General features: G+C 42.9%; 5 protein-coding genes across 8 annotated transcripts in view; 1 reads left to right on the forward strand and 4 right to left on the reverse strand.

The window, feature by feature from the left end:
• Positions 1-1032: 1032 nt before the first annotated feature.
• LOC110491124 (protein Wnt-7a) lies at positions 1033-11449 on the reverse strand. Its single transcript, XM_021564479.2, has 4 exons — positions 11078-11449; positions 10188-10414; positions 6488-6759; positions 1033-3611 (listed from the first exon to the last, which is right to left on the reverse strand). The coding sequence occupies exons 1-4, from the start codon at positions 11146-11148 to the stop codon at positions 3129-3131; spliced, it is 1053 nt and encodes a 350-aa protein (XP_021420154.2). The 5' UTR covers positions 11149-11449; the 3' UTR covers positions 1033-3128.
• Positions 11450-29940: 18491 nt separating this feature from the next.
• On the reverse strand, positions 29941-35183 carry LOC110492419 (protein tyrosine phosphatase domain-containing protein 1). The gene is made up of 9 exons (XM_021566729.2): positions 33885-35183; positions 33196-33361; positions 33022-33102; positions 32794-32915; positions 32557-32694; positions 31405-32447; positions 30922-31116; positions 30406-30516; positions 29941-30322 (listed from the first exon to the last, which is right to left on the reverse strand). The coding sequence occupies exons 1-9, from the start codon at positions 33961-33963 to the stop codon at positions 30188-30190; spliced, it is 2070 nt and encodes a 689-aa protein (XP_021422404.2). The 5' UTR covers positions 33964-35183; the 3' UTR covers positions 29941-30187.
• Positions 35184-36140: 957 nt separating this feature from the next.
• On the reverse strand, positions 36141-41894 carry LOC118939563 (androgen-dependent TFPI-regulating protein-like). Its single transcript, XM_036947394.1, has 6 exons — positions 41651-41894; positions 41295-41444; positions 41039-41140; positions 37425-37540; positions 37077-37249; positions 36141-36867 (listed from the first exon to the last, which is right to left on the reverse strand). The coding sequence occupies exons 1-6, from the start codon at positions 41888-41890 to the stop codon at positions 36842-36844; spliced, it is 807 nt and encodes a 268-aa protein (XP_036803289.1). The 5' UTR covers positions 41891-41894; the 3' UTR covers positions 36141-36841.
• A 9173-nt stretch (positions 41895-51067) lies between these two features.
• LOC110492420 (laminin subunit beta-1) lies at positions 51068-61357 on the reverse strand. 4 transcript variants are annotated; one of them, XR_002469000.2, is made up of 4 exons: positions 61290-61357; positions 58856-58975; positions 52275-52482; positions 51068-51626 (listed from the first exon to the last, which is right to left on the reverse strand). XR_002469000.2 is itself a non-coding variant. In XM_021566730.2 (3 exons), exons 1-3 carry the CDS (start codon positions 61347-61349, stop codon positions 52282-52284), a joined length of 381 nt encoding a protein of 126 aa, XP_021422405.1. In that variant the 5' UTR covers positions 61350-61351; the 3' UTR covers positions 51068-52281. The 4 variants fall into 4 exon arrangements, 1 of the variants encoding a protein (XP_021422405.1); XR_002468998.2 differs by having other exon boundaries at positions 51068-51631; XR_002468999.2 differs by having other exon boundaries at positions 51068-51981.
• Positions 61358-69342: 7985 nt separating this feature from the next.
• LOC110492421 (protein bicaudal D homolog 2) overlaps positions 69343-71243 on the forward strand; it is an 83857-nt gene continuing 81956 nt past the window's right edge. The window contains exon 1 of the mRNA XM_021566731.2: positions 69343-69923. Within this exon, the coding sequence (XP_021422406.2) occupies positions 69684-69923 (240 nt within the window). The 5' untranslated portion in view covers positions 69343-69683. The remainder of the gene's footprint in view (positions 69924-71243) is intronic.

Raw genomic sequence — 71243 nt, forward strand, 5'->3', positions numbered from 1 at the left:
TTTATTAGGGAAGTGGAAGAGGGCGATTGTGGGCTTGAGCATCGTTAACATTTCCCTGACATGTCAGCCGGCATCTCTTTTGGACTGCCTCACATTTTCTGGGGTGCAGAGGGAGTTGTTGTAGCAACTAGGGGCTTTAGGAGTGAATGAAGCAGATGTGCTGGTCATCTATCAGCTGACAGCTCCAACTCCTCCCTGCCTGAGCAAGTCATCACCACCGTGACAGCCAGCCCAACCAGCCTCATCAATTACACCAACATCCTACCATTAGCGCACAAACGCTTTTCTCCTCCGTTACATTCAACCGCGTCCTTCCCAGTCTGAGGCCAAGATGGGCCCTCAATTAAGTCGGAATAACTTTCCACACTTTCTCCAAGAATGTCTCTTTTTTTCTTTATCCCTGCTTACTTCACAGTTTGCAACCATAGAGTGAACCGTGTCAGTGATTGATTTAACTCTAAGCATTTAAGCCTTACCACGTTCACATATGATATCTATGGTCTATTAGCTTCATTATCTTTAATAAATAATAGTTTGCTCAATGTGGCGTGTTGCAGCCTAATGGCAGCATAAAACTGTCATACAATACAATCAACTTAAAGTCCAAGTAATAAAGCCCATAGTTAATTAATGTGTAGTTAACATGTAATTAATATGTAATAACATTGTGGTTTTAGAGACCAGGCTATATTTAGGCTGAAAATCACAACCAATTTGAGCTCTCTCTTGTCGTGTAAATTGTAGATATAGCATCTTAGTTTGAGCCAGTTTTCTACAGCAGGAAAATAATCCTGCAGCAACAGGAAATGTGAATTATTATGTGGGTTATAATTACAGGTTGATACATTTATACATTTTTTTCAGCTAACTCAAGTCTGAAATTTCAAAGGGGAAATGACATACTTAAGTATTTTTAAAGCTGAAATACACTACAAGTTTAAAATTTCTTACAGTGCCGGAAAGATCTACAACAGGATGATCAAGTAAAGATCTGTAGGGTTAGTAGTGAAATGAAACCCTCAGAGTCATGGCTTGTTAGTCTTATCCTGTTCCTGTATTCCAACCATAGCAGTCATGAAATGCAGTAAACAAAGCAGTTTGAACACAGCCATATATTCACAGGGACAAACACATGGCTCCAAATAACATACAGTATACAGTACAACAATACAGTATACAGTACAACAATACAGTATACAGTACAACAATGAAGTGACAGCAGTGGCACATTTTCCCACATGGGTTTTCCAGAGGGATAAAGAGGGAAGAGTGTGATATTGAATGGGTTTTCCAGAGGGATAAAGAGGGAAGAGTGTGATATTGAATGGGTTTTCCAGAGGGATAAAGAGGGAAGAGTGTGATGTTGAATGGGTTTTCCAGAGGGATAAAGAGGGAAGAGTGTGATGTTGAATGGGTTTTCCAGAGGGATAAAGAGGGAAGAGTGTGATATTGAATGGGTTTTCCAGAGGGATAAAGAGGGAAGAGTGTGATGTTGAATGGGTTTTCCAGAGGGATAAAGAGGGAAGAGTGTGATATTGAATGGGTTTTCCAGAGGGATAAAGAGGGAAGAGTGTGATATTGAATGGGTTTTCCAGAGGGATAAAGAGGGAAGAGTGTGATATTGAATGGGTTTTCCAGAGGGATAAAGAGGGAAGAGTGTGATATTGAATGGGTTTTCCAGAGGGATAAAGAGGGAAGAGTGTGATATTGAATGGGTTTTCCAGAGGGATAAAGAGGGAAGAGTGTGATATTGAAATATGCCAGAAGAAATAGTATAAATAAGACATGTATATAAAAATAGGCTTTTTCAAAATATACTCTCTTTACCAATATTTACCAAAAAGAGTGTCTGGTTGAATATGTCTTGTTAAATTTAGTCAGCTTGAGGTGAGCGTTGTCACTCAACACAGACAGTAGTGTTGATGCCCTTAGACCACAGTGAGGGATTCTCCAGACTAGCAGCAAACAGAAGGAAGACTAAGTCCATGTCCAAAATGGCACCCTATTCCCCATATAGTGCACTACTTTTGGCCAGAGCCACTACAAAGGGAATAGGGTAGGATTTCAGATTAAGCACAAACTCATGAGAAAGTCAATGTCAGTAGCCTATTACCAGCCTAACCTGGAACAATCGGAGCAACAGAATATTCCAGGTGGTCCTAATTCCAGTGTATGACTCTAAATTCTATTTTGGATTGCATTAACAAACAAAACAATAACAAAAACTCTCATTGGGGAAGAACCCACCATCTACACAATTAAGACTTGCTCCATAATGGGTAAAATCAGTAGTTTCTTTTTGAAATAAATTAATATTATTTATTTGTCTCTAAATACAGTGTGTTAAATATTCCCGATGGCTGTTTAATTTCATTTGTGCATATCGTGTCTTATTGAGCTACAATCTTAGAAAAAAGGTGCTATCTACAACCTAAAAGGGTTCTTTGGCTGTCCCCATAGGAGAACCCTTTGAAGAATCATTATTGGTACCAACCCTTATGGGTTCCATGTAAAATCCTTTCCACAGAGGGTTCTATATGGAACCCAAAAGGGTTCTACCTGGAAGGGTTATACTATGGGGACAGCTGAAGAGCCCTTTCAGAACCCCTTTTCTAAGAGGGTACAGGTACAGAGAACTACAGTAGTAGCAGAGTCCAGCATTATATCCAGCATTGATTTATGGTGAGCGTTGGGGGAATCCATTCACTCTACAGTCAACAAATAGTACACATCCATCCATAGCTTTTTAACAGTCTCAGCATTGACACATAGTCCAAAAACCTAGGCTGGCTGGCTGGCAGATAGCGCAGTATGTTATAGTTCATGTTCTGAGGCTGTCCCATCCTGCCATCCAGGACACAGTGTGTTTCCCTTTATGGTGATCTGTTGCAGGCATCCCAGTATATGTCCAATGAGAGGGGAGAAGGAGCATTGTGTGCAGACAAAATCGCTGTTGTTCCATCTTCTGCTTATAGTTCCTCAATGTCTACTGCTGCAAAAACAGCAATGATCCATTACCTAAAAAAAGTTTCCATTATGCACACACACACACACATCCACCCCCCCCCCCCCCCCCCCCCCCCCCCCCCCCACACACACACACACATCCGACGGTCCAATAAATACTGTCATTTGCAGGTGTACACCTCTGTCCTCTCGCTGCAGGTGTTGCATTTGACGTAGCAGCACCACAGGAACTTGCAGTTGCACTGCCACACGCGGGAGTACTGGTGTGTGTTGTACCCCCGTCCACAGCACATCAGGTCACAGCCGCTGATCTGCTGCGTAACAGTCTTATTACACATCCGGCCCTGTGTCCCCATACTGCCCGTCACCGGGTCCGCCTCGCAGTAGTTAGGGGACTTCTCAATGAACACCAGGTCTGTGTCCATGGGCTTCCGGTAGGAGTAGGGCTTCTTGATCTTGAGGAATTTGGGCCGCTTGTTGCGGCTGGCTTTGACCGGTTCCACGTGCACAGCATGGGCATACTTCTCTTTGAGAATGTAGCCGAGCTCGCGAAACTTGGGAAGTTTAGTCCAGCAGGTTTTAGTGGTGCAGGAGCCAGAAACACCGTGACACTTGCATTCCAGATGCATGTTCTTCTCCAGGATCTAGACACACAAACAACCAGGAGAGAGGTTACCTTTACAGGCCTTGCAAACCATCTGCTGAAGCTTCTATCACCATATATAAAAGTAGGTCATTGAAAAAGAAAAGCATCTGCAAACATATCATACTATTATGTTTATAATGCACTTATAATGCACGATAATGGCCCCGAGGGTCCCGTGTTTATTGTCATATTAACATGATCCTCTGAAATCAAAACATTCTGTGCAGGCCCAAGAGTCAGTGGATGTTGAAGTAAATTACAGGCCTACATAGTTTGATTGCTGAAAATAGCAACATAGCACAGTGACATACTCTGAGACTCAGGTATGTAAAAGTCAAGGAAGTGGGTAACATTGTGTGCACAGTGCAGCATTAGATCAGTAACTAGCTACTTGTGAATACAACAGCCCTTTAGAAAACAGTAGCTTAATTCAGACTGTACACAGGAGCCATAATTCTGGATCAGGTTACAGTCTCCTTGTGTGTAGGAGTGACTGGACAAGCTGCTGAATGATGTGGATTACTGTTAAAGCCTTCTCCGATGACTATTACAAGTGTCTGCTATCTCAACCTGAAAAGGCACAGCCAACACTATAGCTACACTAATGTACTTGTCCCAATTCCTTGAACTAAATTGTATGGGGAGTTTGTTTGGAATCTACTATCTATATGCTAAAATAGATAGAGATTTGGAGAGTTCCCGCAATCAGTGACAAGTGAAAAACCTTTCATTATGTTGCATAAGAACAATGCATATTGATTTTCCATGTCCACAAATTCTAGAATCAATAAAACAGATTGTATTTTAGTGCCTTTTACTGGAAATGCATACAAATGCATGAAAGTGCGGAGAAACAACGGTCTTTGCGGTTAGCCCTCCGTGGTATACCAGACAACACTTGGCTTCCAAGTTCCTAATCCATCAGTAGCCCTGTGACCAACACTTGTGACAGGCTTTGTCTGGTCGTATTGGACCTGGGGGCTGTGAACCGCGCTCCTGCTCAGTGTCACTGCGTTGATTAGCATAAATAAAGGAGGGGGGATAACTATCAAAACAGAGAGGCCATTTATTACCAAGGAGAAGGAAAAAAGAAAAAGCCCAACTGATCTGAATCCACGAATGTAGCCCGTTTCACTGTGAGAGGCAATTTAGCTGTCTAGATAAGCGGGATGAATTCAGGCCCCACACAGAAAGGCAACAGTGAGCTGTTGAGCACAATGTGTGAGTGAAGGCTTTTCAGTCTGTCTGGGTACGTGTTGGTGGTTTGAATCAGGCCTCTGTGGCCCAGAAAGAAGAGAGAGAGAGGAGTAAAGGCTTGACTCTGGAGGGAGAGGTGCTTCTTTCCTCTTCACTAACTCCAGTGTACTACTAAGGAGCCTCGCCCAAGTTGTTTGGCACAATTATTCCGCTTCTTCTTTGACTTGCAGACTTGCTGGAGTCTCAGGGCTGATCTATTATTTGCTGCAGCCATGGATGCACAGGAGCCTTGATCTGAGAATGTGAACAGTCCCTAGTCCCTGATCCATCCTGGTTGTTTCTAGGGATTTTTCCACAGTGTTAGTCATTGACAGACTACAAGCCATTCAAAACAGCAGGTGACTCACATAAGTTGCTTTAAAGTCTTCGTTAGGCAGGTAACCGCTCCCAAGACATGGTGATACAGTAGATATGATTCTACGATGTTAGGAGAGGTTATGGACAATAAGTATCACATAGAAACCTGTGGCACAAGACTATCACACGCAATAAGTGCTTGGCTCTGCAATATCAGACAGTCCAAGGAATGTATGTATTGTGATAAACCTGAAGTAACTGTATCTTCTCCCAAAAGTGCAGAGCATAGGGACCACTCTAATGTACAGTGTCAATTTGTTTTCAGCCCAGAGATCTGGGTCGTAATCAAACCCTGCCACTTAAACTGCCCCCCCCCCTAAAAGCTTCCATTTATTTCACTGCCTGTTTAATCTTGGCCCCAATGCCCAGATCCTTGGCAAGGTCCACCCGCTTCTGAGCATGGTGGAGACTACTAAATCACAACAGCCATGGTTACTGAGGCCTAGCCTACATTCGGAAGGCCATGTCGTTAACCAACACATCGGTCTCAGATTTAGATTCGGTATTTACTTTCAATTCTGCTCTGTACCAATTTGGGTAAACTACAGCACATTTTATCTTCAAGAAACTAGTTCCTGATTACAATAAAGACATTATAAGAGATTACTGAGATTGTTCCGAAAAATCTATGTTGGTCTGATGTTTTCATACCACAAAAAAATGTTTTTTGAGTGAACTACCCTCAGATTTTGTTGTATTGAAACGTTTTTGGAGAATGGTCCTACATCACCTAATGAAATATTCTGGGATCCAGTTTAGGTTTGCTGGGATGACATTTTTACCATGGAAAATACATGCTGCCTTCTATCTATGATCCTTCCCTATGGAGAGAGAAACAGGAAATGGAGTGGTGTAGTCATGTACCTTGCATCCCACCTCGTTGATGTGAAGGTTCATCAGAGATCTGGCTTTCTGTTTGAAAATGCATGGAGCCTTCCACCTACAGATGTGCTATCTTAATTTGTTTCAGAGGATTTTCCTGCACAGCAGGAAATGTAAACTTGTAGTATATTTGGGATTTTAAAAAGCTTATAAAGATCGTAATTTCAAAGTAAACATTTCAGACTTGATTTGCCCTAACAGAAAATGTATCAACCCCTACAAAAATGTTAATTAATTAAAATCTACATAATAATTAACATTTCCTGTTGCTGCAGGAATATTTTCTTGCTTTGAGAAACTGTTCAAATTCAGATAGCACATTTGTAACATTTCTCCCTATGGAGAAAGAAACAAGAAGTGGAGTGGATGGTCACGTACCTTGCGTCCCACCTCGTTGTTATGCAGGTTCATGAGAGACCTGGCGTTCTGTTTGACCTCCCTGGCATCAACGAACACCTTTGAGAAGCCCAGGCCGTAGCTGATGTCTGCTGAACAGCCGCCCCACTTCCAGCCCTGGCCTTTACTGTAGAAACCCTGCTTCTCCGTATCACAGCTGCAGTCACTCAGGTTTCCCTGCGTACAGGCTGCAGTGATGGCGTGGGCAACTCCGGCCGCAATGATGGCATAGGTGAACGCAGCCTCTTTACTGCCTAGGAGAGAACATAGGAGGAACTTGAGTATTTTACTGACTTGCAGTTCATCATTTTAATGTATGAATGAGTGTGATATCTGGGAGATATCTGATATCAGGAATAATGCATATATTTTTGGTGCTACAGCTGTATGTTTCACCACTTGATGAATAGGACAGGGATAAGGGAGGAAATATGAGTTTTCATTACATACTTCCGTCTAAATGGTGCATATAAAATATACTGTATACTGTATGTTGAAAAATAGCCATTTGAAAGCAGATTAACCATTTAAGTGAGTGAGTGCTCATATCAAAATCTTTGTCAGTCTCACTCACGACCACTCAATGACTACAGTAAATCCGGAAACTGGCCTGCCTTTTACCAAAATGGCTGTGAACTTCCAGCAGTATGAATGAGAGAGCTTTGGAGAAGGAAGAGCTATTGATCCGATCAGAGCCTGGTACGCTCTGTGTATTCTTGCAGGGTGGATCTTGATTCAGAGGTTATCTCCCCAAGGTCCGACTAACAAATCATTTACGCACACTGGGGTGTTTGAATTATCGGGAAATAGTTTAAGATTAACCTGTCATGATTTAAAGAGAGAGCTTCTTGCAAAAAGATTTTAGTCATATCATGTATTTCAAGGTCTCAAGATGATAAGCAAATAGGGAACAGGGAAACTGGCTTATACCAAGCTTTAATACCAAGCTTTAATGTACAAGTGCATACTTGTGTAATTTTCCAATGAGTTAGTTTAGTTTAACATTATTTCCTGATGCAAACAAATGGGTCGCAGATATTAATCTTATTATTAACCAAACATGAATTCTCTGTGTGCATGCATAGAGAGTGAAATATCTGCATCTGAAGTTATGTAGCTATACAAACAATAAGCTACTGATGGCAATATCCATCATATCTATGTAAACAAGCTCCTCCAGTTGACATTTCCTCAAAACAAACATGATACCATCCTCGGTACTTTCTGGTGAACACAGATTCACTAGGTGCTGCTGCCCTGTTCTTGATAAACATCTTGGATCTGTGCCCTTGCCATTGGAAAAAAACTCATATTGAGGCATCAATTATGTGGACGTTTTTATAGATTCGAATGGCCCCGAGCCAAAAAAAGAAGGTGTGCCAGCACAAAGTCAGTCAGTTTTGACTGCTCCGCTGTTCATTTTCCCCCAGATCATTGGTTCAAAACAAAGGAGGGTAGGAATTATTTAGTACTTTGTCATGAGACCTGAGTGGAAAGACTTAAAAGCAACGGAAGCAATGCTTTGAAGTGTTGAATATGAATACTCTTATTACACCAAGTTATATGTAGAAAAGCCCATTTAAAAAAAGTCTAATTAAATGTTATTTTAGTATTAATGTTGGTTGATATGCAACACACAAAATCTACTGAAAAACTACTGAAATACTAAAAACATTAGATGCACCTTGCACCCCTGCAAAAAAAAACAACCTAGGCTGCCTTTCCTAGGCCACAAGTGAGAGCATGCAAGCTCCACCCCACTCACACTAGACATCAACAATGGCATTCATTTCTAACCACTAATCTGATCAGTGAAACCAATCTATTTTGCATGGTTGTCCATGCCAAACTCTTCAATGTCTTAAACCACTCATTCATGAAGAAAACATATTGTGAAAGACCACCGTTTTCCCTTGAACAGCAGGAGAGGATTATGCCTTTCACACCAACAGCTGTAGATAGCAAAGACCTTTTCATAGTGCCAACCAACCAATAATATTGCAAACTGCCATTGAATGCACTAGTTGTGGATTTATAGTAATGCATTGTATGAAGGGAAATAAGAGATCAGAAGATGACAAGTAGCTATACTGTAGTCTACACTCTTAAAAAAAAGGTGCTATCTAGAACCTTAATGGGTTCTTCAACTGTCGCCATAGGAGAACCCTCTGAAGAACCCTTTTTGGTACAAGTTGAACCCTTTTGGTTCCAGGTAGAACTCTTTTGGGGTTCCATGTAGAACCCTTTCTACAGAGGGTTCTACGTGGAAACAAAAAGGGTTCTCCTATCAGGACAGCCAAAGAACCATTTTGGAACCCATTTTTCTAAGAGTGTAGCTAATTGTCATTGATGGTTTAAACACCAACAGTTTTCTATTTCAATGCTATTAGCTACATTTGTTGTGTGCGACTCTGTTGAAGAGCCCAACTCCAGGTTGAGATAGGATAAGATCCTAGACTACATTCTAGTTGCACCCTGAATATGCAACAATCTGGTGGTTGCCACAGATTCACCATCTGCTGAATATCTGATCACATTGGGATCAACGTCAGCTTCTCTGTTATCCAGAGTATCTGTGACTTTATGCAATATTATGCACGGGAGCATACTCCAAGAAGTCCTTCAGACAACTCCAGGGCATGCTTGATAGGCACAACATGGAAAAGTTCTTATTGAACAAGTTCAGCCTCCATTGTACCAGCCATTAGCCTGCATCTATTGTAGGCCATCCCCGTGTCCCCAAATACATCCAATACACTCATCAATGCTATTGCCTGACCAGGTAGTTCCAGTACTTCATTTGAACTTTTCCTTTCTTTCCTTATTCCCCTGTGTATGTTCAGTTCAGTATTTTGGGACTTTATTTCTCTGTACTTTCTATCCACTGTAACTTATACCCGTGGTAAGATTGTCGTCTTTACTGTGAGAGCCACAGCACCCAGTGATAGAGAAAGATAAAGACCAGTGAATATGTGTCTCAGGAGACTACACTGGACTGAAAAGACAGGCTGTCAATGTTCACAAGAGCTTTGTTACTGTGCTGGCTTCTGATACATTTTGGACTTGTTCAGTTCCTCTCCTTTCTCTCTCACTCTGGCTCTCTCTTGTAAGACCAGTGTTAGACTTTAGAGATAGGAAGTAAATGACACAGCTTCAACCTAACCATGATAATTTAGGTTATTGGGAAAATGTGTATGCTGTTACAATTAAGTTGCCTGTTGATACTTCTAGTGTATAGCCTATGGGAAACGTTTTTAAATCTCTCAGTTAACATATTGTAATTTCCACAGCATGTTGCTCTCAAATGGACACGCAGTTGCCTTTCTCTAGAGTGTGTCCATGTTATCGACGCACACATAATGCAAGTATATATAGCCTAAAGACAGGAATGTATACGCGCTGGTGACATTAAAAGGGGGAAATATATTAGCACCTATGAGTCCGGAGATAATATTCAGAAAAGAAACAAACCATTTGTGTCAAATATCATTTGAATATATAGGCTAAACCAGGTTCTCAAAAGGATACGGGACATTTGTCTGCATGCGGCACTGAGCGCTCTTGACTCACAATGAGAAAGCTAACCTACAGGCCTATATGAATTATACAATTGGGGACATTTTTAGTAATGAAATTACATTTACAAATACTCTGACCAAATTTGAATTGATTTGCAACATACCCACTTTCAACTCTTTTCCGAAGACCGTTCTCTCTCCAAGCGCAGAGCAGTTCCAGCGCCCATTTTTGAATTGAAACTGACACTCGTTGATCCCCATTTGGGCTCCCTCTCCGATGACAATAATGGCATCCGGGCGACTCTGGCAGATTATCCGCTGTCGGGGAGCCAACCCGGGAATCTTGTTACAGATTATACTCGCACCTAGCGCGACCACGGATGAAAAACCACTGTAAGGGTACAAGAGTTAGACATGGAATTAAAGTGACTGACAGATATTGCTAAACTTCTAGATAATACCGTGTTTATTAAAGCTTTATTACATGTTTATAATATGAAATAGGGTTATACATTCATACAATTTAAAAGCACCGACTTAATGTTTTCCTTGCCTCTTGAGGTTATTAAACCTGGGTTTGTATAAATACGAGGCATATCTCCTTTATTAAACTCAATGAACCTGTCTTTGAGTCATCTACAAGTGTGTTACAAAATAGAAAGGACTAAACATAAGCATTCTGTAGCATAATTTATACATTTAATGTATTTGATTTGTATGGGCCAAGAGATCGGAATAAACTTCGTCAGGTGGTTTCTAATTGTAAAAACTCAGATTTTCCATCAACTCGATAGATTTTTTGGAACAGAATAATTAAACAAACTCTCAGAAACCTTGCATTGTTCACGGGCCAATGTCAAATGAACAATGAACATAGTTTACGTAGATGGATAATTACAATAATTTAAAGAAAGTTTAATTTATAGAAACGTAGCCTGTGTAACAAAATTACATCCGAAACGTTCTGTTATAGTCTTGACTCTTTATGTTTTATATTCTGATATTTAGGAACATAACAATGTGAGATGAACATGCCTATAAGAATCAAACTCACCCGATTTTCAAATAGACAATCCCAAGGCAAAGCAAAACCCGAAAAATCCAGCGTCTAGTTTTCCGACTCATGGTGCTTCCACTCTCAGTTTCATGCAATGTGTAAGCGAAAATGATAAATAGATAGATATTCTCCGATAGTCACTGTCCAAGTATCCAAAGTTACTCCAAGTCGATACCAACGAATATCCCCAATAGTTACTCTCAATTATTTTATATAGTTTCCTAGCTGTAATGATTTCCGTAAATTCCCCTTAAGTGTCCCCTTTGCTGCGCCGGCTTGTCATTGCGAGGGTATCACAGGTAAAACTAAGGATGAGAAAGTATTGTAGTGTGATTATCTCCTTCTCACAGTTCCTTTGCTACCCGCATGATCTATATATCTGGCTCATATATCCGGGGCGTGTTTAGAGAAGACATAGGGCCCTACTGTGGAATCCCGCCTGGGCTGAATCTCTCCACAACTATTCCAGTTGTGTCAGTTCACCTAATCATTAAGCCTTTTACCTTTCTAATACATGAAAACACACACGCAGTGGATAGTGATGGTAGTACATCTTGTGCGTTGATAATGAGAATATGTTATTTTCACTAACGGCGTATGATTATCATTAAATAGGCTACAATTTATACTTCAAAAATAAACATAGCCTAACTCGAACTGCCGAACTCATCTCAAATTAAATTGCATGCATACATTTTCATTGCACTCACTTAATAAATTGTCCACATAACCTATTTTGAAACAAAACATGTCAACAAATGGTCACCTTTATATATACAATGTTGGCACAATTTGTACATAACTTGCTTACCTGTGACAGCTCCTTCCTTCATCACATACGTCCAGCGCATCCTTGCGCCTCTGTTTTGGAGAAGTTTTGTACCATTTATAATAGCGCCATCTGCAGACCAATTAAGATATGTAGCGTTGAAAACTGAATAAAGATTCTCTGAAATTATATTTGACAGCCAGCAATAAGCTGTTTGTGCCTTTATTCTCTTTCCAAACATGGCATCTGCACTGTTCTTCAAGTGAATGTGTTTTTGTAAATAAATTCTGTGGAAATTAAAAGTGGTCCTTCTGCATATAGTTGTGTGGTTTGTTTAACTTTGCAATTATTGTTTTTTGTTTGATGTACATTTTAAAGTGAAAAATCCGAATTTCAGTGTCACTCTGTTAACATGGAATTGCCAATTTAGGCTATTTCAATAAGGCTGCATTTACCCAGGCTCTTTTTTGCCACTAATTGGTATTCTGACAAATCAGATCTTTCCCATAATTGGCAAAAGATCAGAATTGGGATGCCTGTGTATACTCAGCCTATCCATAGCCGCAGGAAGTAGGGGTGTTGAGGGTTCTGCAGCACCTGTTGAATAATCTGAATAATATATTTTTTTAAAGGTATAAAAAATGTAATGTCAGCACCCTCAACCCTAAACATCTTCCCGCGGCATGAGTGTATCTGTGTCAGTGTCTCTGTCTGTCTCAGGCTTCGGTCTTCCTGCCCTCCCAGCCGGTCAGACTGGCCAGCGTCCACTGCAAGGACCACTCACACATCACAACAAGTTTTTCTCTGTGTTCGACATCAGCATTAAAAATACTAGATACAAGTCAGAGATCCAGGGTAAAGTGTCGAGTTGAGACGTTTAATATCTTAATCTATTTAGATTCTCGTTACCTGTTACTTTAACAAGCTTGTCCCCTTGTGTCATTTTCATGGTTGTTTGTAATGGATTTTTGGTCTAACTGACACACATTTCCTCCTACTTCAGTTGAGCAGGTGGAGAAATTGTTGGCATTTGAGGGGAAGACCTCAGACATCCTTCTGGAAGGGAAGGGCAGCAGCACTCTGTAATACATTTCGATAGCACTTTACATAATCTCAATGCACTTCAAAAGCTCCAAAAAACAAATGAACAGTTGTGTAGCTACTGAACCTTCTCCTTCACAAAGTATGGCACCCACTTGTGTGATGCCTCAACAGCTCTGGCCACCAGAAAGCACACCACACACAGTTCAGAGTAGTAGCCAGTCGTCCTTACTACGAGCCCTCTGACTCAGTACTGCATTCCTTTACTGCAGCTCACATTCCTCTCAAGGTTCAGGTCCCTCTTCAATTGATGTTATCAAAAGATCAGGAAACAGCAGCAAGGTGAAACAAAAAAATCTGGTACAGTTAGTGGTGCACGACTCCAGGATTTGGATTTGTGATTGGAGTCGACTTTTGCTCAACTCCAACTCCTGTGGTTGGAGTCATAGGAGTCGACTCTTGCTCGACTCCCAAAACACAAATTTAATGGATGCTCATACACACCATCTCATTTTAATTGAACCTTTATTTTATCAGGGAGTCATACTGAGACCAAGATCTCTTTTACAGATGAGCCCTGAATTACATTAATTACAGAAAAAACACACATCAAAATATAAATACAAAATGCAAGCAAAAAGAACAACATGGTCATAAAAAAACAAACGCATTCATCAGCAATAAGGTCCTCAATCACCTTTCTGAATTGCACTAGAGGCACCAAAATATCAAATTTAAGAACATTTTGAAGATTGTACCACAAATAAGGTGCAAGACACCTAAAAGCTGATTTACCTAACTCAATAGAGACCAAAGGAATATCCGAAGTTAACCATCCCTGAGACCGGGGGTGGTAACTCATAAGTCTAAAGTTCAGTAAAGATGTTTGGTAAAGTCAGTGGCATATATTCATGGACGCCAAGCAAGGGCAGGCTTCCCCAAAAAAGTAAGTATTTGTTTTTATTTTCATCTTATCTTCTCTCTGTGTTTCATCATTTCCCATCAATTCGCAAGAGGCTGAATGTATCTCACAGGAGAAAGCATCCAAGCGAGTGAAACAGCGCCCGCTCTGTCACTCTACGTGTTGGCCATCTATTTGATACTGTCTAGCCCAAACGAGTATGACCTTGTTGCCTCCCTATCCTAAATTAGCCGTGGATGGAGGTAGGGATTTGGTTTGATTTAATTATCTGTACTGGCCAATGATTATAATGGCGATTCTGATCCAAACATTTATTCATATATTGTTGTGCCCCTGGCCTGAGAGGATGGAAGTTAAATATTTAGCTAGAGGTAGAAGGCTAATGTTAACTAGAGGACGATTCACACAGGATTCGTTTTTCCAAACTGCCCTCTGTAATTCTTTTTTTTTCTTCTCAAAATTAATTGACTCAATATGGAAGCCTGGAGGTTTTTATTGTAGGCGTGACGATATTTAAACACCGTGTCTAGACAATAACAGGCTACATTGATAACTTGTACTTGGCTGCCAAATGTATAGGTCTCCCTATAATATTTACATTTATTTAGTGTGATCATAATCATTATTTTAGGGATCCATAAATGGCAGACATCCTTCCTAATAACAAGGCCCAACATCCTGCTGATTTGCGCTGCTGAACCGTATTTGCACTTGACTGTGTTTATGGATGAGAAAGTTTTCCACAATTGTTTACACACGTTTGCTGAATCTTTGGCCCAGTTTCCCAAATCTTTGGCTCAACACAAAACCACAAAATGCAAAACTCTACAAATCTCTAGCAAAAGCAAACACTGCATTCAAAACTGTTCTCTCTCTTTCCAAAGTGTTTTGTTTTTGCATCAAAATGACAAGCGTCTTATGAATAGATCTGTCTACCAACCAACAAAACACTGGTGAATATCCCATCGGTAGGTTTATGCCTTTTGCATTTTCAGTGTTACACTGTAGCCGGCTGTAAAATATTGTTACAGTAATGTATACCTACTTAAATATACATGAATAAAACACACAAATGCAATACAGTAACAAAAACATTGTCATTTATTTCCAAAATGCAGTATTTCTGAACACGTGTTTTGTATGGAACACTTTCCATGCCCAACAGGAGAAAACCCTTTATCTTCCTGAATGTTTTTCCTGGTTATCTGTAAAAAAAAGAAAAAAGAAAAATGAAAGTGGCTCATTCTTTCAAAACTCTAAACACAAAAAGACAAAAACACATGCAAAATGTAAGGAAAAAATACATTGGGCTGCATCCTGCCTCCTATTTTGGTCTCGCCACTGCACCTCATCTACATCACAAGCCATGTTCTCCCTGGCTAAACAGCAGGGAAAGAATCTTCTGGAGTGACGGATCCAGCCACCGAAAGCCCCCACAACAACTTCACCACATGCATCCTCCATTGCCTGGAGAAAAGGCATGCATGCAAGGTGATGGCGGTCATACACATTCCATCGCTATGCCGAAAAAAACTCATTTGCATTTAGGAATGGAGAACATGGTGGGAGGAAAAGAACAATAAATTGTGGGCGGTTGATGAACCAGTGCGGACCTGATCAGCCTGGTGGAAACTCACGTTGTCACAGATGACAACATACCTGGGCTGCTCTGGTCCACCCCTCTGCTCAGCTGGAATGAGGATGCCATGTAGTGTGTACAGGAATGTGATGAGAAGGGCGGTGTTGTAGGGACCAAGGTTGGCATGGTGATGGAGGATGCCTTGCTGGCTAACGGCTGCGCACATGGTGATATTCCCTTCACGCTGGCCAATAATGTTCCATCCCCATCCCCTTCTTTTGACTAGGTTAAAGCCAGCCTCATCAATGTAAATATAAACGTGCTGAATTGCAGAAGCATCCAGCTCTAAGACTCTTTGAAACAGACATGTGACATAGACCTAGAGCAGTCAATATGGTGAGGCACAGCACACTGGATTACAGTACTGTAATGTGTCTATACAGTGCTGATATGATAGTAAATTCACAGTATAGTACTTGCACATATTCATAGGGCTGTTCTTATACCCTCTCTGAGTTTTGCTCAAATGGCACCCTGTAGACCGGTTTCATCCGGATTCGGTTGCGCTGTAATACACGGTCCAATGTAGACAAGCCCACCTGGTGAATGTTATTGAATATTGTGTTGTCTGCAATTATGTGGTTCTGGATTTCTCATAGTCTAATGTTATTGTTTGCCACCACCATGTTCACAATAGCGGTCTCCTGTTCTGGTGTGAACAGCTGATGTCTTCAACCATGGCCTGGCCGTCTCTCAGTTCTGCAGAAGATTCACAAATATGATATGATTGGTTACAATAAGCTAAAATAATCTATTTTCTTTCAATATGAAACGATATTACTGTAACATTAGCCAACAATCAGAGTAACATAGACCTACTGATATGTCGGACTGCAGTATACTACAGTATACATACATAAAGAGCATAATGTAGATGGTAGGTAACTTACCGGTTGTAATTTCTGAATGTACGGATGATAGATGCAACTGTGTAGTGGCTCAGGTTGGGCTGAACTCTCTGCCCAGCCTCTCTCATAGTCAATCCATGGTTGAGCACATGGTCAACAAATGTGGCCCTGATCTCATCTGAGACAACTGTCCTCCACTTACTCTCACTCCTTCACCTCTAGCTCTTGCTTTACCATTGACTTCCATTTTCCCCCAAAACAGGAGAGCTCATCTGTGGCCTTTTAAAGTGCTAAAGCTCTGATTTATAAGTGAACAATTCAGCAACTAGTGTTTACACCTGTGAGGGGTGGGTGTTGCCAATTGGTGTATAGAGCTTGGCATTGTGATTGGCATTGCTTTCCAAAGGGACTAAAGAGATTTTAATTTTGAATGTTGTGCCTAATATAGAGAACTGTGTGTAGTGTTTTGCAAAAAGTGTGATATAGATTTGAAAACTGAGTGTAAAGCTGGAATTGTGCTTGCAATTTTGCAGACTTGGTTTAATGATTTGGTACATGAGTTTCAGGTTTCTGTGATTGCGTTTCAAGTTCCAATTTTAGTGTGTAACCAATTGGGAAAAACTGTAACTTGCCATTTCCAAAAAGTTTAGCGGGGATGCTGTTTTGCGATCTATTGCCTAGGACAGGGCTCTCCAACCCTGTTCGTGGAGAGTTACCAGAGTTTCATTAAATAAACTATAGGCAATTTATTGGACATTTAAGCCTAATTAAACTGATGCAGTTGGCAATGTTCAACTTCAATTCACTGGCACTATAAAGAATATCTTAACCATAATCTCTGATAGCCTAATATATACTTTATTATAAACTGGATGGTTCGAACCCTGAATAATGATTGGCTGACAGCCGGGGTATATCAGACCGTATACCACGGGAATGACAAAACATATATTTTTACTGCTCTAATTACATTGGTAACCAGTTTAGAATAGCAATAAGGCACCTCGGGGGTTTGTGATATATGGCCAATATACCACGGCTAAGGGCTGTGTCCAGGCATTGCGTCGTGCATAAGAACAGCACTTAGTCGTGGTATATTGGCCATATACCACATCTCATCGGGCCTTATTGCATATACTTTTGGTGAATTTACGAGGCATTGCTAGATACAGATTACCAAAGTATAGCCTAAGTGCACGGTTCTGACCGCCTCGCTTTCTCTTTGCTATGAAAAACGCTAAATATATGTTTGGTCTTCGGTCTGTGGCAAGTAGAATAACTCAGCCTACTCATTGATAGTCCCTACTTTAGTGAACTTGCATGAGTCATTGCATGCAAATAAATTGCGAAATACAGCATTGCGGTAGCCTATAGTCTACATCTTTTGATTACCAATGCACGATTCTGACTTTCTGCCTGGTGGCCGACATGCCTGCCTATGCCTGGCTGTGACCCTTCCGTCTCTCGCTAGCTTGCTCTTTCGTTGCAGTGAAAGATGCGAAAGTTTGTGTTCACAAAGTAGACTACGGAAAATAGTTTCCTCCGTTGCAACAATACTGAATGTTAGGAGTCGATTCCAGCATGACACCCAGAAATGGGAGTCGAAGGGCAAGGAGTCGACGAATCAATTCATTTGGAGTCGACTCCCCACTACTAGGGACACTGTCCAGATGCATAATTCGAATAAAAACAATTAGCCATTTAGCAAGCTAGCTAACAATGTCAAAAAGAGTAGCTTCAAGGACCATAATGGACCAATCTCCTCCATTTATGTGGTAAGGTTTTCAGTCTTATTTGTTGTGCATATCTACTACAGATGATAATAACCATGGATAAGATTGGATTGTTTATTTTGGTGCTCTACTAGTATCAGGGAAACGCATGTCAGCACAATACATAGTATCTGCAGTGTTCTAGATCAATATTCTATTCTCCCCTAGATGTATTCTTTAAAATACTTTGGCCCTTGTTTAGCCAGGATATCTCATGGAATAAAAATCTATTTGTAAGAGTGTGTGGAAATGGATTGTCTCTCAGGATCGTTTACATGTAGTCACCACGTCTCAGGACCTGCCCTTAAGAGTGTGGATGTGGAAAACTGACAGAGACAAAGGGCTCACCCTGGAAAGTCGATACTACTTACTGGGAGCCTCTCACTCCATGTCCAGAAGACATTTCCATCCATCAAGGAAACAAATAAGATAAATACAGAGCCAGAATGTACTAAGTACTGTAGTGAAAAACTGATGTACATTTCATGTCTTGTGTTTACAAAGCATTCATAATGTGGTCTGTGATTACTGAAGCATTTTGGCATCAGTGGAAGCAGTGGATATGAAGGATGTCCTGAAGGCTTACTCTTTCAACTCCCGTGCATCACTCCTCCCTGTGGAAGGACTTCACAGGTTCGACAGCAGTTTGCACCAGTCACTGAAATGTCTACATATTTACGAGCAGTGGAGTAAAGTACTTAAGTAAAAATACTTTAAAGTATTACTTGAGTAGTTTTTGTACCTGTGCCTTACTATTTATATTTTTGACAACTTTTACTCCATTACATTCCGAAAGATTGATTTCCAAGATGGCGTAGCAGTCAGACGTCTTTGTCCTGTCGTGTCCCTTGTATATATATTTTTCTTCGCATATCTTTAAATATTTTCCTAAACCTCAACTTCTAAATATTCTCCTGCAACCCACCTCACCCAATGTGGCATGGAGCTGTTTTTTTCTTCTCTAAAGTATTTCTATTTACTTCGGATCTGGAATCCCTCAACTGAAGCTAGCCAGCTAACTAGCTACCAGCTATCAGTCAGCAAACCACTGCTAGCGGTCATCAGCTAACCTTTAGCTCGGAAAGCGCTCTCCAGTTTGTACAACATGACTCAAACCAGAGCATAACGGACCTAATTTTCTCTCCATATCCCTGGATTCCTACCGCAAACTCTGAACCTTGTCATCTGGATCTTCGCAACTAGCTAACCGCAATCGCGGGTGACTACTCCTGGCTAGCGTTGCAATCCCGGAGCAAGCATCAATTAGCCTGAACCTAACCCGGCTAGGGTTCCTGGGCTACCACTGAAGCCCACTCCTGGGCTACAAAATCCGGATCCCTTCTACTGCCGGTACGGGGCACGGAACCCCGCCGATCCTCTACGACTGGAATACCGACATAATCTGCCCGAGGATTCCAACAGGCCCCTCAGGTGCGACATCCGCTGAAGGCCCATTCTGTGAACCGCGGCCTGCTAGCTATCTAGAGCTACTTGGAACCCTAGTAATCAACGACTGGTCTATCGACGTCACTGCACAAGGAGGCAAAAACAGACTCCATCACGACGTCCCCCAAAGGCCCTTCTGCTAACTTGCTAGCCCCGGTCTACTAACTGCTAGCTTGCTAACCCCAGTCTGATAACTGCTAGCTTGTTAGCCCCGGGCTGCTAACTGCTAGCCCCGGCCTACTAACTGTCTGAATCGCTGTGTCCCCAGCCAGCCCAACCACTCACTGGACCCATATGATCACTTGGCTATGGATGCCTCTAATATCAATATGCCTCGTCCATTACTGTTCTGGTTAGTGGTTACCGTCTTATTTCACTGTAGAGCCTCTAGCTCTGCTCAATATGCCTTAACCAACCATGTTGTTCCACCTTCTACATATGTGATGACATCACCTGGTTTATACGTCTCTAGAGGCAATCTCTCTCATCATTATTCAATGCCTAGGTTTACCTACAATGTACTCACATCCTACCTTACCTTTGTTTGTACACTATGCCTTGAATCTATGCTATCGTGCCCAGAAACCTGCTCCTTTTACTCTCTGTTCCGAACGTGCTTGACGGCCAGTTCGTATAGCCTTTAGCATACCCTTATCCTACTTCTCCTCTGGAGATGTAGAGGTTAATCCAGGTCCTGCAGTGCCTAGCTCCACTCCCATTCCCCAGGTGCTCTCATTTGTTGACTTCTGTAACGGTAAAAGCCTTGGTTTCATGCATGTTAACATTAGAAGCCTACTCACAAAGTTTGTTTTACTCACTGCTTTATCACACTCTGCCAACCCGGATGTCTGAATCCTGGCTTAGGAAAACCACCAAAAACTCTGAAATCGCCATCCCTAACTAACATTTTCCGCCAAGATACTGCCAAAGGGGGCGGTGTTGCAATCTACTGCAAAGATAGCCTGCAGAGTTCGGTCTTACTATCCAGGTCTGTACCCAAACAATTCAAGCTTCCACTTCTAAAAATTCACCTTTCCAGAAACAAATCTCTCAACGTTGCCGCTTGCTATAGACCACCCCTGCCCCCAGCTGTGCCCTCGACACCATATGTGAATTGATTGCCCCCACATCTATCTTCTGAGCTCGTGCTACTAGGTGACCTAAACTGGAACATGCTTAACACACCGGCCATCCTACTATCTAAGCTTGATGCCCTCAATCTCACACAAATGATCAATGAACCTACCAGGTACAACCCCAAATCCGTAAACACGGGCACCCTCATAGATATCATCCTAACTAACTCGCCCTCCAAATACACCTCTGCTGTTTTCAATCAAGATCTCAGCGATCACTGCCTCATCGCCTGCATCCGTAATGGGTCTGCGATCAAACGACCACCCCTCATCACTGTCAAACGCTCCCTAAAACATTTCTGCAAGCAGGCCTTTCTAATCGACCTGGCCGGGGTATCCTGGAATGACATCAACCTTATCCCATCAGTAGAAGTGCCTTCCTCACCATATTAAACAAGCATACTCCATTCCAAAAATGTAGAACCAGGAATAGATATAGTCCTTGTTTCACTCCAGTCCTGTCTGCCCTTGACCAGCACAAAAACATCCTGTGGTGTTCTGCATTAGCATCGAATAGCCCCCGTGATATGCAACTTGCTAGCTTTTTCAAACAGAAATTTGCATCCTGTAGTACAAACTCAAAACACTGTAAATGGACACTGTAAAGTCCATGGAGAATAAGAGCACCTCTGCCCAGCTGCCCACTGCTCTGAGGCTAGGAAACACTTTGGGGAATCAGAGAATCACCAGCAGCAAGAGCGACATCATTGATGTATACAGAGAAGAGTCGGCCCGAGAATTGAATCCTGTGGCACCCCCAGAGGTCCGGACAACAGGCCCTCCGATTTGACACACTGAACTCTATCATAGAAGTAGTTGGGGTACCAGGCGAGGCAATCATTTGAGAAACCAAGGCTGTCGAGCCAATAAGAATTTGGTGATTGACAGAGTCGTAAGCCTTGGCCAGGTCGATGAATACGGCTGCACAGTAATGTCTCTTATCGATGGCGGTTATGATATCGTTTAGGACCTTGAGCGTGGCTGAGGTGCACCCACGACCAGCTCTGAAACCAGATTGCATAGCGGAGAAGGTACATTGGGATTCGAAATGGTCGGTAATCTGTTTGTTAACTTGGCTTTCAAAGACCTTAGAAAGACAGGGTAGGATGGATATAGGTCTGTAGCAGTTTGGGTCTAGAGTGTCACCCCCTTTGAAGAGAGGGAGGACCACGGCAGCTTTCCAATCTTTGGGAATCCCAGACGATAAGAGGTTGAACAGGCTAGTAATGTGGGTTGCAACAATTTTGGCAGATAATTTTAGAAAGAGAGGGTCCAGATTGTCTAGCCAAGCTGATTTGTATGCTCTTTCAGAACATCTGCTGTCTGGATTTGGGTGAAGGAGAAGCTGGGGAGGCTTGGGCGAGTAGCTGTGGGGGTGGAGCTGTTGGCCGGGGTTGGAGTAGCCAGGAGGAAGGCATGGCCAGTCATTGAGAAATGCTTATTGAAATGTTCCATTATCAAGGATTTATCAGTGGGCAGCTGGGAGCAGTGTTACCTAGCCTCAGTGCAGTGGGCAGCTGGGAGGAGGTGCTCTTGTTCTCCATGGACTTTACAGTGTCCCAAACCTTTTTGGAGTTAGAGCTACAGGAGGGAATTTCTGCTTGAAAAAGCTAGCCTTTGCTTTCCTGACTGACAGCGTGTATTGGTTCCTGACTTCCCTGAACAGTTGCATTTCGTGGGGACTATTCGATGCTATTGAAATCCACCACAGGATGTTTTTGTGCTGGTCAAGGGCAGTCAGGTCTGGAGTGAACCAAGGGCTATATCTGTTCTTAGTTCTGCATTTTTTGAACTGGGCATGCTTATCTAAGATGGTGAGGAAATTACTTTTAAAGAATAACCAGGCACCCTCGACTGACGGGATGAGGTCAATATCCTTCCAGGATACCCGGGCCAGGTCGATTAGAAAGGCCTGCTCGCTGAAGTGCTTTATGGAGCGTTTGACAGTGATGGGGGTTTGACCGCGGACACAGGCAATGAGGCAGTGATCGCTGAGATCCTGATTGAAAACAGCGGAGGTGTATTTGGAGGGCAAGTTGGTCAGGATAATGTCAATGAGGGTGCCCATGTTAATGGATTTAGGGTTGTACATGGTGGGTTCCTTGATGATTTGTGTGAGATTGAGGGCATCTAGCTTAGATTGTAGGACTGCCGGGGTGTTAAGAATATCCCAGTTTAGGTCAACTAACAGAACGAACTCTGAAGCTAGATGGGGGGGCGATCAATTCACAAATGGTGTCCAGGGCACAGCTGGAAGCGGAGGGGGGTCGCTAGCAGGCGGCAACAGTGAGAGACTTATTTCTGGAGAGGTTAATTTTTAAAATTAGTTCAAAAGTTCAAACTGTTTGGGTATAGACCTGGAAAGTATGACAGAACTTTGCAGGCTCTCTCTGCTAGAGGTCGACTGATTATGATTTTTCAACGCTGACACCGACATCGATTATTGGAGGACCAAAAAAGCCGCTACCAATTAAATCGGCCGATTTAAAAAATATATATTTGTAATAATGACATTTACAACAATACTGAATGAACACTTATTTTAACTTAATTTAATACATCAATAAAATCAATTTAGCCTCAAGTAAATAATGAAACATGTTCAATTTGGTTTAAATAATTCAAAAACAAAGTGTTGGAGAAGAAAGTAAAAGTGCAATATGTGCTATGTAAGAAAGATAAAGTTTCAGTTCCTTGCTCAGAACATGAGAACACATGAAAGCTGGTGATTCCTTTTAACATGAGTCTTCAATATTCCCAGGTAATACATTTTAGGTTGTAGTTATTATAGGAATTATAGGATTATTTCCCTCTATACCATTTGTATTTCATTAACCTTTGACTATTGGATGTTCTTATAGGCACTTTAGTATTGCCACGAAAGTGCTGTTTGAATGAATGTTTATGCGCCTGCATCTGCCTACCACCGTTCAATCAGATACTTGTATGCTTGTATGCTCAGTCAGATTATATGCAAAGCAGGACACGCTAGATAATATCTAGGAATATCAACCATGTGTTGTTAACTAGTGATTATTGATGTTTTTTTCTAAGATAAGTTTAATGCTAGCTAGCAACTTACCTTGGCTTACTGCATTCGCGTAACAGGCAGTCTCCTTGTGGAGTGCAACGAGAGAGAGGCAGGTCATTATTGCGTTGGACTAGTTAACTGTAAGGTTGCAAGATTGGATCCCCCGAGCTGACAAGGTGAAAATCTGTCGTTCTGCCCCTAAACGAGGCAGTTAACCCACCGTTCCTAGGCAGTCATTGAAAATAAGAATGTGTTCTTAACTGACTTGCCTAGTTAAATAAAGGTATTAAAAAATAAAAATAATAAAAACATTTGGCGCCCCAAAATACCGATTTTCACGATTGTTATGAAAACTTGAAATCCGACCTAATTAAATCGGCCATTCCGATTAAATCGGTCAACCTCTGCAGTAAATTGCAACTCCTCCCCCTTTGGCAGTTCTATCTTGACAGAAAATGTTATAGTTGGCTATGGAAATCTCAGAATTTTTGGTGGCCTTCCTAAGCCAGGATTCAGACATGGCAAGGACATCAGGGTTAGCGGAGTGTGCTAAAGCAGTGAGTAAAACAAACTTAGGGAGGAGGCTTCTGATGTTGACATGCATGAAACCAAGGCTTTTTCGATCACAGAAGTCAACAAATGAGGGTGCCTGGGGACACGCAGGGCCTGGGTTTACCTCCACATCACCCGAGGAACAGAGGAGGAGTAGGATGAGGGTACGGCTAAAGGCTATCTAAACTGGTCGCCTAGAGCGTTGTGGACAAAAAGTAAAAGGAGCAGATTTCTGGGCGTGGTAGATTAGATTCAGGGCATAATGTGCAGACAGGGGTATGGTGGGGTGCGGGTACAGCGGAGGTAAGCCCAGGCACTGAGTGATGATAAGAGAGGTTGTATCTCCGTATAAGCTGGTTTTAATGGGTGAGGTCACAGCATGTGTGGGAAGTGGGACAAATGAGGAATGATGAGTGGAACTAGGGGCTCCGCAGTAAACTAAAACAATGAGAACTAACCTAAACAACAGTATACAAGGCATATTGACATATGAGAGAGACATACAGCGAGGCATAAAGTAATCACAGGTGTTGATTTGGGGAGCTAACCAAGACAACAACTGGTGAGACAACAACAGCTAATCAGCTAAAACAACAACAGGTAAAATGGCGATGACTGGGCAGAGAGGGTCGGTTAACTACACACAGAGCCTGAGTTTGTGTCTGGGGTTGACAAATACAGTGCCTTGCGAAAGTATTCGGCCCCCTTGAACTTTGCGACCTTTTGCCACATTTCAGGCTTCAAACATAAAGATATAAAACTGTATTTTTTTGTGAAGAATCAACAACAAGTGGGACACAATCATGAAGTGGAACAACATTTATTGGATATTTCAAACTTTTTTAACAAATCAAAAACTGAAAAATTGGGCGTGCAAAATTATTCAGCCCCCTTAAGTTAATACTTTGTAGCGCCACCTTTTGCTGCGATTACAGCTGTAAGTTGCTTGGGGTATGTCTCTATCAGTTTTGCACATCGAGAGACTGAAATTTTTTCCCATTCCTCCTTGCAAAACAGCTCGAGCTCAGTTTGGTTGGATGGAGGGCATTTGTGAACAGCAGTTTTCAGTTCTTTCCACAGATTCTCGATTGGATTCAGGTCTGGACTTTGACTTGGCCATTCTAACACCTGGATATGTTTATTTTTAAACCATTCCATTGTAGATTTTGCTTTATGTTTTGGATCATTGTCTTGTTGGAAGACAAATCTCCGTCCCAGTCTCAGGTCTTTTGCAGACTCCATCAGGTTTTCTTCCAGAATGGTCCTGTATTTGGCTCCATCCATCTTCCCATCAATTTTAACCATCTTCCCTGTCCCTGCTGAAGAAAAGCAGGCCCAAACCATGATGCTGCCACCACCATGTTTGACAGTGGGGATGGTGTGTTCAGCTGTGTTGCTTTTACGCCAAACATAACGTTTTGCATTGTTGCCAAAAAGTTAAATTTTGGTTTCATCTGACCAGAGCACCTTCTTCCACATGTTTGGTGTGTCTCCCAGGTGGCTTGTGGCAAACTTTAAATGACACTTTTTATGGATATCTTTAAGAAATGGCTTTCTTGCCACTCTTCCATAAAGGCCAGATTTGTGCAATATACGACTGATTGTTGTCCTATGGACAGAGTCTCCCACCTCAGCTGTAGATCTCTGCAGTTCATCCAGAGTGATCATGGGCCTCTTGGCTGCATCTCTGATCAGTCTTCTCCTTGTATGAGCTGAAAGTTTAGAGGGACGGCCAGGTCTTGGTAGATTTGCAGTGGTCTGATACTCCTTCCATTTCAATATTATCGCTTGCACAGTGCTCTTTGGGATGTTTAAAGCTTGGGAAATATTTTTGTATCCAAATCCGGCTTTAAACTTCTTCACAACAGTATCTCGGACCTGCCTGGTGTGTTCCTTGTTCTTCATGATGCTCTCTGCGCTTTTAACGGACCTCTGAGACTATCACAGTGCAGGTGCATTTATACGGAGACTTGATTACACACAGGTGGATTGTATTTATCATCATTAGTCATTTAGGTCAACAATGGATCATTCAGAGATCCTCACTGAACTTCTGGAGAGAGTTTGCTGCACTGAAAGTAAAGGGGCTGAATAATTTTGCACGCCCAATTTTTCAGTTTTTGATTTGTTTAAAAAGTTTGAAACATCCAATAAATGTCATTCCACTTCATGATTGTGTCCCACTTGTTGTTGATTCTTCACAAAAAAATACAGTTTTATATCTTTATGTTTGAAGCCTGAAATGTGGCAAAAGGTCGCAAAGTTCAAGGGGGCCGAATACTTTCGCAAGGCACTGTATATATATTTTTTAATTAAAAATAAATAAATAAACAGAATGGAGTACCGTGATTAATGGACATTCCAGCGGGCATCAGCTATGTAGCCAAGTGATCATAGGGTCCAGCGGTCAGCAATAGAAGGAACAGGGGAGCCGCGGAGTTGTCGCTACCACGCGGGCGACGCAGCGTTTAAAGTTAGTAGCCCGGGGCTAGCGTCTGCTCCGACGTCCGGCGGAGGCCGGTTGAAGGCACAGTGGATGGAGTATGTCAGCAGACCTGTCATGGTGGTGTGGCAGGGCGCCGTGTCGACTAAGGATCCAAGCCAGATGGCGAAAGAGGTATTGTAGTAATTTAGTTTTCTATCCGGGAGATGCGCCTGGCTCACGGCTAACTGGTGCTAGCTTCGGGGCAGGGACGTTAGCCACTATAGCCACTCGGTAGCAGCGGTGATCCGGTGCCAAGGTCCAGAGTTTACGGCAAGGATCCGGTGGAGTAGTGTGTTCTAGCCGTGTTTGGGTGAACAACTGAGTAGGCCGGGAGGTGGGCCTCAGGGATAGCTTCGGTACTGGGTAACTCGGTAGGTGCTAGCTAGCTGTGAAGATCAGGAGAATGATCCAGGGATTATAGCAGGAATCCGGCGTTGTAGTGGAGAGACAGTCCGTTACTGGTAGGCTGGTGAGTATTATCCAAGCTAAAAAAAAAGGGCTGGTACCTGTGCAGAAGGTAAAGGCTGCTAGCAGTGGCCAAATAGCTTGTAGCTAATTAGCTGGTTAGCTTCTGATGGCTAGGGGGTTCTTGCTATAAAATTGTTAAAAAAATTAAAAATAATAGCGGTTCCGTATCACATTGGGTGAGGCAAGTTACCGGAAGGTTTAATTGGAGAAGAGATTGAAAATAAAATTGAAATATATACATAAAAAGATGAAAAAATACAAAAGTACACGAGAGGACAAACAAAACACGTGTGCACTGCTACGCCATCTTGGAATAAACTGAAACGAACTGCAAAATCACTAAAGCTGGAGACTCTTACCTCCCTCACTAGCTTTAAGCTCCAGCTGCCAGAGCAGCTCCCACATCACTGCACATAGCTCATCTGTAAATAGCCCATCCAATCTACCTCATCCCCATACTGTATTTATTTATTTAACTTGCTCCTTTGCACCCCAGTATCTCTACTTGCACGTTCATTTTCTGCACATCCTACCATTCCAGTGTTTAATTGCTATATTGTAATTTCTTTGCCACCATGGCCTATATATTGCCTTACCTCTCTTCTCCTACCTCATTTGCACATGCTGTATATAGATATTTCTACTGTATTATTGACTGTATGTTTGTTTATTCCATGTGTAACTCTGTGTTGTTGTATGTGTCGAACTGCTTTGCTTCATCTTGGCCAGGTCGCAGTTGTAAATGAGAACTTGTTCTCAACTAGCCTACCTGGTTAAATAAAGGTGAAATAAATAAATAAAAACTTCAGACTTCAGCTGTATCTTTACTTTTACTCAAGTATGAAAATTGGGTATTTTTTCCACCACTGTTTACGAGTAGTTTAATCACTGCTATTGTGCCTGCTTTATAAACCATTTGTTTATGCAATTGACATTGTAATCAATAACTAATGCAGATTAATATTGCCATTATGTTAAGCCTGCCCATGCAAGAATGAATGGGAAAACCATTTCAGTTTACCGTGCCATGATACTTTATTTTTGTGTAATACCACATTTCTGTACAGGGATGGTGATTATCACTGAGCTGGCTTTATGTGGAGATGAAGTATTTAAATTCATGTGTTGGATGTTACATGTTCAATATAACTACAAGTCTTTAAGGCATATACTGTAACAAATACTCCACCTTGATCTGCTTAATTAACAAAACCAAACTGACACTTTAATTTTAAACTCTGAAATAAACTGCATTTCCTTGGGTCTGCATTGTAACTGTACAATATTGAGGTAAACAAGTCATATTTAAATACAATACACTTAAAGTACAATATGTGATGACAAAATAACAAAAACTGTGGATTAAAAACAACCCAAACTGCACAGGAAGGCACAACATACAGTGGCAAGAAAAAGTATGTGAACCCTTTGGAATTATCTGGATTTCTGAATAAATTGGTCATAAAATTAGATCCGATTTTAATCTAAGTCACAACAACAGACAAACACAGTCTGCTTAAACTAATAACACACAAATTATATTGAATACATAATTTAAACATTCACAGTCTAGGTTGGAAAAAGTATGTGAACCCCTAGAGGCTAATGACTTCTCCAAAACCTATTTGGAGTCAGGAGTCCAATCAATGAGACGAGATTGGAGATGTTGGAGAGCTGCCTTGCCCTATAAAAACACTTGCAAAATTTGAGTTTGCTACTCACAAGACGCATTGTCTGATGTGAACCATGCCTCGAACAAAAGAGATCTCAGAAGACCTAATATTAAGAATTGTTGACTTGCATAAAGCTGAAAAGGGTTACAAAAGAATCTCTAAAAGCCATGATGTTCATCAGTCCACGGTAAGACAAATGGTCTGTAAATGGAGAAAGTTCAGCACTGTTGCTACTTTCCCTAGGAGTGCAAAGATGACTGCAAGAGCACAGCGCAGAATGCTCAATGAGGTTAAGAAGAATCCTAGAGTGTCAGCTAAAGACTTACAAAAATATCTGGACCATGCTAACATCTCTGTTGACGAGTCTACAATATGTAAAACACTAAACAAGAATGGTGTTCATGGGAGGACACCACAGAAGAAGCCACTAATGTCCAAAAAAAAAACATTGCAGCACATCTGAAGTTCGCAAAAGAGCATCTGGATGTTCCACAGCGCTACTGGCAAAATATTCTGAGGACAGATGAAACTAAAGTTGTGTTGTTTGGAAGGTACACACAACACTATGTGTGGAGAAAAAAAGGCACAGCACACCAACATCAAAACCTCATCCCAACTGTAAAGTATGGTGGAGGGAGCATCATGGTTTGGAGCTGCTTGGCTGCCTCAGGGCCTGGACAGCTTGCTATCATTGACAGAAAAAAGTATTCCCAAGTTTAGCAAGACATTCTGCAGGAGAATATAAGGCTATCTGTCTGCCAATTGAAGCTCAACAGAAGTTGGGTGATGCAACAGGACAACGACGTAAAACACAGAAGTAAATCAACAACAGAATGACTTCAACAGAAGATTGAGATGCTGTGGCATAACCTCAAGAGAGCAGTTCACACCAGACATCCCAAGAATATTACTGAACTTAAACAGTTTTGTAAAGAGGAATAGTCCAACATTCTCCTCCTGACCGTTGTGCAGGTCTGATCCGCAACTACAGAAAACGTTTGCTTGAGGTTATGCTGCCAAAGGAGGGTCAACCAGTTATTAAATCCAAGGGTTCACATACTTTTTCCACCCTGCACTGCGAATGTTTACACGGTGTTCAATAAAGACATGAAAAAGTATAATTGTTTGTGTGTTATTAGTTTAAGCAGAATGTGTTTGTCTATTGTTGTGACCTAGATGAAGATCAGATAAAAATGTATAACCAATTGATGCAGAAGTCCAGGTAATTCCAAAGGGTTCACATACTTTTTCTTGCCACTGTATATGGCTGTTTAATATATAACAAGTCTCTACATAGGGACAGTCTGGAACAGAATCCAGCAGGGCTATGGAGTCAGCATAATAGGGCCGGGAGGCATAAATGGTACCTCATCCTCCTCTATGGCTATAAACCTCATGTCATGTAGGACCAGCCTGAGGATCTCTGTCATGGCCGGATACACCGCTGAGCATTTTCCCATCTGTGAAGAGTCAAAACAGCTGTTTATACCACTTTAAACTACTGTTGTTAAAAGGGAGAACGCTACATCATCTAGTATTCTACCTTGGTGAAAGCCTTGATGGTGCGCTCCAGGAAAGCAGCCTCCACCTCTTCTGGTATTGTGAGAACATGAGCCATACAGTCCAGAATGCACATCAACATCTCCCTGGGAGCCTGGAGGGGATGTGGTCAAATAGAATACAGCTTTATTGTTGAATGAAAATGTGTCTTGTGCCTTTCCGAACACCCCCAGAAACTGTGGGCCTTTTGTGGGGAGCAATTATGGGGGGTTTAAGTGCCTTGCTCAAGGGCACAAGGTAGGAGATGGTACATGGGATCAGAGACCAACAGCCTTCCAGCTGCAGGTTCGGTTCTATTCCCATTTTTGTCTTGCCTGGCCCGGGGCTTTAGGCTGCTCTAACCTCTAGGCAACTGCTGCACCCAAATTAATAGGTTAACTGAACAGAAGTAGTCAGTAGATTCACACAGTATTTAGCAAGTTAAAGTTTTCTGTGTTAGATCATAGGATTGGGCCCAGAATGAGAAGCCCTGAGGTGGCCTACAATAAGTGCTGCTGACCTGGTCCAGTGGTTTGAAGACAGCCTCTGGGTTTGCAGGGTCACTGTCGTTAAGGTCCAGTTTCTGTACATCTCTGACGGAGATGACTGGCTCCTTCAGCTGCTCCAGCCAGGTCCACATCAGCCCAGAGAGCACAAATGGGTCCTTCTCCAATGTACACAGCCTCTCCCACGCCCCTCCCATGTTTAACCCAGACTGCAAACAGATACAAAATAGACAATCATTGCCACCCAAGCACACAAAAGGCCTACTGGAGTAAACCTAATGGCACTGCAGTATCAAAAAGGAAAATCAAACCTATATGAATTTCCTTTATGTACAGATAAGGTTCAGGTAAACATGATTTGTCAATTGTGCTATGTTACTCTATAAGTACCATTACACATGTAATAATAATATTTGAGTATTTAGAAATATAGGTATATTGTGTGGACAGTATTATTATTATTTTTTTAACTATGCGATTAAATGTCGAGTTCCTACCTGCCAGGCGTGGAGTCTCTCCAAGTGTTCGTCCTCTCCATCCAGCTCCAGATCCACCGCCAGGGCCTGGGCCACCAGCACCCGCCTGGCCTCCTTGGACAGCTCTGTCTGGATGGTGATGAAGGGCACCTCTGACTCCTCTATCTGAAACACCTGGGACACATTCCCATTATTCACTAACTTCTCCCTCTGCTTCTTCCTCCAACTAAACAACATGCTGCCAAACGTTTTCTGCTTAGGGTGGCACTCAGACTCGCTGCTCTGGCAGGCTTTCTGCCTCTTCTTCAGGAGTGGGGATCCCTCCGCCAGGCTCTTTTGCTCCCAGAGGGACCCATGGGGAAAGAATCCATTTTGGGAGCTGTACGTGGTGGTGACAGGGCTGACCGTGGCCAGGGTTCTATGCAGGGAGTTCAGGGAGGGAGAACAGGCCACAGGCAAGTTGCTAGCGGATAGAAAGTTGGAGAGAGGTTGGGTCAGCAGGTGGAGTTCAGAGCCTAGCCTCTGTACGTCCGACTCGCTGTAGCTCAGGCTCTTGCGGTGGTAGAAGAGGGCCGGTTCGTTGGCGTGTCGGTGTTTGGTTGGGGGTCCCGGTAAGCGGGGCCGGTCCCCCATGCTGCCTCCGCCGAAGCTACCCTTGGTGAAGCCAAAGTCGTAGTAGCGCTCAAACTCAACCTCCTCCTCGGCGGTCATGTCATGGACGTCCAGCATGTCCTCCTCAATTACCTGACGGTGCTCAGCGATGTCCAGCAGCAGCTTGCAGATCACATGGATGATCTTGGGCAGGTGCCTGAGCTCCCGTCGCTCATAGCCGTGCAGCATGTGTCTCTGGCGGGTCAGGAACTGGGACAGGGTGACTGGGTTAGTACTGGGCTCAGCGCAGGAGAAAATACTCCTGATGGGGACCAGGAACTGGGCAAACTCCCGCACGCAATACAGCTGACCTCTGGTCTGGATGGAGTTGGGACGTTTAGAACGTACAAACACGATAGCCTGGTCAGCGGTCATCCTCGTGGCGAAGACCAGGTAACACGCTAACAACACACCTGAGAGAAGACACAGACAAAACCATCAGCGTTAGGGTCAGTCGTGACCACAAAGCATAGTCATTTTGATTACTGTGACTGTCAAACTTTTTGTCCTATACTACATTACCTGTTCTTCCCAGACCAGCATGACAGTGGACAGACATTTTCCCCTCCTGCATCGCAAAGGACATGACTTTCACCATGTCCAGGATGGATGTGAGGGAGGCCACCCCGTAGTCATTCCATCCAAAGTTATAGAAATATACTGGAGTATAAGGACAGTCATTATTTAACCATTCTCATTGTAAGTTTGCCTTTGTCTTCTTTAGTTTTCCTCATTGTAGAGAAATAGTCATGAACTTACTGTCATTCTCCATGAACACCTCAGGTCGGTAGGAGAATCCACTCTCTGGTTCCAGTGTGTTGGGACCACAGCTGGCGTGTTCCCCTGGTCTCTGCAGATTTATCACCGTCTTTAGGCCACATCTACACACACACACTGAATTAGGAATCTATTATTTTATCTTTACTAGCTGTATTGAACTGATTTATGAGGACAGTAAACCCTGAAATAGTACATCTATTAAATTACCTTTTAAATTGGTCAATGATGTTGTACTTTTCTATTAATACAGTAGAGGGCCTGGCCATGGCAAGTAGGTTCTCTGTGACCCTGAAAAGAAAGGCATGCTTCTGCATAAAATGTATGGGTATAATCCACTGACGTTCAACACACACATTTTCATAGAGCCTTTCTGATTCCTACCAGGAGGAATAGAGGCCTTTGATGGCTTGCTTGTCCTCGCTCCAGTGGTCAGGGTCCTCATACTTGCAGTTCAGACCTCCACACCCTATGGAGCACTGTGTGGCTCCAGGTATGACATGACGTATCACCTCCCCGACCAACGTGTAATTCGCCCGGGGGGTCCTGACTGGGAGACACAAGGAGGATTGGGGGTTTTATAGGTGAGATGAGGGGTGATATCAAGGGTGGTGGGATGGTGGTGTTTGTAGAATATCGTCCTCTGTCACTTCAACCATCTGACCTCAGCAGTTTCCGCTCAGAATTATATTTTATGTTGCAGTCTGCTTGTGGAGACATGTTGGAAAGAACTGATACATTCAATGGACTACCATACAGGTCAAGCATACACTACATCGTTTCTTCTTTCTGAATCAAACTGCAGAATCAACATCTGTGATTGGATTAGCACATTGTAAATAAGTAGTGTCAAGCTTAACTATGAGGTGTTCACAATGTAAAGAAGTAGTATTAAGCTTAAGTATGAGGTGTTCAGCCATTTACAGCTAGCTAATCTGTCTGGCACACTCCACCAGACGTAACCGAATTACTGTAAAAATAGCAACACAAAAACCTATTTCAACTTTTCATACATACTGAACAATTTGTTTTGTTGACAGTATAAATTATCCTCTGATATAGTATAGGCATACCTGACTCCATGTAGCGGTAGGGGACTCCACTGCTTGTCTGAGGGTGGAGTACTAGAGGACGGAATACCCAGGCAGACATCCACTGCCATGGCAGTGCCTTGGCATGCGCACACACACACACACACAAACAAACAACACACACACACACACACACACACACACTAAGATAAAAACCTAATCACATGAACAAAGTAACAGCAACCTCAAAATAGTAAAATAAAGTATCCTCAGCACTTACACCTGTAGCAACAAGGATGTGGAGCTAGTGATCGTCAGCATCTTCAGACATCAACCTAAAACGACTCCACATGCTCACGTTGGACCACAGACAGCAGTCTGCTCAGATGCTGTAAATCTAAGCTTTAGTCTTCCTGCACCACCACGGGTCTTCAGTTAATCAGCCTGGATTATCTCTGGAAAGTAGGGTTTGGCAACGACACCATCTACTGCATTGGTTATGCTCATCTCTGGACTGGCAGTGCCATGTATCTCACCAGGAACAGGTATTTTGATCCATGGAAATACAGCAGAGAAAGGAGTCAGAGAAAGGAGGACCATCAGAGGTGTAGGTTGAACCGTGGCATGGCTCTGGACGTTAAGACACCTCCCTGGACGCTCCTCTTCTCTCCTCCTTAGTCATGTACTGTACCTCCCTCAGGAGGAAGAGCAGTAGGTCTATTCCTGACTCCTGGATTAACCCACTAATCTCATTACTGTACAAATAGGTTCAACAGGCAAAAGCCGCAGTGGCCACTCCACCTCCCAATAGAGCAAAAATGACCCGTCATCTCTGACCATGTAGATTTGAACTTCCTTCAGTTCATAACCACACTGAGATAACACTTGTTAGTCATTTCATTACGGTCTTCGGATCAATCATCCAGAGATATCATGTGATCAGATATCAATACATCCAATGTATAGTATGTTTACACCAAAATATGACCTGTAATCTCATTGAGTCATTCAGGGTGCTATGCTGCACTGTATATCAATCCTACACACAAAGAAAATCCTATGGTACATTTGTTTGTTGATGGAATTAACAACCAAAGTGAAGCAACTGTCATTGACTGTGATATCAAGGTTCAGACACTGTAGAGAAGATTGAGTCGATCCTATTCAAGTAAGGGGCAGGACCTGAATGAAATAGGAAGCAGTGTCAAGTTCGATCATGATTTGCTTACCTGAGGTACTTGAAAGCTGATTATGGATCCGTCTAAGAAGGGAAAGATAGACACTGACGCATCTCAGGCCATTCTGAAACAATGAATGGTAATTGGTAATTGGGAAGGGAAAGTGTCCTTGAGGTCCCTCTGGTAAGATAGAAGGTTCTGGTAGGGTAGAACATGTTGCTTACAATGGCTTCACAACAGATGATTGATGAATGTGTGACATGGTAAGGACGATAAATTGATTAGCGGATTGACAGTCCTGCACTTAACTGATTGTGTTGTTCATGAAGGATTTAAGGTTACTGTAACCTCTTGTATTATCTGATCAGCTTAGTACTTCAGTCTAGTTTCCCTCTTCTGAGGGCACAACGCATCTTTTATTTGGTAACACTTTACATAGATTTTTATTGTGTAGTTACACTGTAATGACTCTAGTAACATTATATTACTGTGCTGTTACATTGTGTAATTGTATTGTGCGGTTGCATCCACAGTGAAACAAAGACTCCCCCTATGTAAATTGTGACTAAATTCTACTCCTTTTCAGCTTAATTGTACTCTTTTGTAAAGATATCTAATTGTGTAGGAGTCTTACATAACAGAGGGTGATACATGGCCTCTGGATGAGAGGATACTGTTGAGAAGATTAGCCTGGCCTGATGAATGAGATCATAGTGTGGGACAACTGTCCAGGCAGGCCTAACCAGGGACAGACACAATAGCTAAATTAACGTCTAGAAACAACCTCTAGTCCCTCCTCCTAGACACTTAAACTAGATCTGAATTATTTCACTAAAGTAAACAAAAACTGCATCCCTATACAGAAACAGTAGATCGGCTTGTGCCCTATTGGCCGTTCTGGCTCAGACAAGGCTAGTAGTACGCTCCGATAGCTGGGGGGTTACCGTGGTTGCCTGCAGAGGAGAAACATTGACCCGATGGCTCCACCACCTGGCTACAAATGGCAGTGACAGGCAAGGATTCCAGAGTGAAATAGAATGAATCCTCACTTTGGTGATAAAGCAGCTCAGATTGCAATATGTCAACAATTTCACCTAATAAAACGAGTCACATCAATGTATATAATTCAAATCTTTTAATTTCATTTGATCTTGTTCTTACTTCCCTCCAAGTTACATAAGGAACCATAGTGTTCTAAAAGTCAACATACAGTATAAATTGAATTCAAAATGTAAAATAACAAATGCACATAAGGAACTGTGCCTTTCACAACCAACAGTACCGTATCAAGTGAAACAGCATCATGATAAAGGTAATAGAACCACAAAATGTATTTATACTGTAATATTATTACGCCACGTAAGAGAACAATATGGGTTAACTCAACCAATAAAGGACCAACTTAATATCAAATATTATATTGAGCTGTTACCTCAATGTGACACAGCACAATATCCTGTGGTGGAGTAAATAAAGTCTAATTACTGAATGGAATCTTAAAATTATTTGGCATCTGACCATAGAAGCACATAATGCCCACTGCCTGAGAGCTGCCTGAGAGCTGCCTGAGAGATACCGAGCAGGTACAAGTTGACTCTAACTATTCATACAGGATAAGATATAGTTGTTTAATGCTAAAGGTTATAAATAGGACTGAGGGTAAGGTAATCTGATTCTAGATCTGTGATTAGGGGCAACTTCTACCTTCACCAAGAGATCCACCAGTCTCTTTTTGGGTGAGGTGATCAGTGCTGGTTGTACCGGTCCTGTCTGTCCTCTCTGATCCCCTCTGTGGCTCTCAGCTTACATGCCAGCACACACTTATTTCTTCTTCTTTCTCTGAGGCCCTTTCAGAGAGAGAGAACGAGAGTAGAGCGTGGTTAATGAACAACACACTGACACACCAAAGGTAACCTCCTCTTCTGACAACCTGACAAATCAAATTCAGAGGCCTTGTGGTAATCAGGACATAAACCCTGCTACATTGAGATGTTGGGGGCATCTAAAGAGTGTGGTTATTTTCCTTTCCTGTCATACAGTCAGAGAGCTGTCCCACCTGCAGATACTGCAGTGGTCTTCCAGATCTTGTGGTTGAGTTTCTCCCCCAGCAGGTAGAGGGGAGCCACGGTGATGGACGACACCCCCAGGAATATCACCAGGCCCATAGGACTCAGACGCTCCATGATGGGGTAGACCCAGATACCAGCCACATGGTGCACCCACAGAACCCTGAGAGAGGGAGGGGGAAGGGGGGGGGGGGTTATAGGAAGATGTCCAAATGTTGTTAAAGTATCATAACATTCAGTCAAGGAGAGTGGAGGAGTAACAGGCGGCCTCGAAGAAACAGAGCATTTTTCGTCAAACCACAACAACTTAACAATGTGATTGATAAAACCTTACTTACCATCCCAGATAAAGAACAGCTAAGATAGACAGACCTAGAAGGCCTCTCATCTTGCTGCCATATCTATGAGGCTGAATATACATCTGCAACAGCGCCAATGGCAGGGTGACCGTATGCTGTAAGCAGAGGGAAAAGACATGACTGAAATAAAGAATGACAGAAACCAACCCTATCATCATAGCCCCACGTGTAACAAATGTCCAACAGGTCATTGCATGTGTTGATAGATTGTGGCCACATAAACAAGGGTATGTCATGTTAGTGTTAGGCAAGAACTAGTTGTGGGCGGAGCAGTTGCCGTACCAGGTGGCGATACAGCCCGACAGGATGCTCTCGATTGTAAAAGTTAGTGTGTTTTCGGTGACAAGCCAAATTTCTTCAGCCACCTGAGGTTGAAGAGGCGCTGTTGCGCCTTCTTCACCACACTGTCTGTGTGGGTGGACCATTTCAGTTTGTCAGTGATGTGAACACTTTCCACAACTGTCCCGTCGATGTGGATAGGGGGGTTCTCCCTCTGCTGTTTCCTGAAGTACATGATCATCTCCTTTGTTTTGTTGACGTTGAGTAAGAGGTTATTTTCCTGACACCACACTCCGAGGGCCCTCACCTCCTCCCTGTAGGCCGTCTCATCGTTGTTGGTAATCAAGCCTATCACTGTAGTGTCATCTGCAAACTTGATGATTGAGTTGGAGGCGTGCATGGCCACGCAGTCATGGGTGAATAGGGAGTACAGGAGAGGGCTGAGCACGCACCCTTGTGGGGCCCCAGTGTTGAGGGTCAGGGATATCCTTGTCTCATCGCGCACCAGCGACTCCTGTGGCGGGCCGGGCGCAGTGCACGCTAACCAAGGTTGCCAGGTGCACGGTGTTTCCTCTGACACATTGGTGCGGCTGGCTTACGGGTTGGATGTGCGCTGTGTTAAGAAGCAGGCTTGGTTGGGTTGTGTATCGGAGGACGCATGACTTTCAACCTTCGTCTCTCCCGAGCCCGTACGGGAGTTGTAGCGATGAGACAAAACAATTGGATACCACAAAATTGGGGAGAAAAAGGGGTAAAAATACAACAACAAAAAAAACACACAAAAAATAGAAAGTCCAGGACCCAGTTGCACAGGGCGCAGTCAAGACCCAGGGTCTCGACAAGTTTGGAGGGTACTATGGTGTTAAATGCTGAGCTGTAATCGATGAACAGCATTCTTACATAGGTATTCTTCTTGTCCAGATAGATTAGGGCAGTGCGATTGCGTCGTCTGTGGACCTATTGGGGCGGTAAGCAAATTGGAGTGGGTCTAGGGTGTCAGGTAAGGTGATATGCTCCTTGACTAGTCTCTCAAAGCACTTCATGATGGTGGAAGTGAGTGTTCCGGGTAGATAGTTGTTTAGCTCAGTTACCTTAGCTCTCTTGGGAACAGGAACAATGGTGGCCCTCTTGAAGCATGTGGGAACAGCAGACTGGGATAGGGATTGATTGAATACGTCCGTAAACACACCAGCCAGCTGGTCTGCGCATGCTCTGAGGACGCGGCTAGGATTGCCGTCTGGGCTGGCAGCCTTGAGGGTTAACACGTTTAAATGTTTTACTCACGTTAGCTGTGGTGAAGGAGAGCCCGCAGGTTTTGGTAATGGGCCATGTCAGTGGCACTGTATTGTCCTCAAAGCGAGCAAGGAAGTTGTTTAGTTTATCTGGGAGCAAGACGTCGGTGTCCGCGACGGGGCTGGTTTTCCTTTTGTAATCCGTGATTGACTGTAGACCCTGCCACATACATCTTGTGTCTGAGCCATTGAATTGCGACTCTACTTTGTCTCTATACTGATGCTTTACTTGTTTGATTGCCTTGCAGAGGGAATAGCTACACTGTTTCTAGTCGGTCATGTTTCCGGTCGCCTTGCCATGATTAAAAGCAATGGTTCGCGCTTTCAGTTTTGCGTGAATGCTGTCATAAATCCACGGTTTCTGGTTGGGGGAGGTTTTATTAGTCGCCGTGGGTACAACATCACTGATGCACTTGCTAATAAACTCGCTCACCGAATCAGCGTATACATCAAAAATGTTTGTCCGAGGCCATCCGGAGCTAATCCCAATCCACGTGATCGAAGCAATCTTGAAGTGTGTACCAGCGTTGAACAGACCTGAGCACAGGCGTTTCCTGATTTAGTTTCTGTCTATATGCTGGGAACAACAAAGTGGAGTCATGGTCAGATTTGCCGAAAGGAGGGTGAGGGAGGGCTTTGTATGTGTTGCGGAGTTAGAGTAGCAATGATCCAGAATGCTGCCAGCCCGGGTCGCGCACTCGATATGCATCAAAAATTTAGATGAGATGTTTTCAGATTAGCTTTGTTAAAATCCCCAGCGACAATAAATATAGCCTCAGGATATGTGGTTTCCAGTTTACATAGAGTCCAATGAAGTGTTTTCAGGGCCGTCGAGGTGTCTGCTTGGGGGGGGGGGGGGGGGGGGGAGAGAAATACACAGCTGTGATTATAATCGATGAGAATTCTCTTGGGAGATAATGCAGTCGGCATTTGATTGTTAGGAATTCTAGGTCAGGTGAACAAAAGGACTTGAGTTCCTGTATGTTGTTATGATCACATCACAACTCTTTAATCATAAGGCATACACCCCCGCCCTTCTTCTTACCAGAGAGATGTTTGTTTCTGTCGGCGCGATGCGTGAAGAAACTGGGTGGATGTACCGACTCTGATAACGTATCCGGAGTGAGCCATGTTTCCAAGAAACAGAGAATGTTACAATCTCTGATATCTCTCTGGAAGGAAGGCAACCCTTGCTCGAATTTCGTCTACCTTGTTGTCAAGTGACTGAACATTGGGAGCGGTGAGTCCGTCTACGAAGCCTGACCAGAAGACCACTCCGTCTGCCCCTTCTGCGGCGCCGTTGTTTTGGGTCACCTACTGGAATCCGATCCATTGTCCTAGGTTTTTGGTCCAAACAGAGGATCTGCTTCGGGAAAGTCGTATTCCTGGTTGGTAAGTTGACGTTGCTCTTATATCCAATAGTTCTTCCCGGCTGTATGTAATAAGACTTAAGATTTCCTGGGGTAACAGTGTAAGATAAAAATACATGAAAAAAATACTGCATAGTTTCCTAAGAATGCAAAGCGAGGCGACCAACTGTCGGCGCCATCCTGTACAGCTCGCAATGTGTTAAAACCAGTTCTGACAAGGTATTCTACTGTTAAAATTGTAAAACTGACAAGGTGTGTACAGTACAGGTGCAGTGGAGACAGAGGCCACAGAGTGAGAGTTGTGTCCATTGTGCTGACAGATTACTAATGTAGTCTTGATGGCTCAGTTGGTTGGAAAACACTAGCAACACCACATTGTTGTGTGACTGGCTACATTAATTCACGTGAAATGCAACCATAATTGAAAGATCAGAGACTGTTCAAAGCTATGTGAATCTGACCCTATTCAGAAACCTCTACCCTTGAATTACTAGGACATGACCTCTTCAAAGAGCCATGTGATGTGATACAAAGCCACACTGACCTGCACAGCCAATTGGATACAGCCCCATCTTTAATAGAATACATTGGGATCACACAGTCAGTATAAAGTCCACCATGTGCAGTACGTGCAAATGATTGTGACACTTACCATAGCATGGTTCAACCAGATAGGAATAATGTCATCTAGAAACTTTGGAAACACCAGCTCTCTGTTGTAGTGATATATCGACCAGAAGGACAAGAACACAAACTGGGGATTAGAAATGAAGAGATAATGGGTTATTATGTCCAAATACATGTTATCAGTAATACCAGTTTAGATGTACTGTATATTATACACGTCATTAATGTAGTCAAATGTGCACACACACAAAATATAAATATAGACATTAAAAGGCACTTACTGTCCCAATAGGAAAAGCCCAAATAGTGAAAATGGTGTCTCTTAATTTCACTAGGAGGAGAGGTACACCACACCTCAAATTTTTGGATGGCAATATCAGGTGGATAATGTCAATCAAAACAACGAGTCCGAAGAACACTGTCTGCAAAACCTTCGGAAAAATGATGCAGAAATGGTTAGACTACCATTACTTAGGACACCGCCTCTAGCAATATGGCTATATAAACACAGCAATGCAATTATATAATTGTCTCACTTGGCTCGAAGCCACAGGAAGGTAAATAATTATGTAGGGTAATACAATAACGCGGATGTGTAAACTATTTCTAACATAACATAGCCACCAACCACACTCACCAGATTGAGGAAAGTCAGATATTTCCAGCGGCCACCATATGTTTTAGCTCCTGGATGGCCCTGTGTGACTTTCAATGAACAATTCGCCGATAAGGTAAAGACATACCATGAAAATATTACTACATGAATGAGGAGATATGATCCCCATGACATGGTCGTAGCCATTTCGACAGCTTTTGAGCTTCCGCACAGATAGAACAATGAGCCAGATATTTCACCGGATGTATAAATGTGAAGCATCCGGTTGCCTTGTCCACTCTCTACCATCTGATGACGAGAAGAAGCCCAGTGGCCGGCAGTGGGAGAAGATGGATTATGGCTGACATTCTGTTAATTTTCTCATCGAGGAAACATTTGATTTCAATATAATTTTCTGTTTCCTAAACTAGAATATGTTACAAACAGAGTGGACTATGTTTTGTACAGTTTACCCTTTGCCAAAGTTCGAAAAATTGCTAGGGCAAATTTAGTTATTGCACACGTGCAATTCACAGAATCGGCGTTTTCTAACGGAAATATGCAAATACATGCTAGAACGCACCAATAGGATATCGCTAGCCAGTGCTTGGCTCTTCCCACATCCCTGTTTAAAAAAAAAAAAAATTGGGGTGGGGGGGTAGATCAGCTTTAATATTGCAGATAGATTGTAGCTTCCAACAATGTAATTGTCTGCATCAAGTCCAATCCCCCACATCTGTACATACATACATACATACATACACATCTAAATGCATGCATAAATACATATACGTAGGTATATATACATATCTTTAAATATATATATATATATATACATATACAGTGCCTTGCGGAAGTATTCGGCCCCCTTGAACTTTGCGACCTTTTGCCCCATTTCAGGCTTCAAACATAAAGATATAAAACTGTATTTTTTTGTGAAGAATCAACAACAAGTGGGACACAATCATGAAGTGGAACGACATTTATTGGATATTTCAAACTTTTTTAACAAATCAAAAACTGAAAAATTGGGCGTGCAAAATTATTCAGCCCCCTTAAGTTAATACTTTGTAGCGCCACCTTTTGCTGTGATTACAGCTGTAAGTCGCTTGGGGTATGTCTCTATCAGTTTTGCACATCGAGAGACTGAATTTTTTTCCCATTCCTCCTTGCAAAACAGCTCGAGCTCAGTGAGGTTGGATGGAGAGCATTTGTGAACAGCAGTTTTCAGTTCTTTCCACAGATTCTCGATTGGATTCAGGTCTGGACTTTGACTTGGCCATTCTAACACCTGGATATGTTTATTTTTGAACCATTCCATTGTAGATTTTGCTTTATGTTTTGGATCATTGTCTTGTTGGAAGACAAATCTCCGTCCCAGTCTCAGGTCTTTTGCAGACTCCATCAGGTTTTCTTCCAGAATGGTCCTGTATTTGGCTCCATCCATCTTCCCATCAATTTTAACCATCTTCCCTGTCCCTGCTGAAGAAAAGCAGGCCCAAACCATGATGCTGCCACCACCATGTTTGACAGTGGGGATGGTGTGTTCAGCTGTGTTGCTTTTACGCCAAGCATAACGTTTTGCATTGTTGCCAAAAAGTTCAATTTTGGTTTCATCTGACCAGAGCACCTTCTTCCACATGTTTGGTGTGTCTCCCAGGTGGCTTGTGGCAAACTTTAAACAACACTTTTTATGGATATCTTTAAGAAATGTCTTTCTTCTTGCTACTCTTCCATAAAGGCCAGATTTGTGCAATATACGACTGATTGTTGTCCTATGGACAGAGTCTCCCACCTCAGCTGTAGATCTCTGCAGTTCATCCAGAGTGATCATGGGCCTCTTGGCTGCATCTCTGATCAGTCTTCTCCTTGTATGAGCTGAAAGTTTAGAGGGACGGCCAGGTCTTGGTAGATTTGCAGTGGTCTGATACTCCTTCCATTTCAATATTATCGCTTGCACAGTGCTCCTTGGGATGTTTAAAGCTTGGGAAATCTTTTTGTATCCAAATCCGGCTTTAAACTTCTTCACAACAGTATCTCGGACCTGCCTGGTGTGTTCCTTGTTCTTCATGATGCTCTCTGCGCTTTTAACGGACCTCTGAGACTATCACAGTGCAGGTACATTTATACGAAGACTTGATTACACACAGGTGGATTGTATTTATCATCATTAGTAATTTAGGTCAACATTGGATCATTCAGAGATCCTCACTGAACTTCTGGAGAGAGTTTTCTGCACTGAAAGTAAAGGGGCTGAATAATTTTGCACGCCCAATTTTTCAGTTTTTGATTTGTTAAAAAAGTTTGAAATATCCAATAAATGTTGTTCCACTTCATGATTGTGTCCCACTTATTGTTGATTCTTCACAAAAAAATACAGTTTTATATCTTTATGTTTGAAGCCTGAAATGTGGCAAAAGGTCGCAAAGTTCAAGGGGGCCGAATACTTTCGCAAGGCACTGTATATATACATATGTCCTTTATTACCCTCCAACCCCACCACCCCTCCCACAATTGGAGCAAAGTGAACTAGTGAACAACAACGCTTAGGACTGTATTTCCAGTTCATACATAGTGTAACGACCCTGGGTTTATAACCGCGGAAATCGACCCTGCCGCACGGGCTCGAACGTCGAGGGTTCGAGACCTGCTCCCTGCTGTTTCATTACAATACTACCGGTATATACACTTTATGGACACAGTCTATTTTACAATAGTTTTATTTGGTTTGTTTTTAACTCTTGTCCTTCCTCTACCCTCAACCTCTCTCATATATTTATGATCTCCATCCAGTTTAATTTCTATTTGCCATATCTTTCAAACTGTGCTCTTTCAAATAAGTTCTTAACCTATATACGTTTTACGGGCACAGTATGTTTTACATGTATTTATCTTGCTGTTATAAGTTGCTATTAGTCCCAACCTTCAGCTCCATTCAAACCCTCCCATCTATCGCTTAACACCATCCATATTGGATTTCTAGTTGCCATATATTTTACATCTGTGCTGTGACATTTCTCAAACCGAGCCTTTCCATTGAAAATAAACATTTTTGCTAAAAGTTTTATTATATTGTTGATCGATTGACTATGATTTTTCAGATCGCCCAGTAGTGCTATCTGCAGGATTTGCTCCAGGTAAATATTGCAATTCTTCAGTCATTCCTGGACCTGTGACCAAAAATAAGCTACATATGGACCAAAACAAATGATCTAATGATTCTGCCTCTTCGCAGCAAAATCTGCTGAGCTGGGAAAGTTGTATCTATCCCCCATATAAATACAATTTTGTTGGTTGCAAGAATTCTGTATAATAGTTTAAATTGAAAAATACAACATTTTGAATCTGGCGTCGTTTTGCGTCTCAGTTCATAAACCATGTGCCATGGAATCAGTACGTCAACAATCTCTTCCCAACTATTTTGCAATCTATATGGCACGGCTGTTTTTGTTCCTTAAATGAAACTGGTGTACTTTTTTATTTATCACAATTTTCTTTAACCAATTATGGTCTTTAATGCAAGGCCGACATACAAGTTTATTACTTTTCCCGCTTCCCCTTTCCTCTTCCATTTTTGCGGTAATGCTACAGTTAGTTGGTTGTACTTTTGTGTAGAGCAGACATTTCCATGTTTTAGTTAGCTGCATGTATGACACCCGTCATATTTATGATATAATTTACGAAGATTGTACTTTTTTTTATCAGTTAGTATATCTGAGTTTAACCACAATATTTGTTGTATTATTTGTTCTGTCTTTTCTGGTGGATTAAATATCAACCAAATTTCTATGGCTTTGTTTTAAAAAATAGTGGTATTTGGGAGATGATTTCCTTTTCAAATAAGTGAAAGTGAGAGGTTGTAATCTGAATAATGGGAAAAGGGCCTTTCTTGAACACAGGGTGATTTTTCCACAAATAGAAAGGTATTTAGCTTTCCATGGTAGCAAGATCTTTTCTATTTTTGCAAACTTTCTATAAAAATGCATTGGAGTGAAATCATGTATTTCTTTCGGGATATGTATACTGAGTATATCCACATCACCATCACCACAAAGTAGTATTTTTTGTGATCCAATACATAATAGAGTACAATTATCATAATTTGGTTGTATAAATGATCTAGATCCGCCATGAGGCTGTGGAGGGATCCAAGTTGTGGATTTAAAAGAAAACATGAATCATCAGTGTACAATGAGACCTTGGTTTTTAAGCGCTGTATTTCTAATCCCTTGATATTATTGTTGGATCTGAAATTAATAGCTAACATTTCAATTACCACAATAAATAGATATGCCAATAGTGGGCAACCTTGTTTTACTCCTCTTGACAGTTAAAAACTTTCTGAGATGTAGCCATTATGTACACTCCTGTTTCAGTGATAATGAAATCAGACCTTGTTGAGTGTCTGATAATCTACCATTTGCATATGAGTGATTAAAACATGCTAATAACGTCCTCTGAGTATATCAAAAAAGGTTTGGTATACCTCAACTGGTTCACCATCCAGCCCTGGAGTTTTCCCAGACTTAAAGGCTTTAATTCCTCTGTAATTTCACCTTCGCATGAGTCATTTTGTATGGCTGTTAATTTACATTATTAATAGAAAACAAATCCGTACAATTAGCTTTGGTTAGAGGAGATGAAGAAGACTGAAACGAAAACATATGCTTAAAGTAGTTTGCGGCCTCTTTAAAAATAGAATTTGGCGAATCATAGGTTACTCAGTAATTTGTAACAAGTTTCAGTAAATTATTTTTAGAAGTATTTCTATGTTGAATATTAAAACATAATTTTGTGCATTTTCCCCATATTCCATCCAGTTTGCTTTATTCTAATATATTACACTTAATCTTTGTTGAATAAGTTCCCCTATTTCTTTTTGTTTTTCCTCCAACTTATTCTGAGCCTCTATGGTACAGTTTTTATTGCTGTCTATCTGTTCTGTTAGAGTCGCCCCCTAGACCTTCTATTTCCTTTGTTAGTACTGACTCCTTTGACCTAAATTGCTTTTGTTTTAGAGATGAGTAGTCTACTGAATTGCATGGCCTCTAAAGGCACATTTAAAAGTGTCCCATACAATTAGCAGATTTGCTGTACATATATTATGTCGGAAAAAAATCTGTTATAAATTCCTCTGTCCTAGTTAAAAACAAGTTATCATCCAATAGACTTTGATTACATTTCCAATATCCTCGCCCACGTGGAAATTCCGTAAGAGTAATGTATATGCCAATTATCTGATGGTCCGACCGCAATCTTCTTCTTGCCAACAAGAATGATATAAGAAAGAAGTTAAGACTACGAGATTGATTGATCGTCCGCTATGTATATCTCAGTAGGTCAGGTTATTTAAGCCTCCATACATACACTAGTTCCAATATATCCATGACATTCATGATTTCCTTAAGAGCACGAGGGTGATAGTTTGTAGTGTGATTTCCTTTACAGTCCTTTGGGGTATTTAATACAATATTATAATCTCCCACCATAATAATAGAGTATTGTATTGCTTGCAGGATTGATAATGTATTATATATATTTTCAAAGAAGTGATGATCATCATTATTTGGACCATATAGGTTAATGACCCATATCTGTTTATGGTCCAATAATACATTTTAAATCATCTACCTTGCAGATCTGTTTGGACAATGTGCACATTCAGATCAAAATGACTGTTAGTTAATATCGTCACGCCTTTTGAGTTTCTTTGCCCATGGGAGAAGTACATTTCAACTAGTGACAATATGGTAGTGGATGCACCACAGCGTGTTGTAAATGTTTCCTGCCAGTCGAAAGATACTGTCACACCCTGGTCAAAGTATTTTGTGTTTATCTTTATTTATTTGGTCAGGCCAGGGTGTGGCATGGGTTTTTGTATGTGGTGTGTATGTATGGGGATTGTAGCTAGTGGGGTGTTCTAGCTAAGTCTATGGCTGTCTGAAGTGGTTCTCAATCAGAGGCAGGTGTTTATCGTTGTCTCTGATTGGGAACCATATTTAGGCAGCCATATTCTTTGAGTTTGTCGTGGGTGATTGTCCTTAGTGTCATTGTTCTGTGTTAGGTTACACAAGTATAGGCTGTTTCGGTTTTCGTTAAGTTTATTGTTTTGATAGTGTTTGTGTTTAGTGTGTTACTTCATTAAACATGGATTGCAATAGACACGCCGCATTTTGGTCCGACTCTCCTTCTCATCAAGAAAACCGTTACAGAATCACCCACCACAAAGGGACCAAGCAGCGTGTCAACAGGCAGGAACAGCCCAAAGTGGAGTACAGTATGGACTATACTTCTTGGGAGGAGATAGACAGGTGGGCGGTCGACCCAGGGAGAGTGCCGGAGCCCGCCTGGGATTCGATGGAGCAGTGCGCGGAAGGATATAGGAGAATGGAGTTTGCGAAGCAAGCAAGGCGGCGCGGACGGAGGCCCCATAGTCAGCCCCAAAAATTTCTTGGGGGGGGGCTCAGGGAGAGTGTGGCAGTCAGGAGTCAGACCTGAGCCAACTCTCCCTGTTTATCGTGAGGAGCCAAGGAGGAGACCAGAACCAGAGCCGGTGTTGGAGGTGAGCGAAACAGAGACTGTGAAGGAGTTAATGGGGAAATTGGAGGAGAGAGAAATGAGGGAGTTGCTGTGTTGGTGTTTTAAACATGGAATTCGCCCGACGGAGCGTGTCGGGGATTTGATGGCACCTGGGTCAGCGCTCCATACTCGTCCTGAGGTGCGTGTTAGTCGGCTGGTGAAGATGGTGCCAGTCTCACGTACCAGGCCTCCTGTGCACCTCCCTAGCCTTGCACGTCCTGTGCCAGCACCGCTCTCAAGATCTCCAGTACGCCTTCACGGTCTAACCCATCCTGTGCCACCTCCACACCCCAGCCCTCCGGTAGCAGCTCCCCGCACCAGGCTTCCTGTGCGTGTCCTCGGCCCAGTACCACCAGTGCCAGCACCACGCATCAGGCCTCTAGTGCGCCTCGCCTGTCCAGCGCTGCCAGAGCCTTCCTCCTCTCCAGCGCTGTCGGAGTCTCCCGCCTGTTTAGCGCTGTTAGAGCCTTCCTTCTCTACAGCGCTGCCGGAGTCTCCCGCCTGTTCAGAACTGCCAGTTAGCATAGAGCTGCCAGTTAGCATAGAGCTGCCAGTTAGCATAGAGCTGCCAGTTAGCAAGGAGCTGCCAGTCTGCAAGGAGCTGCCAGTCTGCAAGGAGCTGCCAGTCTGCAAGGAGCTGCCAGTCTGCATAGAGCTGCCAGTCTGCAAGGAGCTGCCAGTCTGCAAGGAGCCGCCAGAGCTGCCTGTCTGCAGGATGCCGCCAAAGCTGCCAGTCTGCAAGGAGCCGCCAGAGCTGCCAGTCTGCAAGGAGCTGCCAGAGCTGCCAGTTAGCATGGAGCAGCCAGGGCCGCCAGTTAGCATGGAGCAGCCAGGGCCGCCAGTCAGCATGGAGCAGCCAGGGCCGCCAGTCAGCATGGAGCAGCCAGTCAGCATGGAGCAGCCAGTCAGCATGGAGCAGCCAGAGCTGCCAGTCAGCATGGAGCTGCCAGTCAGCATGGAGCAGCCAGTCAGCATGGAGCAGCCAGAGCTGCCAGTCAGCATGGAGCAGCCAGTCAGCATGGAGCAGCCAGAGCTGCCAGTCAGCATGGAGCAGCCAGAGCTGTCAGTCAGCATGGAGCAGCCAGTCGACCAGACTCTCCCAGATCTGCCAGTCGACCAGACTCTTCCAGATCTGCCAGTCGACCAGACTCTTCCAGATCTGCCAGTCGACCAGACTCTTCCAGATCTGCCAGTCGACCAGACTCTTCCAGATCTGCCAGTCGACCAGACTCTTCCAGATCTGCCAGTCGACCAGACTCTTCCAGATCTGCCAGTCGACCAGACTCTTCCAGATCTGCCAGTCGACCAGACTCTTCCAGATCTGCCAGTCGGCCAGGATCTGCCAGTCGGCCAGGATCTGCCAGTCAGCCAGGATCTGCCAGTCAGCCAGGATCTGCCGAAACCACCAGCCAGCCTGGATCTGGTAGATTCATCAACCTGCCTGAGCTTCCTCTCACTCCTGAGCTTCCTCTCACTCCTGAGCTTCCTCTCACTCCTGAGCTTCCCCTCAGTCCCGAGCTGCCTCAGTCCCGAGCTGCCCCTCAGTCCCGATCTGCTCCTCAGTCCAGTGGGGTTCTGGGTGAGGACTACTAGGCCATGGTCGGCGGCGAGGGTGGACTATCCAGGGACGCGAGGAGAAGGGACTAAGACATTGATTGAGTGGGGTCCACGTCCCGCGCCGGAGCCGCCACCATGGACAGACGCCCACCCGGACCCTCCCTATTGTTTTGAGGTGCGTTCGGGAGTCCGCACCTTAGGGGGGGGGGTTCTGTCACACCCTGGTCAAAGTATTTTGTGTTTATCTTTATTTATTTGGTCAGGCCAGGGTGTGGCATGGGTTTTTGTATGTGGTGTGTATGTATGGGGATTGTAGCTAGTGGGGTGTTCTAGCTAAGTCTATGGCTGTCTGAAGTGGTTCTCAATCAGAGGCAGGTGTTTATCGTTGTCTCTGATTGGGAACCATATTTAGGCAGCCATATTCTTTGAGTTTGTCGTGGGTGATTGTCCTTAGTGTCCTTAGTGTCATTGTTCTGTGTTAGGTTACACAAGTATAGGCTGTTTCGGTTTTCGTTAAGTTTATTGTTTTGATAGTGTTTGTGTTTAGTGTGTTACTTCATTAAACATGGATTGCAATAGACACGCCGCATTTTGGTCCGACTCTCCTTCTCATCAAGAAAACCGTTACAGATACCCTGTGTGTTAAGGTGGATTTTGTGGCATTCATTGCCACATTTATGAACTATAAGTCTAAAATAAATCTAAGAAACTGGACATTATTGTGGCTGCGGCAGAAAATGTTTTGGGACTTACATCTGAAGACTGGCGCCGGAAGACGGCCTGCCCTCCTAGGCTCCCCTTGAGCCTCTGTAGGGATCAGATATGGTAGTTTTTTTGGTAGTTTGTTCCGTTTTTTGAGGGGGGATCCTGTTTCCGTCCCACACAGTAGGTGGCGGGATGCACATTCAATTGGGCAATCGCCAATATACCATAGAAGAGCTGTCTTTTTAGCTAGCTAGCAGGTTTGAGCAGTAAGAGCCGAACAACTTGGGAAACACAGCAGCTTGATAACCAGATCAATTCTAATAGGTATACTATACCTTGAGTTCAGTGGAATCTACTTGCTAAAGTCAGTTATAGATTATTACTTGTTAGCCAGAAATGTGTGTCTGTAAAAGCAGACAGTCAGCTCTAGCAAACACCATAAACAAGTCCACTAATTACAGGCAGGAGCCAATGCTTAGGTTAAGCCCAAGGACACAGACAACACATGGGGAATTTTGAATTACATGAAGACACAAAGGGAAGAATGTGCTACAGTTCTTCCAGTACATAACCAGTCTCAAATAATAGAATATTAACTGACCTATGATGAACTCAGGTTAACATATCAGCTTTATTCGCCAAATACATTTGCATGTACAGGAATGAAATGGTGCTGCAACAATAAACAATATACAGACAGATAAACAAAATTTACAGACCAAAAAAAATATAGATGCAGAATCTCCACATATTCACATACAGTATGTACACTGTGTGCGCTATAAGCTACATTATAAATTATGCATGTAAGAGAGTGCAAAGAGCAATGTGCAGTTCTGGGATGATAGTGCAGTGAATAGTCTGTGGATGAATAGCGCAGAGTACAAAGTCCATGGATGACAGGATCATCGTAGACCAGGTTGCCGGTTGGATGAGGGCCATGGCACAACGGGAAGAAACTGTTCAGGTGGCGTGAGGTTTTGGTCGTGATTGACCTGAACCGTTTGCCAGGGGACGGAAGGGGTTGGCAATGATCTTTCCTGCACACTTCCTTGCCTTGGAGTCGTGCAGGACCTCGAAGGAGGGCAGGTGGCAGCCAATGACCCTCTCAGCAGACCGGACAATCCGTTGCAGTGATGGAGGAGCTGAGGATGGACTCGATGATGGTTGTTTACAACTGCACTGAGGAAAACAGATTTGTTTTATAGTAATTATCTGATTGGGAACTACAATTGTCTTTCAATTACAGAATCTCAAATTATTTCAATTTGTCATTGGAAGGTTTATTGAAAACTGTCAGTAATACAGGAGTCACATCTCAGGGAGTCTCATCAGATCAGATGATATCAGCAAGCAAGAGCCACCACAGACACCCTGGTTCGAATCCAGGCTGTATCACAACCGGCCGTGATTGGGAGTCCCATAGAGCGGCGTACAATTGGCCCAGCGTCATCTGGGTTTGGCCGGTGTAGACAGTCATTGTAAATAAGAATTTGTTCTCAACTGACTTGCCTAGTTAAATAAAATAAAATCTGTAGAAAGAGCACAGGTAGAACAAAATATGTAAGTGTGACCACAGAAGGCTGCTGAGGGGAGAACAGCTCATAATAATGGCTGGAACGGAGCGAATGGAATGGCATCAAACACCTGGAAACCATGTTTAATGTATTTGATACTATTCCACTCATCATTACCACCAGCCCGTTCTCCTCAATTAAGGTACAGCACCACCAACCTCCTGTGCTGCAAAATGAATACATTTTCACCTAAAACAATGACATGAGCTCTGTCCCAATTAATCTCTGCTCAACTCCTCACTACTCACATCCTTCTCAAAACCCATTGGAGGAAGTCTGAGGCAAGGAACCTTGGGTCGTCTCCTCCAATGGGGTTGAAGATGTCTTGATCACCCTCTGGCTGTTGTCCAGACAGAGGTAGCGTTGGAAGGTGTCCCACGGATTGTTTGTGGCCACGTCACCTCCCCCAGAAACAGTGAAGATCTCCAGGTTCTTACAGTGGGGCATCAGCATAATCTATAGAGTGTGCAGAACAATACAGGATATGGAATTAGATTTAGTATGGAGTTGAAGTCCCAACTTAAAATCCTTGTACAAGGATAGACAATAGGTAAAAAGGTAAACAAAAGTAGGGCTATGGAGTTTGAGGAAGGTGGAGCGATACATACACTACATGACCAAAAAGGTGTGGATAGCTGCTCGTCTAACATCTCATTCCAAACTCATAGGCATTAATATGGAGTTGGACACCACTTTGCTGCTATAACAGCTATAACTGGCTGCTATAACAGCCTCCACTTTCCACTGCTGCGGGGACTTGCTTCCATTCAGCCACAAGAACATTAGTGAGGTCGGGCACTAATCTTGGGCGATTAGGCCTGGCTTGCATTCAGCGTTCCAATTCATCCCAAAGATGTTCAATGGGGTTGAGGTCAGGACTCAAGTCAAGTTCTTGCACACTAATCTCAAACCATTAATGTATGGACCTCGCTTTGTGCACTGGGGTATTGTCATGTTGAAACAGTAAAGGGCCTTCCTTGTATTTCTCACATGTACCAAATACAAGAGGTGTAGGTAGACCTTACAGAGAAATGCTTACTTACAAGCCCTTAACCAACAACACAGTTTAAGAAAAAAAGGAGTTAAGAAAATATTTACAAAATAAACGAAAGGACAACATATATATATTTTCTTAAATACAAAATAAAAAGTAACACAATAAAATAAAAGTACCCCCGAGTCAATGTGTGGGGGTACAGGTTGGTCGAGGTAATTGCAAATAGTCCGGGTAGCAATTTGATGAACTGTTCAGCAGTAGAAGCTGTTAAGAAACCTTTTGGACCTAGACGTGGCGCTCCGGTACCGCACTGGAACTAAGGGGCCTAGCGTGAACCATGAAAACAGCCCCAGACCATTATTCCTCCTCCACCATATTTTACAGTTGGCACTATGCATTCGGGCAGGTAGCATTCTCCTGGCATCCGCCAAACCCAGATTAGTCCGTTGGACTGCCAGATTGTTAAGTGTGATTCATCACTCCAGAGAACGTGTTTCTATTGCTCCAGAGTCCAATGATGGCGAGCTTTACACCACTCCAGCCAACGGTTGGCATTGTGCATGGTGATCTTAGGCTTGTGTATGGCTGCTTGGCCATGGAAACCAAATTCACGAAGCTCCCGACGAACAGTTCTTGTGCTGAAGTTGCTTCCAGAGACAGTCTGGAACTCAGTAGTGAGTGTTGCAACCGAGGACAATTTTTACGCGCTTCAGCTCTCGGCGGTCCCATTCTGTAAGCTTGTGTGGCCTACCAATTCGCAGCTGAGCCATTGTTTTTAGTTTTTTGGGGGGGGGGCAGGGGTATATCAGCTTTAATATAGCAGATGTATTGTGGCTTCCATCAATGTAATTGTCTGCATTATTTCCAATCCCGCATACATTTTATTTTGGAAATCTGTATATACATTGCCTTCGGAAAGTATTCAGACCCCTTGACTCTTTCCATATTTTGTAAGGTTACAGCCTTATTCTAAAATGTATTAAATTGTTGTTTTTCTCATCAATCTAGACACAATATCCCATAATGACAAAGCAAAAACAGGTCTTTAGACATTGTCACGTTCTGACCATCGTTCGTGTGTGTTTTCCTTGTTTTAGTGTTGGTCAGGACGTGAACTGGGTGGGCATTCTATGTTGGATGTCTTGTTTGTCTATTTCTATGTCTGGCCTGATATGGTTCTCAATCAGAGGCAGGTGTTAGTCATTGTCTCTGATTGGGAACCATATTTAGGTAGCCTGGGTTTCACTGTGTGTTTGTGGGTGATTGTTCCTGTCTATGTGTTTTTCACCAGATAGGCTGTTTTAGGTTTTCGTTACGTTCATCACGTTCTTTATTTTTGTAGTGTTTGCATTGATTCGTGTTTTACGTTTCTTCATTAAACATGGATTGCAATAGACACGCCGCATTTTGGTCCGACTCTCCTTCTCACCAAGAAAACCGTTACAGAATCACCCACCACAAAGGGACCAAGCAGCGTGTCAACAGGCAGGAACAGCCCAAAGTGGAGTACAGTATGGACTATACTTCTTGGGAGGAGATAGACAGGTGGGCGGTCGACCCAGGGAGAGTGCCGGAGCCCGCCTGGGATTCGATGGAGCAGTGCGCGGAAGGATATAGGAGAATGGAGTTTGCGAAGCAAGCAAGGCGGCGCGGACGGAGGCCCCATAGTCAGCCCCAAAAATTTCTTGGGGGGGGGCTCAGGGAGAGTGTGGCAGAGTCAGGAGCCAGACCTGAGCCAACTCTCCCTGTTTATCGTGAGGAGCCAAGGAGGAGACCAGAACCAGAGCCGGTGTTGGAGGTGAGCGAAACAGAGACTGTGAAGGAGTTAATGGGGAAATTGGAGGAGAGAGAAATGAGGGAGTTGCTGTGTTGGTGTTTTAAACATGGAATTCGCCCGACGGAGCGTGTCGGGGATTTGATGGCACCTGGGTCAGCGCTCCATACTCGTCCTGAGGTGCGTGCTAGTCGGCTGGTGAAGATGGTGCCAGTCTCACGTACCAGGCCTCCTGTGCACCTCCCTAGCCTTGCACGTCCTGTGCCAGCACCGCTCTCAAGATCTCCAGTACGCCTTCACGGTCTAACCCATCCTGTGCCACCTCCACACCCCAGCCCTCCGGTAGCAGCTCCCCGCACCAGGCTTCCTGTGCGTGTCCTCGGCCCAGTACCACCAGTGCCAGCACCACGCATCAGGCCTACAGTGCGCCTCGCCTGTCCAGCGCTGCCAGAGCCTTCCTCCTCTCCAGCGCTGCCGGAGTCTCCCGCCTGTTCAGAACTGCCAGTCTGCATAGAGCTGCCAGTCTGCAAGGAGCTGCCAGTCTGCAAGGAGCTGCCAGTCTGCAAGGAGCTGCCAGTCTGCAAGGAGCTGCCAGTCTGCAAGGAGCTGCCAGTCTGCAAGGAGCTGCCAGTCTGCATAGAGCTGCCAGTCTGCAAGGAGCTGCCAGTCTGCAAGGAGCCGCCAGAGCTGCCTTTCTGCAGGATGCCGCCAAAGCTGCCAGTCTGCAAGGAGCCGCCAGAGCTGCCAGTCTGCAAGGAGCAGCCAGGGCCGCCAGTCAGCATGGAGCAGCCAGGGCCGCCAGTCAGCATGGAGCAGCCAGGGCCGCCAGTCAGCATGGAGCAGCCAGGGCCGCCAGTCAGCATGGAGCAGCCAGGGCCGCCAGTCAGCATGGAGCAGCCAGGGCCGCCAGTCAGCATGGAGCAGCCAGTCAGCATGGAGCAGCCAGAGCAGCCAGTCAGCATGGAGCAGCCAGAGCTGCCAGTCAGCATGGAGCAGCCAGTCAGCATGGAGCAGCCAGAGCTGCCAGTCATCATGGAGCAGCCAGTCAGCATGGAGCAGCCAGAGCAGCCAGTCGACCAGACTCTTCCAGATCTGCCAGTCGACCAGACTCTTCCAGATCTGCCAGTCGACCAGACTCTTCCAGATCTGCCAGTCGACCAGACTCTTCCAGATCTGCCAGTCGACCAGACTCTTCCAGATCTGCCAGTCGACCAGACTCTTCCAGATCTGCCAGTCGACCAGACTCTTCCAGATCCGCCAGTCGACCAGACTCTTCCAGATCCGCCAGTCGACCAGACTCTTCCAGATCCGCCAGTCGACCAGACTCTTCCAGATCCGCCAGTCGACCAGACTCTTCCAGATCCGCCAGTCGACCAGAATCTTCCAGATCCGCCAGTCGACCAGAATCTTCCGGATCCGCCAGTCGACCAGACTCTTCCGGATCCGCCAGTCGACCAGACTCTTCCGGATCCGCCAGTCGACCAGACTCTTCCGGATCCGCCAGTCGACCAGACTCTTCCGGATCCGCCAGTCGACCAGACTCTTCCGGATCCGCCAGTCGACCAGACTCTTCCGGATCCGCCAGTCGACCAGACTCTTCCGGATCCGCCAGTCGACCAGACTCTTCCGGATCCGCCAGTCAGCCAGGATCTTCCAGAACCGCCAGCCAGCCAGGATCTGCCGGATCCAACCACCTGCCTGAGCTTCCTCTCAGTGCTGAGCTTCCTCTCAGTGCTGAGCTTCCTCTCAGTGCTGAGCTTCCTCTCAGTGCTGAGCTACCCATCAGTCCCGAGCTACCTCTGTCCCGAGCTGCCCCTCTGTCCCGAGCGGTCTTTAAGGAGGGTAACCTATCTAGGGACGCTAAGGAGGTGGACTAAAACTGTTATGGAGTGGGGTCCACGTCCAGCGCCAGAGCCGCCACCGCGGACAGATGCCCACCCACACCCTCCCCCATAGGTTTAAGTTGTGCGTCCGGAGTCCGCACCTTGGAGGGGGGGTACTGTCACGTTCTGACCATCGTTCGTGTGTGTTTTCCTTGTTTTAGTGTTGGTCAGGACGTGAACTGGGTGGGCATTCTATGTTGGATGTCTTGTTTGTCTATTTCTATGTCTGGCCTGATATGGTTCTCAATCAGAGGCAGGTGTTAGTCATTGTCTCTGATTGGGAACCATATTTAGGTAGCCTGGGTTTCACTGTGTGTTTGTGGGTGATTGTTCCTGTCTATGTGTTTTTCACCAGATAGGCTGTTTTAGGTTTTCGTTACGTTCATCACGTTCTTTATTTTTGTAGTGTTTGCATTGATTCGTGTTTTACGTTTCTTCATTAAACATGGATTGCAATAGACACGCCGCATTTTGGTCCGACTCTCCTTCTCACCAAGAAAACCGTTACAGACATGTTTGCAAATGTACTCAAAATAAAAAACGTAAATATAATTTAAATAAGTATTCAGACCATTTACTCAGTACTTTGTTGAAGCAGTGATTACAGCAGTGATTACAGCCTTGAGTCTTCTTGGGTATGACGCTAAAAGCTTGGCACACCTGTATTTGAGGATTTTCTCCCATTGTTCTCTGCAGATCCTCTCAAGCTTTGTCAGGTTGGATGGGGAGCGTTGCTGCACAGCTATTTTCAGGTCTCTCCAGAGATGTTGGATCGGGTTCAAGTCTGATCTCTGGCTGGGCCACTCAAGGACATTCAGAGACTTGTCCCGAAGCCACTCATGCGTTGTCTAGGCTGTGTGCTTAGGGTCGTTGTTCTGTTGGAAGGTGAACCTACACCCCAGCCTGAGGTCCTGAGTGCTCTGGAGCAGGTTTTCATCAAGGATCTTTGCACTTTGCTCCGTTCATCTTTCCCTCGATCCTGACTTGTCTCCCAGTCCCTTCTGCAAAAAAACATCCCCACAGCATGATGCTGCCACCACCATGCTTCACCGTAGGGATGTTGGCATGATGCTTGGCATCCTATCTCAGAGCTCTACAGACAATTCCTTAGACCTCATGGCTTGGTTTTAGCTCTGACATACATTGTCAACTGTGGGACCTTATATAGACAGGTGTGTGCATTTCAAAATCATGTCCAATCAATTGAATTTACCACAGGTGGATTCCAATCAAGTTGTAGAAACATATCAAGGATGATCAATGGAAACATGCACCTGAGCTCAATTTTGAGTCTCATACTGTTGCAAAGGGTCTGAATACTTATGTAAATAAGGTATTTTTATTTGTTATTTTTAATACATTTGCAAAAATGTCTAAAAACCTGTTTTTGCTTTGTCATTATGGGGTATTGTGTGTAGATTGCTGAGGAAATTGTTTTATGTAATCCCTTTTAGAATAAGGCCGTAACGTAACAAAATGTGGAAAAAGTCAAAGGGTCTAAATACTTCCGAAGGCTCTATATATATCTTTTCCTTTATTATTATCCAGTAACCTGACCACCCCTCCCTTAATTGCACAAAACTAATGGACAACAACACTTCGCCTACTACATGCTATATACATTTTACGGACACAGTATATTTTACAATAGTTATCTTTTGTTTGTTTTTAGTGCCATCCTTTAGCTACCATCAACTCCTCCCATCCATCTCGGAAGACCATTACGTTTTGATTTCTATTTAAAGTTCTGAACCTTTCTATTCTTATCGTTTCTACAGATTGTAAATTAAAGATAACGATTTTTGCTAAGAGTATTCAAGGCTTGTGTGGCCTACGACTTCGCTGCTGAGCCGTTGTCGCTACAAGACGTTTGCACTTCACAATAACAACACTTACATTTGATCGGGGCAGCTCTAGCAGGGACGAAATTTGACGAACTGACTTGGAAAGGTGGAATCCTATGATGGTGCCACGTTGAAAGTCACTGAGCTCTTCAGTAAGGCCATTCTCTTGTCTATGGAGAGTTCATGGCTGTGTGCTCAATTTTATTCACCTGTCAGCAACGTCTATGACTGAAACAGCCAAATCCACAAATTTGAAGGGGTGTCCACATACACTATATATACAAAAGTATGTGCTGAGTTGTGTAAGGCATAAAATAAGTTGGTGACTCACTGATCCAAAATTGGCGTCTTCTGCCTTGTTGGTGTAGAGGTCCAAAGACGAAGAAGAAGCCTGACTCCACCTGGTCAAATGTTTTCTCTCTACAGACACTGATCTGTCTCCCGAGAACAACTGGAATGAGAGAAAGGAAAATAAGATATTAGAAAACTTCACAGGGAGTTCAATTGGAGTGTAAATGTTTTTATATCTTAATGTTGCATTCAAGATAACAGTCAATTTACATACTGCTGTAGCTGTATCAAAAGAGGCAACTATGGATAATAATTTAGCTAAATAAAGTGTGATACAAAACTATTGGGACAGTGACACATTTTTTTTTTTTTGGCTCTGTACTCCAGCACTTTGGACTTGAAATTATACAATGACTGAGGTTCAAGTGCAGACTGTCAGCTTTAATATGAGGGCATTTTCCTCCATATCAGCACTCATTATTCACAATTCATTCAGGACTATCCGTAATCATGGTAGCATCCACATTAATGGTACAATGCTCTTAGTTAAACCAGGAACGGCATAGAAAACCAAACCACCTTGGCTTTGGTTAAACCACACGGTTAACATTAGTTAGTTAGCTTCCTAGCTAGCTGACGTTAAAGGAAACTTACACCCCAAAACAATATTTTGGTATTTGTTTCATTAGTCCACTGTTGTCATAGTCCCAAAATGTTTTGCTTGTCAGCATTCATGTTTTCAAGATATGTAACTTTCAAAATATAGAAATCATCCCCGTATGATGCATTTTGCGTCACATGATACAAATAGCAGCATCACTTTCATTTTATTTTATTTTATTTAACTAGGCAAGTCAGTTAAGAACAAATTATTATTTACAATAACGACCTACCCCGCCCAAACCGTCCCCTAACCCGGACAACGCTGGGCCAGTTCAAATCAAATCGAACAGGTGTAGACAGTGAAATGCTTACTTACAAGCCCTTAACCAACAATGCAGTTAAGAAAAAATAAGTGTTAAGTTAAAAAAATACATATGTAATTAAAAAATAATAATAATTAAAGAGCAGCAGTAAACAGTAGCAAGGCTATATACAGGGGGTACCAGTTCAGAGTCAATGTGCGGGGGCACAGGTTAGTCGAGGTAATATGTACAGGTAGGTAGAGTTAAAGTGACTATGCATAGATAATAAACAGAGAACTGTTCAGGAGTCTTATGGCTTGGGAGTAGAAGCTGTTAAGAAGCCTTTTGGACCTAGACTTGGTGCTCGGGTACCGTTTGCCATGCAGGAGCAGAGAGAACAGTCTATGACTAGGGCGGCTGGAGTCTTTGACAATTTTTAAGGGCTTCCTCTGACACCGCCTGGTATAGAAGACCTGGATGGCAGGAAGCTTGGACCCATTGATGTACTGGGCCATACGCACTACCATCTATAGTGCCTTGCGGTCAGAAGCCAAGCAGTTGCCATAACAGGCAGTGATGCAACCATGCTCTCAATGGTGCAGCTGTATAACCTTTTGAGGATCTGAGGACCCATGCCAAATATTTTCAGTCTCCTGAGGGGGAATAGGCATAGTCGTGCCCAATTCACAACTGTCTTGGTGTGTTTGGACCATTCTAGTTTGTTGTTGAAGTGGACACCAAGGAACTTGAAGCTCTCAACCGCTCCACTACAGCCCCTTCGATGAGAATGGGAGCATGCTCAGTCTTCCTTTTCCTGTAGTCCACAATCATCTCCTTTGTCTTGATCACGTTGAGGGAGAGGTTGTTGTCCTGGCACCACATTGCCAGGTCTCTGACCTCGTCCCTATAGGCTGTCTCATATACTGGGACCGAAAATAAACTACTGTACACTAACGTTACTGTACTTTAGCCTGCACTTTGCTTTCACAACCTCCCAGGGTCTATTTCCGCGTTTATAAACCCAGGGTCGTTACAATACCATACAACAATGCACGAATTTAAGCGATAGTATGCATTAAAATAGTTACGATTGTAAAAAATATAAAAAATGTCAGCCAAGTTTATTTATTTACTTTTTTATTTCACCTTTATTTAACCAGGTAGGCAAGTTGAGAACAAGTTCTCATTTACAATTGCGACTTGGCCAAGATAAAGCAAAGCAGCCAAGATAAAGCAAAGCAGTTCGCCACATACAACAACACAGAGTTACACATGGAGTAAAACAAACATACAGTCAATAATACAGTAGAAAAATATTTTTATATACGATGTGAGCAAATGAGGTGAGATAAGGGAGGTTGTGGCTGATAAGTTGTGGCTGATTCTACCGGTGACGTTAGTTAGTTAACGCTACCGATGACAAAACCAATGCTTCGTGCATCATAGGTAGATGACAATAGAGATCGCACTGTATAATAATGTTCACAATTCAATTTTCCATTCTTACAACTTCACAGCTGTAGCAATAACATTACAATGGATTTCATGCAGCTTATAAAATATATTTACGCTGTCACTCTCTCTTCGTGTGATGTAAACAACAATGATCCGATTCGGGTAAAGTGTCATGGCCGCCGATAGTTTATTGAAAATTCTAGTTGGGGTCGGGTCTAAAGTCAAAGGGCAAATATGATTGGATCACATGTCAAACAGGAGATGGTGGTTGGATACAATATTTGCGACTGTCTCGTATTCCCAATGGTGACTTTTCGCTAGTTGAGACAATTTAACAAGCTCAGGCAACGTTAACATATGTTTCCCATGCCAATAAAGCCCCTTGAATTGAATTGACTGGCTAGACATCGGATTGGCTGACAGTGTTGTCAGTCATTTCACTGTTGAGCTATTCGAGACAGAGGAGAATGCGCTCCAAAAGGCGCATAGGCTCAAAAAAAGCGCAATGAGCATATTCACTATTTATTATTGTTGGGTCGGTGCCACTTGAAACTTTGTTTTTGGACAATCATTTCCTCCTCTAGGTTAGATGGACTTCAAATTGCACAATTTGTGTTTCCCCTTTTCATAGGTCTAGAGTAGATGGTTGCAGACAAGGTCGTTTACATGTACCTGTTTGTCAGCCTCGTAGCCTGTTGGCCTTTACTACCCTGCATTTTTTGTCAAATTAAAAATAGGTATCGGTTAATGTCTCCAGACAAAGGCTGGTAGAATTGTATGAAATGTGTTTATAAACACAAAAGGAGAAGAAACAGATATGCTATTTCCTATAGGCTAGGCCTACTCTACGCCACTACACGCTCAGCCATGCACTGAACACGGCATTCTTTTTTATATTATTAGCCTAAATTATGACTATCCAATCTACTCATCACTTTAGGAATAGTAAACTATCTTACATAAGTCTACAAATGCAATGATAGATGCATGGAATACTTCATTATAAAGCTGCATTTTTATGCTGAAAGTTAGCTTTCCCAAACTTGAAACTCACATGTCGCCTATGGGAGAGGGACAGAGAGAGACAAAACTCAACTCAAACTAAACTGTTTATCGTACTGGCTAACTCCAAACCCCCACAACTGAATAGATAAAAGCATATCATCAGCACACCGCTTACAAAGCAGAGCTGATAGCACTCCATGCAGAATGAGGCACATATATAAATATTCCATGTTTTTTTCTCTCCCCTTCCCCAACTCCATTATCATTTATATCAATAATGCAACTTTTTTTGTACCATTTTTTTTGCAACACCACCCATTCTTTCAGTCTTACCATCTCACCACCAGGGGATGCTGCAGCACCTCCAGCACCCCTACTTCCCGCGGCTATGGTGCTTGTGCACAAACACTCTTACAGGGTATCTCATAAAGCCTAGCGTTACATGAGAAGGGAGAGACTCATAAAACATTTTTATATGGATGAAGTGGGTTTCCTTACAACATTCCCCATACAGGTCAGTCAACATGCACCAATCACTTAATCTACTTTTTCAGGTATAGACCTATCATCTGCATCCATTTAATGCAAAACCCCATTCGGAAATCCATACACATATAAAAAAAAGCACACTTATGGTTTGGGCCCCAAAAGCCACACATGAAAAAGTACTTGAAATATTTTGTAGATGAATGTATTACATTCAAGGTGTCAAATGGAAAAATCTTGAAGGTGCTATTGTGATTAACATAGTCTGTCCTTTCATTTTAGCCAATGACTCAGTTGCCAGACCTCTTCTTCAAAACTTTAAACAGTTTAATGGGGAATTTAGCTGCACTTTGTCCCCATGAAGGTACTGTAGCAGCAAAAGGAAGAGAGCATACTTGTGCATATCCTTTTGAGGAAAACAGTCAACTCAGAAATCAGCCTCAGACTGACTTATTTATAGATTCAAGCACTAGAGTCTGGCAAAGCTGGAAAGGGAATTAAAGACCCCAGTATTTTATCTCAGCTTGAACATTTAGTTTGTTCATGCAAATCACCAAGCTGAAAGTTTATTTAAAAAATGTTGAAGTGTGTCTTACTGGACCTTCTCACAAAAAAGTCAAATAGAAGCCACTGTATCTAGCATGGGATATAGAATATGTACATGAAAAAGGTCTTTAGACAAAAACATAAAAGTATGGAATATGAATAGTTCTTAATAGTTCTTTATTTTTAATTTTTTAAATTGTACATTTAATTAAAGAAGAAGCCACTGTATCTATATAGCATGGCATTTGAACATGGAATAATATTAGGCTATGTCATGTTAATGGACAAGTGTAAATACTGTAGGTGTGAAAATGTCTGTTGCAAGAGATGGTCCAGTGATACTTGACAAAAAAAGTAGGCTATCTACCATGGAATATGTACATGGAATATGTCATGAGACAAGAACATGAATGTATAGAATATGAAAACTTGATGTGTGAAATTAAATGCTTATTAATGTGAACCTTGTAATATAAATAGCTTGAAATTGATTATTGTTTTTCCTTTGCGTGTATTACATTGTTTTGTTATAATATTAACCATCTTGTCACCTTGTAGACTATATGTCAAAGCCAAGTATTTACACGCATTTCTGGAAAACATTGTCAGGCATACGCATTATTTACATGCATTTCTGGAATACATTGTTAGGCATACGCATTATTTACATGCATTTCTGGAATACATTGTTAGGCATACGCATTATTTACATGCATTTCTGGAATACATTGTTAGGCATACGCATTATTTACATTCATTTCTGGAATACATTGTCAGGCATACGCATTATTTACATTCATTTCTGGAATACATTGTCAGGCATACGCATTATTTACATGCATCTCTGGAATACTTTTTAAAGCATTACATGTATTTGAGCAAAAATGCAAATGTATCTACATGTTTTTGAAATACTCACACAAAATCTGAATAAGACCAGGGGCCATATGTGTATCAAGCCTCTTAGAGTAGGGGTGTTGGTCTAGGAGGAGGCACCTTCTGTTCATGTAATCATATTTATAGTGATCTAAAAGGCTAAACTGATCTTAAATCAGCAGCACTGCTACGTTGAGATATTTGATATGCCTTCATACGCCCCCCCCCCCCCAGCTCTTGACTCTCACAGATGCAAATGTACCCAATGCTTCCATGATACTCCTCTCCTCATGACTTCTAACGGATCCCCCCAGGTAAAATTGATCCAAAACACCGACTATAAACAAATCTAGGGATTTCTTAGTTTCCATCAGAACTTTACTTCTTTTGTTTCCTTTCTTTTTCACGACTGTAGGCCACTCATTCTCACTCTCTGTACTCTCATCTTCACATGTCCCACCATCAGTTTCGAACAGAACATACAGTTGAATTCGAAAGTTTACATACACTTAGGTCGGAGTCATTAAAACTTGTTTTTCAACCACTCCACAAATTTCTTGTTAACAAACTATAGTTTTGGCAAGTCGGTTAGAACGTCTACTTCGTGCATGACACAAGTAATTTTTCCAACAATTGTTTACAGACAGAATATTTCATTTATAATTCACTGTATCACAATTCCAGTGGGTCAGAAGTTTACAAACACTAAGTTGACTGTGCCTTTAAACAGCTTGGAAAATTCCAGAAAATGTCATGGCTTTAGAAACTTCTGATAGGCTAATTGACATAATTTGAGTCAATTTGAGGTGTACCTGTGGATGTATTTCAAGGCCTACCTTCATACGCAGTGCCTCTTTGCTGGACATCATGAGAAAATCAAAAGAAATCAGCCAAGACCTCCACAAGTCTGGTTCATCATTGGGAGCCATATCCAAATGCCTGAAGCTACCATGTTCATCTGTACAAACAATAGTACGCAAGTATAAACACCATGAGACCACGCAGCCTTCATACCGCTCAGGAAGGAGACGCGTTCTGTCTCCTAGAGATTAACGTACTTTGGTGAGAAAAGTGAAAATCAATCCCAGAACAACAGCAAAGGACCTTGTGAAGATTCTGGAGGAAACAGGTACAAAAGTATCTATATCCACAGTTAAACGAGTCCTATATCGACATAACCTGAAAGGCCGCTCAGCAAGGAAGAAGCCACTGCTCCAAAACCGTCATAAAAAAGCCAGACTACGGTTTGCAACTGCACGTGGGGACAAATATTGTACTTTTTGGAGAAATGTCCTCTGGTCTGATGAAACAAAAATAGAACTGTTTGGCCTTTAATGACCATCGTTATGTTTGGAGGAAAAAGGGGGAGGCTTGCAAGCCGAAGAACACCATCCCAACCGTGAAGCACGGGGTGGCAGTATCATGTTCTGGGGGTGCTTTTCTACAGGAGGGACTGGTGCACTTCACAAAATAGATGGCATCATAAAGTAAGAAAATAATGTGAATATATTGAAGCAACATATCAAGACATCAGTCAGGAAGTTAAAGCTTGGTCTCAAATGGGTCTTCCAAGTGGACAATGACCCCAAGCATACTTCCAAAGTTGTGGCAAAATGGCTTAAGGACAACAAAGTCAAGGTATTAGAGTGGCCATCACAAAGCCCTGACCTCAACCCTATAGAAAACCTGTGGGCAGAACTGAAAAAGTGTGTGTGTGTGTGTGTGTGTGTGTGTGTGTGTGTGTGTGTGTGTGTGTGTGTGTGTGTGTGTGTGTGTGTGTGTGTGTGTGTGTGTGATCAAGGAGGCCAACAGACCTGACTCAGTTACACCAGCTCTGTCAGAAAGAATGGGCCAAAATTCACCCAACTTATTGTGGAAGGCTATCCAAAACATTTGCAGTTAAACTATTTAAAGGCAATGCTACCAAATACTAATTCAGTGTATGTGAACTTCTGACCCACTGGGAATGTGATTTTTATTTTTTTATTTATTTTACCTTTATTTAACCAGGTAGGCAAGTTGAGAACAAGTTCTCATTTACAATTGCGACCTGGCCAAGATAAAGCAAAGCAGTTCGACAGATACAACAACACAGAGTTACACATGGAGTAAAACAAACATACAGTCAATAATAAAGTATAAACAAGTCTATATACAATGTGAGCAAATGAGGTGAGAAGGGAGGTAAAGGCAAAAAAAAGGCCTTGGTGGCAAGGTAAATACAATATAGCAAGTAAAACACTGGAATGGTAGTTTTGCAATGGAAGAATGTGCAAAGTAGAAATAAAAATAATGGGGTGCAAAGGAGCAAAATAAATAAATAAATTAAATACAGTTGGGAAAGAGGTAGTTGATAGGGCTAAATTATATGTGGGCTATGTACAGGTGCAGTAATCTGTGAGCTGCTCTGACAGTTGGTGCTTAAAGCTAGTGAGGGAGATAAGAGTTTCCAGTTTCAGAGATTTTTGTAGTTCGTTCCAGTCATTGGCAGCAGAGAACTGGAAAGAGAGGCGGCCAAAGAAAGAATTGGTTTTGGGGGTGACTAGAGAGATATACCTGCTGGAGCGTGTGCTACAGGTGGGAGATGCTATGGTGACCAGCGAGCTGAGATAAGGGGGGACTTTACCTAGCAGGGTCTTGTAGATGACATGGAGCCAGTGGGTTTGGCGACGAGTATGAAGCGAGGGCCAGCCAACGAGAGCGTACAGGTCGCAATGGTGGGTAGTGTATGGGGCTTTGGTGACAAAACGGATTGCACTGTGATAGACTGCATCCAGTTTGTTGAGTAGGGTATTGGAGGCTATTTTGTAAATTACATCGCCAAAGTCGAGGATTGGTAGGATGGTCAGTTTTACAAGGGTATGTTTGGCAGCATGAGTGAAGGATGCTTTGTTGCGAAATAGGAAGCCAATTCTAGATTTAACTTTGGATTGGAGATGTTTGATATGGGTCTGGAAGGAGAGTTTACAGTCTAACCAGACACCTAAGTATTTGTAGTTGTCCACGTATTCTAAGTCAGAGCCGTCCAGAGTAGTGATGTTGGACAGGCGGGTAGGTGCAGGTAGTGATCGGTTGAAGAGCATGCATTTAGTTTTACTTGTATTTAAGAGCAGTTGGAGGCCACGGAAGGAGAGTTGTATGGCATTGAAGCTTGCCTGGAGGGTTGTTAACACAGTGTCCAAAGAAGGGCCGGAAGTATACAGAATGGTGTCGTCTGCGTAGAGGTGGATCAGAGACTCACCAGCAGCAAGAGCGACCTCATTGATGTATACAGAGAAGAGAGAAGAGAGTGATGAAAGAAATAAAAGCTGAAATTAATCACTCTACTATTATTCTGACATTTCACATTCTTTAAATAAAGTGGTGCTCCTAACTGACCTAAGACAGGGAATTTTCACTAGGATTAAATGTAGGAATTGTGAAACTGAGTTTTAAATGTATTTGGCTAAGGTGTATGTAAACTTCAGACTTCAACTGTACGTTTCTTTCCGCCATCTATTTTTTTAAATTTAATTTAATTCAACAGTAAAATACAAAACAATAGCCAGAGGGATTACACAAAGAAATAAGTAAGATTTAAAAATATTAATACATCCATATCAAATACAGACTTGTAACAGATACACCTTTGAAACTTTTTTTTTGCATACGTTTGAATGATTCTAAATAGTTTTCTAAATCAGATTTTTTTTTAATAAGCAGCTTTTTCTTCATAAATTGTGATTTTTTTTGTGTGAAATGTTTTCCTAATAAAATAGATTTATGACATACTGACTTTAATTGTGGAATCGGTGTAGTCCAATAATGTCAAACTTAGATATTTCTATGGTTGTATGCATTTTGTTGCCAATATATAGATTCACATCAGTCCAGAACACTAAATACAAAATAAGTGTTCAATAGATTCAGTTTCTAGTTCACAAAAACTGCATTCACTAGTAACATCAGGTATATATTTAGAAATCAAGCTATAACACGGAACCCAAACCGGCTGCGACATCGTGCATACATGTATTTTGTTCCTCTACACCAAATGTGATCACGACACACAGCTTAAAATATCAAAACAAACTCTGAACAAATTACATTCATTTGGGGACAGGTCGAAAAGCATTAAACATTTATGCCAAGTTAGCTAGTTAGCCCGCACTTGCTAGCTAATTTGTCCTATTTAACTAGCTTGCTGTTGCTAGCTAATTTGTCCAGGGATATAAACATTAGGTTGTTATTTTACCTGAAATGCACAAGGTCCTCTACTCCGACAATTAATCCACACACAAAACGGTCAACAGAATAATTTCTAGTCATCTCTCTAGTCATCTCTCCTCCTTTTTTCATCTTTGAACTTATATGGTGATTGGCATCTAAACTTTCTTAGTATTACTACGACAACCGGCAACACAATTCGTCTTCCAATCACCCATGTGGGTATAACCAAAGAGGAGATGGCAAGTCCTGGGAGAAGCAGGACTTGCAGCGCGATCTGCGTCAGAAAAAGGAATGACTTTTATTTGAGCCCTTGGCAACGAAGACGCTCGTTGACGCATGCGAGCAGTGTGGGTGCAATAATTGAATAACATAGATTCCTAAATTTATTTTGCAATGTTTGCGCCCACGATGCGAGCGGTGTGGTCAGTCTATATTACACGGGTAGAATGTATTGATAATCTTAAAGAAGATCTCCTTTACTTTATTGGTCACCATAAATTTGTGTGGAGTGAGCCAAGCATGGCGTCAGTTTAAATCAAACGATTGAAATCCAACAAAAAAAATATATCCCCTATTAAACTATTGTTGAATTTCTTATCTAGTAAACCTATGCCATTCACCTGGATATTGCTTAGATTAGATGTTCCAAAATATGCATTATTCTGAAGATTTAATCCCACTATGTATAGCTTTTATAACAGTGTCATATTCCATATTCCATATTCCTTGTATCTTTCCATAAATCTCTGCTTAAATAGATTCCCACGACTACTAACTAATTGGCTGACAAGGACAATGTTTTTCGAGAACCAATTACGGTAAAATAACATCTTGTTTCTATGTAATATCTACCCATTATTCCATATAAAACATTTATGAGGTGAAAAGTTCTGTTTAAACAGCAAAGGCCAGGACATTATAGCCTGTTTGTGAAAAGCCACCAATTTCACAGGAAGTTTACCCTCGTGAGTGATTTGTCTGTGGTACTACATTTCCCATCAACCACCATTCTTATCTTGTACTCTCAGCTGAGTGATCTGACAGCGACCGACCGCTTCTTCCCCAATCGCTCAGCAGCCGGGGAGAGGCGAAGGGCAAAGGAACAGCAATCATGGAGCAGTTGTAGGGGATAATGGACAAGACTCTCCTTCCGGAAGAAAGCAAAGAAACTAAAGCTACTTGACCGAAAACGTAATTCCCAAAGCGGCAACGAGAAACACAAGAGTATCAATCATGCAGTTCAAATACAGAATAATCGAATAATCTATTCCAACGAAAGGGTTCTCTGTGATCCTTCAAGGTTGGAACCGCTTCAAGCCGTCCCGTCCCCACATTGTACGTCGCTGGCGCATCGGCCGCGGTTGATCGATCACCATCGTCCATAGTATGTCCGTGGAGGACCAGCGCTATTCCGACGCGATGCGGGTGCTAGAGGCCGGACCGGAGTGGCTACGAGCCGAGATCGAGCGCCTTTCCCGGGAGCTGAGTGAGACTACCCATGAGAAGATCCAGGCGGCAGAGTACGGGCTGGCGGTGCTGGAGGAGAAGCAGCAGCTGAAACAGCAGTATGACGACCTGGAGATCGAATACGAGACCGTGCGCCAGGAACTGGACATGCTCAAAGAGGTAGGCATATACCTAGTAGTCTTTTACTGGTGTCCATTTACTGCATTAAATGTACAGTGCTATAAAATAACATATCATTCATGCAAACATAAAATCTATAGGCCCTGTGCTTATTTATTATTGGCAGCTGTAGGCCTAGCCTATGATATGTCCTGAAATGCCATTATTGTTTTTTACATTCTATTCTGACAAGTGCTCCCCACCCCACAAGGTCAACTGTAAGGGGGTGAGGAGATGATGTATTTGTAACCTTGCCTCATGCTCTATCAGTGATTCCCCTGGCGTCTGTGGGTGCATTGATATTCTTGCCGTACTGCCTCTTCTCTCTAGCTCCATGCTTAGTAATATTTGCATGCCCATACAGTGTTTGCTGAGTATAGTCATTTTCTGTGGGATTTGAAATGTGAACTCTAATACATTGCAACACTGAAATAGTACTCTGATGAAGATGAAGGTGAAGATGAGTTATCTGACCAATGCTGAAAGTTCTATCATCACAAATGTATTTGAGTAATGGTTATCCACTGACACCCTGCTTATTAAAGCGTTTTGATAGTTTATGAAAAGCGCTGTAGAAATGTAATAAATTATTATTATTCATGTGTAACTAATTCAAAAGTGGACATTCACTCCATTGCTTTTGGTTGATATGGTTTCATTTCTAATTTACACACACATGAAAGCTTTCAAATGCTCATTAAGACAGTACTCTTACTAAAGCAGTCTCTCAAACCAGAGGACCTGAATGATCTGGTATTTCCAGTACGGTTTGAAAGGGGCGGGCATGTGGTTTTTGAATTTTGAAAGTTCCCGCCTGAAAAAGAGGAAGGATGAGTAACTTATTAATGGAGGAAACTAAAGGAGTTCTGACCATTCAGGAATGGGAGGAATGCTGACTGTTAGTCAGGGCAGGGAGACAGGATAAAGGACTGTCCTGTGTTTCCAAACTGTGAAAACCTCTTTCCCACTTAAATTTCACATGCCAGTCCTAGATCTCTCTTCCCTTTCCTGGCAGAGGTTTCAGCAGCCTTGTGATTTTGATTAGGAGAGAGAGAGAGCAGGGTAAGAACTGGGTTAGGGAGTAAGCGAGTCAGAGTGAACTGCTGCAGCAGCTGAACAGCTCACGTGTCCCAGGGCAGTTTGGTAGAAAAAGGGGATGCCCTCTTTAGCAGTGAGGAGATTTCTGCCCAGAGCGTCACTTCATGGCCTGGATGAGTTGCTTCCTGCCATGTGGAACCCATTTCTGAAGTCAGATTCCACAGCCACAAAGTCCAAATTGGCTACAAACATGATATTTTTGGTTTAAGGTTAGGGTTACAT

Source organism: Oncorhynchus mykiss, chromosome 16, assembly GCF_013265735.2.
Source record: "Oncorhynchus mykiss isolate Arlee chromosome 16, USDA_OmykA_1.1, whole genome shotgun sequence".
Classification (NCBI taxonomy): Eukaryota; Metazoa; Chordata; class Actinopteri; order Salmoniformes; family Salmonidae; genus Oncorhynchus; species Oncorhynchus mykiss.

Coding starts and splice junctions, on each gene's coding strand:
- LOC110491124 (XM_021564479.2), bottom strand. CDS start 11,148: ATGAGTCGGAAAACTAGACGCTGGATTTTTCGGGTTTTGCTTTGCCTT. Junction 10,415..11,077: donor ATTGTCTATTTGAAAATCGG/GTGAGTTTGATT, acceptor GTACCCTTACAG/TGGTTTTTCATCCGTGGTCG. Junction 3,612..6,487: donor ACAACGAGGTGGGACGCAAG/GTACGTGACCAT, acceptor TTGTGTGTCTAG/ATCCTGGAGAAGAACATGCA.
- LOC110492419 (XM_021566729.2), bottom strand. CDS start 33,963: ATGTCTGCCTGGGTATTCCGTCCTCTAGTACTCCACCCTCAGACAAGC. Junction 33,362..33,884: donor CTACCGCTACATGGAGTCAG/GTATGCCTATAC, acceptor TGTGTCTCCCAG/TCAGGACCCCCCGGGCGAAT. Junction 33,103..33,195: donor AAAGGCCTCTATTCCTCCTG/GTAGGAATCAGA, acceptor CTTTCTTTTCAG/GGTCACAGAGAACCTACTTG.
- LOC118939563 (XM_036947394.1), bottom strand. CDS start 41,890: ATGCTTCACATTTATACATCCGGTGAAATATCTGGCTCATTGTTCTAT. Junction 41,445..41,650: donor ATCTGACTTTCCTCAATCTG/GTGAGTGTGGTT, acceptor ATTTTTCCGAAG/GTTTTGCAGACAGTGTTCTT. Junction 37,250..37,424: donor GCTGTTCTTTATCTGGGATG/GTAAGTAAGGTT, acceptor TCCCTCTCTCAG/GGTTCTGTGGGTGCACCATG.
- LOC110492420 (XM_021566730.2), bottom strand. CDS start 61,349: ATGACACTTTACCCGAATCGGATCATTGTTGTTTACATCACACGAAGA. Junction 58,976..61,289: donor CACGAAGAGAGAGTGACAGC/GTAAATATATTT, acceptor CTCTCATTCCAG/TTGTTCTCGGGAGACAGATC. Junction 52,483..58,855: donor AAGACGCCAATTTTGGATCA/GTGAGTCACCAA, acceptor CACACTCTATAG/ATTATGCTGATGCCCCACTG.